Source organism: Myotis nattereri (assembly GCF_964212035.1).
Source record: "Myotis nattereri genome assembly, chromosome: 4".
Classification (NCBI taxonomy): domain Eukaryota; kingdom Metazoa; phylum Chordata; class Mammalia; order Chiroptera; family Vespertilionidae; genus Myotis; species Myotis nattereri.
Window position 1 is genome coordinate 47,563,300 of NC_138079.1, and position 72,089 is coordinate 47,635,388.

Here is a 72,089-nt window from a genome sequence, read left to right on the forward strand (position 1 = left end):
ATTCCAGTTACATAAGAAACAGGAAATGTTATAGTGAATTTAAATAAATCTATTCAGAACTTTCTTTGCAAATTATGTCATTATTGAGATAGAACATAAATATAACATGAATCATTGATTTTCAAATTGAGAAATTTTAGTTTCTGTATTCATCTTGTAAAAATATATTTACCTATGCTTGGCAATTTCCAATGGCAAATAATTATACTATGAGTTAATCTTTAAAAAAAAGTGAATGATCCTTAAACTTACATTGAAATTAAGCAATAAAGTTGGAATTAGAAATATGAGATGCTTTTATAGAAAAAAAGGTATTTGAAACTAATGAAACAAGGTGACAAGTAAAATATACAGCTTAATCAGGTGAGCACTTCTTTTTGCAAAAAGTTTCTTCTAGTTGGTCATCAATAAATCATTCTGAAAGCTGGCAGAATATTTTCCAATCCTACCTGCCTCACTGAATTCACATTTTCTCCTTCCTGAAATGAGGTGGGTTTTTTTCTTCTACAAATGTAAAATTCCAAATAAAAGTTAACATGGAGTTCTGACTTTAACTCTACAGTCGCAGGATATTCTAAAAACTTAAAACCTTAAGAAACTTGTTAACTTAAGTTTTTCAATGTAGAATAGAGATATATAATTCCTTCACTAAACAATTTGTTTTTAAATAACTCTAACGTACTTCTTAAAAATCTAATATAGCAGCTGTTGAAAGAAATGACAAATACTGCACTTTAATTTTTAGATATACTGTTCTATATAATGTAATTTCAGTCTCCAAAGACACATGTGGGTCTGAAAAGTGCAATGCTCACTCTATGATATATGTCACGCTCACTACTTAAAATAATTGGATTTTATTTCTAAAATATAACTTTGGAGTAAATCTCATGTCCCTAACTATGTTTCGATTTTGTACCAATCCATAAAACGTCTCATTTCTCTTAATATTCATTTTATAGCAAAAGAGTATCATACTGAATCAAAAGTTTGTCTAAAATGATTCATATTTTTCTTGGTAGCTATCATGACTGAATTTAGATTATTAAGCTGTGTGTACCAGAAATTGTGTATGATGCCTGTTCCAGGATTCTATTCCTATATCACAAACTACCCCAAAATTTAGCAGTTCAAAACAACATTTTCTCTTACAGTGCTGGAGGCCGATGGGTTCAGCTGGGCAGTTTTTGTTGACCACACCTCATATAGGTGAAGGGCTGTAGGCGAACCATGCCTGCGGCTGGAATCACTTAAAGGCTTCTTTGCTCATAAATTTGATGCCTGGTCTGAGAGGGATGGCAGAAAGAGCTGGGGCTGGTCAGGCACATGGCATATTCCTCCCTTCCTCTTACCTTTACTTCCCTCTCCCCTCTGCCACCCATGTGGCTTCTCCACATGGCTAGCCTGGGCTTCGTCATAGTCCTGCTTGTCTCAGGGTAGTTAGACTTCCTACTTGTGGCTGACTTCTCCTAAGAGAACATTTCCAGTTGCCTGAATGGAAACGGCAATGCTTTTTATAAACCAGCCTCAGAAGTTTCAGGATGTCACTCCGCAGCATTCTGTTGGCCAAGCAGGTCACTAAGGTGACGAGGAAGTAAGACCCAAACTTTCATTTGGAAGAGTTACAAAGAAATTATCACCATATTTAACTTACCACAATGCCTATTCAAAAATAGAATATTGACAGATTTCTTTACTTTTCTTTTTTCCTCCACCGTGAATCTGAGAGATCAATATTAGCATAAAACCCCTAATCTCAGGGCATGTCAGTTAGTTAGCTAATTTATTAATTGGTTACTAATTAACAACTAAAAAAAACAATATGAAAACTCATACAAAATTTTTCTTTGTGCTCACTTTGACCCTTTGACAAGAACATTCTTTTTACAATATATATTTTAAATGACACAGTTAAATTACTAATTATATAGGTTAATGGTGAGAAACTGTTCTCATGGCAAATGATTTTCTAAATCAGGGGTGGGGAACCTCTGGCCTGTAGGCCACAGAAAGCCTGAGAAATATTTAGTCTGGCCCTGCCAAGGCACCCACAGTTGGGACTCCAAATTTCATACCAACATAAAGTCATATTAAGTGAACTAGAGGCCCAGTGCATGAATTTGTGCATGGGTGGGGTCCCTTAGGGCGGCCTGCAGATATTGGGCCCCAGCTCACACCCCCAGCCTCACAGCCCCACAGCCACACCTGGCACCCCACCTTGGCCTGGCGCCACCCCCTCACCTGCTCCACCATCCCACCTGAGGGGCGATTGATCAGGGCCAGGCCCACTCCCACCGCCACTGCTGGTTGCTGAGTACGGGGTGATCAGCAGGCAATCGGGCCTCTACTCGCTCCCGCCTTGGCCTGGCACTGCCTGCTCACTTGCTCTACCATACTGCCACGGTCCCGCTCTTGTCAGGGCCCATCGGGGCCAGCAGCGCCTCCACTGCCATCTGCTGCCAGCGCCATATCGCTGATGCCTGCCATGTTCCATGCCACTCCCTGGTGGTCAGCACACACCATAGTGAGCAGTCGAACTACCGGTCTCCTGGTCAAACCCCCAGACAATTTGCATATTAGGCTTTTATTATATAGGATTATATTAAGGCAATGATGCTATAAATATTCAAATGGCCCTTGGCAGACAAAAGGTTCCTAAATAAACCAATGTTGCTTCTAGGTGTCTGTTTCAGTTATTTATTACTGCCCTAAACTTAATGGCTTTAGAGAATAATCATTTTATTGTATCTCATAAATCTGTATATCAGCATTTGGGGCAGGGCTAACCTGGGCAACTCTTCTCTGCACAGCATTGCCTGGGGCCACTCAGTACTGTTCAGCTGCAGCTGGACTGGGTTGGAGGGTGCTAGATAGCTTTACTCACATGCCTGACACCTCAGCCAACATCCACCTCTTTTTGGTGAATTTTTAAGGTCTTTCCAGCAGACTAGTCAGTCTTCTCATATGAAGGCTCAGGGTTCCAAGGGCAAGTGTTCCAAAAGACATAAAAGGAAGCTGCCAGTAACATAAGACCTGTGCAGAACACTGGCACCGCATCACTAATGCCAAATTCTCTTGGTCAAAAAGTCACAGAGAGTCTATCCAGATTCAGGGAGAGAAGGCAAAGGCCCCATCTCTTAATAAAAACATTTGCAACTATCTTTAATTTGCCACAGGGCCCATAAGGACCCAAATGAAGAGAATAAAACTTAGATTACCAGGGCCCTCCACAATATAACGTGCCATTTCTCTAGTCTCATTTATCACTGGTTACTTCCCACTATCCAAAGGCCACCAGGACACACCAATAATTGAACAAACTGGGTTTATTATTCATTGCAGTAAAAGAAACTGAATACCATCAGGAACCGTGGGCATCTCAGCAAGGTGTTAGGACTTACAGAATTTGCCCTTGTTTTCCATGACTTTGGCTGTCTGACTAAATCTTACTTAGGAAAAAGAGGGACTAGTCCAAGGTAAGGTTGTCATTGGTAAGGATGCAGAAGTGATCATATTAGACTGGATCACGGTGATGTTTGGTCATTTTTGTGACTTAATGTTCATGTTTTATCTATGTTCAGATATAATAACGCCGTGATTTTACTCTTTTTTTGATCCATCGCCAGCACTGAGTAATTTTGCCTGATGCTGATGTTCTGTGAAATTTACACTCAGCAGGGGAACACTAATTCCTTGTCCAGGTTAGCTCTGGATATCAGAGGCTGCTTTTCTCTTCCACACTCGAAACATGCCATACTCATCTCTGCCCTCCACTGATACTTCTGTACTGTTCAGTTCCCCGTATCTTCAGGAATCCTTCCCCTAACACTCTACTCAGTTTCTCTCGAACAGCCTTTGTACTGGCTACTTGCGTTCATGCTTTGTTTCCTTAGGTAAGATCGTAGCACACATCTCTCTCAGCTCTGGTAGAGTACAGCAAATCACAAGCACCTAGTACTATATAGTCATAATGAAAGTGAAGGGAGAAGTTTATTGTTTCATAAACTAGAGTGCATGTGGTGAAACTGCTTCACTTAATTTAGTAAAAATCTCTCTGGAGCCCTGACCGGTTTGGCTCAGGACTGAAGAGTGTAGGCCCACTGACCTATGGAAGGGTCATGAGTTCCATTCCTGGTCAAGGGCAGGTACATCCTCATCTCATACCTCGGTTGCAGGTCAGTCTCTGGCTCTGATTGGGGCGCATTCAGGAGGCAACCAACCGATGTGTACCTCTCAAGTAGATGTTCTCTCTCTCTCTCTCTCTCTCTCTCTCTCTCTCTCTCTCTCTCTCTCTCTCTCTCCCCCGCCCCCACCTTCCTTTCCACTCTCTAAAAATCAATGGAAAAAATATCCTCAGGTGAGGATTAATAATAATAATAATAATCTTTCTAGAAAACAAGACGCCAAGAAACTTGTCAAGAACTCAGGTCTGAACCAATCAATCACTACTCATAGGAGGCAGTGTAGGTTCTGGTCTTCCTTGAGACTGGCACAGGACTACATTTCCCATAATCCTTCAGGCTCGACATGGCGTCCATGGTTAGAACTACAACTCCCACAAACCCCGGCGCTCGCCACTTCACGCGATTTCGGAGAGCTCCGCCCCATTTCCCATCTCCCCTTTCGGTCCTTGAAGGAAGGGAACAAGGTCGTGAAAAAAACGGCTGGCGTGATACCGCCATTTCTCCTGCTTCGGTTTCTGCACCTTCGCCGGCCTTCCAACAGGAAAATGTTGGGCCAAAGCATTCGGAGGTTCACAACCTCTGTGGTCCGTAGGAGCCACTATGAGGAGGGCCCAGGGAAGGTCAGTGTGGAAAGGCCGGGGTCACTGGGGGGTAAGGGAGAGCGGACACCGGCCCGCTCCTCGCTGAACCCAGGGCCGCCTGTGGGCCGTGGGAAGGGAGACGGTAAGCCCGGAATTGAGCCTGGGACAGCGACTAGCATTCGGGTTCCCCCTGGGCCGGGGGGAAAGCCCAGGACCCTGGGTGCGCGCCTTCGTCCAGGAAAGGAACGAGCAGGTGGAGCTGGAGGCCCCCTCCACCTCCAGCACCGGCGGCGGGTCGTGGAGACCTCGTCGGCTGGTCGGACTAGAGGTCACCGGGATGAATGAAGACGGCGCGAGGGCCTGTGGTTGTGGGTCGAATCCTCTCTAACTAGCTGCTAAGTTGAGCCCTCGTTGGCTGAGGGTGGGCTTAGCCTCGAGGGTAAGCAGCCGGACCCGGGTGGTTAGGAACAGCCCCCGAGGGTCCCGGGCGCCCGGCGCAGGCCTGCGTGCGACCCGGCCTCGAGGGGGTGCCGCTCGGCTGTGGAAACCCAGACCCCGTGGTGCGGTTCGGTAGCCCGTGCCTCCTCTAACGAGGGCCTACTTTTCAACAACTAGTAAACTAGAGCAGTGCTGTTTCCAGACTTACCTTTGGAGAGTATTTTTGACTTTCTAAAATAAAAGAGAAAGTTCACTAGTTTACACCCGAGTTCTTAAGACCACTGCTCAGCAGAGCCAGATTTGATTTTATCTTACTTACTTTCTAGTGTTATGTATGATGGAGGTCATAGGATTGGAAAGATAATGTTTTAAAAGGGTGCGATGTTAGATTATGTAAAATGGGAAAATAGCCTGTCCTCTGTGTACTTACTGGTGGTCTATAAAATCAGATGATGTGAAGCGCTTTTTGCATGTTTTCTTTTCCCAACAGAATTTGCCATTTTCAGTGGAAAACAAGTGGCGGTTACTAGTCATGATGACTTTATACTTTGGATCAGGATTTGCTGCACCTTTTTTTATAGTAAGACACCAACTGCTTAAAAAATAAGGATGTTTAATCCAAGATACAGGTAATTAATTATGGATTTCTAATTTTCCCAAAGCAGTGCTTTCCCTTGTCTTTCTTCCTGTGTTCTCCACCTCTTCCTCCAAAAATAGGTGGAAGTGAAGTGTGTGTGTGGCCTTGGTGGAGACAAGTTGATAAACCTAGCAACAAGTGTGTCTTCACCCGAAAGCCAGGGTTTATTCAGTACTGTTGTTGGTTGGGTATGCTTTGTATTAATAATCCCATGTGGCTCCCTAGCAAGCCTGTGAAGTAGATGATTGATACCTGATTGGAGACATTAAAAGTGTTAAGTTGCCCAATATTTCATAGCTAGTGATGGTGGATCGGGATTTTTAGCCAGAGGTAACACTGTCTAACCAGGAAAGTTCTAGTAAACTGACTATTAGTCCATCTTGAGGGCAATATATTTTACTCTATGCCCAGGGGAGTCTTGTGGCCTGGGATGTTAGCAGATTCCTGCGTGAGAAGAACAGATTTATTTAGTTTATTGTTACCAGCATTTCCCTCAAAAATGACACTCTAAGGAAGCTCTGTGGAGTAATTGGAATAAATTCCAAAGTATACTTAGGAAAATAAAGACTTTATTTGTCATAGTTTAGAGGGAAAATTATTTGTCCAAGCCATTAATATGGAAAGAGTTCGGTGCATATGATGAAGCAAATCAGTATGAATGAAGTCATGATACTGTAAACGCTTTCTGATGTACCAGTCATAAACTGTGATGGACAGACAATACATTGATGAAATTACACCATTTCTGTTAAATGAATGGGATTTTTCACTACCATTAGTTTTTTGTGTGTTTTTATTCACAGATATGAAGAGGAGCATTTTAAGAGGTGCAGTCTCTTTGAAAAATGGATCAAACTGTTGAACTCAACATACTGGATTTGTTTGTAAATAAACGTATGGCATGAATCCTTAATGCCTCTTCTCTGAAATACAAAATGTGATAAATTGAGCATATGTGTACCTTTTCATTTGGGTATTAACCCTATATTAGATTCTTGACCAAAATACATGTTATTTAGCTTATGTCTTGGTCTTAAAATCTGATATTTAAGTTTGAGTTCTAGGTCATGACCTTATTGGCAATTTATGTTACACATGCAAATTTGACTTTTAATTCTATACTAATTTTTATTTAAAGGGAGAGAAAAAAATTACTTTCAGTCTTCCCCTTTACTTTGAAGGAGTGCATTAGTTTTTCTCCCTCAGTGTTAGTTACTTATGAGGAAAACCAGGGTTGTATACAGATAATTAAGTGCAAGAGTTTCATACTTTCCTCTAGGACTATTCCCTAAAACTAAAATTTTTGTCTTCATAAATGTGCCACTAGCCAATATTAGTCTTGTTTAGACTGAAAAGAAATACAGTATTTGAAATGGAATAAAGTAGCATGTAAAGTAGAATATAGGAAATGATAATTATCAATTTATTCTGATGCTTTGACTAGTAGAAATGGGTTAAAAGATAGCTCTAGTAATTGTACCCATGAATCGAATTTGAGTAATGAAAGGCTGCTTGTAAGTGTAGCGCCTTCATTCCTAGGGGTATTAGGGAAAGAAAAGAGTAATTACAAAATATTTTAATCTCAATTTGGTCACTTTTGGAACACCTTTGGTGTTAGAAGGACACTGTAAAGCAGGGGTAAACTGGTGATCTGTTTGGTTTCTAGAGTTTGGGGGGAGGGCAGGGAGTACTGTTTTTAAACCAATACTTAAAACTAAAATATTCACATAAAAGTGTGTACTTCTGGATTCTTGAAAAATTGCTCTAGATCAGTGGTTCTCAACCTTCCTAATGCTGCGACCCTTTAATACAGTTCCTCATGTTGTGGTCACCCCCAATTTCATTGTTACAAATTGAACATAATTAAAGCATATAGTGATCACAAAAACAATATGTAATTATGTGTTTTCCGATGGTCTTAGGCGACCCCTGGGAAAGGGTCATTTGACCCCCAAAGGGGTCGCAACCCACAGGTTGAGAACTGTTCCATCCCTTCATGGAACAAAACAGCTACTTCCATACCTATCTTACACTTTTTAATAACCACCAGGCAACTATTTAAATAATGGATGCAATTTAATCTAAATAACTATTTCACCATTCCCTGTACTTGTGTGTCATTGTTTTTTTGTTTTGATCATTGATGAAACAGCTGTCATCCTGTGTTGAGTTTTTCAATGGAACATCAAGAACATCAAGGCTTTCTACCTTTGGGAAAAGAAGAAACGAGTAAATTCATGGTTCATAAAATGATTCTGAATTCTTGGTTCAAATCTTTGCCCTTAAATTTGCAAATTTAGCTGTCTCTGGGGATAGAGCTTACCTCATTATTTTGAGGAGCAATGAGCTATATAAAAACATTTTTGCTCTCTGGCAAGTTCTAATCTAAATGGTGTTTTCTGCTTTAAAATATATCAAGAGTCAGAAGTTAACTTAGTATGGACAGCAAGGTGTAGGTAGAAAACATCTGATTTATTAAATTTGTCTTCTTAAGTTAATTGGAAATCATACAGTAAATCCTCACTGAATATTGCCTATAGGTTGGATCTGTGACTTTAAGCAGTGATTTAAAACGAAACCAAAACCATTAAATCAGTTCCAATGGCATATTTTTGATCAAAACACAAAAAAAACAACAAATTTACAAAGACTCAAAACACTTCTAATATTAAAATTTAAATGTGAGCTGTATAAACATTTAACCCTTTGTATGCCATAAGTGTATATAGATGCTTTAAAATTTTTTCATGAGAATTTTCAACTGAAATATTTAAGAACACCCGAATTATAATGTTTATTTTTATGATACTCATTGCAAATTGATTTTTTTTATTAAATTCAAAGTATCATGGTGTGTGGCAGCGGTTCTCAACCTGTGGGTCGCAACCCCTTTGGGGGTCAAATGACCCTTTCACAGGGATCACCTAAGACCATCGGAAAACATACATATTTTTTTTGTTATTAATCACTATGCTTTAATTATGTTCAATTTGTAACAAAATACATCCTGCATATCAGATACTTACATTACAATTCATAACAGTAGCAAAATTACAGTTATGAAGTAGCAACGAAAATAATTTTATGGTTGGGGGTCACCACAAAATGAGGAACTGTATTAAATGGTCGCGGCATTAGGAAGGTTGAGAAACACTGGTGTGGGGGGATGATTACCATTTTGGACGTGTGGCAGTTAACTGGTAAGGAAGATTAATAAAAATATGTGAGATAATTATTTTCCAACCTGCTTATTCCAGTTCAGGATTGCTGGTGGCTGGAGCCGACTTGGGCAGCTCAGGGTGCAAGGAATTCCATCCCAGCACACACACTGTCCCACTGGCACAACAGACATGCCAGTTACCGTGCACATCTTCGGGATGAGGGAGGAAATCTGAGTACTACCCAGGAAAGACAGAAATGGGAAGAAGGTGCAAATCACACAATACCGCTGACCCAGAATATTTTCTCATAACAGAAACATTCAGGGACCTGCTGTACATGAATGAGAAAAACTAGCAGTGGATTGCCCCATTCCCATAAAACGGCTTCAGTAGACTGGTTTTACTGTGTAAGAATATGGAGTGATGGAGGGCAGACAAATGTTCAGTTTTTATATTGGGATTCTCCAAAGTAATAAGCAACCTGACGTGTGTAGATTTATTTTAAGGAATTAGCTCATGCAAATGTGGAGGCTTGACAGGTCCAAAATCTGGTGGGGTCACTGAAGAACTGCAGTTTAGTCTAAAGCATCTGTTGGAAGAATTCTCTCTTCCAGGGAAGTTTTTGTGTGTTTTTTTCTATTAAGGTCTTCAACTGAATGGATGAGGCTCACCTTTACATTGTGAAGAAGGAAAAAAAAACCTTCACAGGAATATCCATAGCAATGTTTGACCAATTATCTGAATACCATGGCCCAGCCAGTTTGACACAAAACTCACAATTTCATATTAGCTTGTGACTCCAGAATAAATTTTTTGTGTTGGACTGGATTTTTTAAAACTACAGAATATTAATTTTGTAAATATATATATATTCCCCCTATGTACTAAAAAAGAATAGTTCAAGCTAAAATGCTCATGGTATAAATTGCTCAAGTTAATCCCAGAGCTGTTCTGCAGTTTTAGGTTGGTATTTTCAATTCCCAGAGCTGTTCTGCAGTTTTAGGTTGGTATTTTCAATTCCTCTAGCTGCAGTTCTAACCAGCTGTCCAGCAGATCCTTTAATAGTAGCAGTGGAAAGATACCTGGAGTCAGTACTAAAATGCAAGTCATCATATAATCTGCGACCATCAGTAAAATTCCAGCTTCTTGGCATGTCACCCTGGCCACACAGCTCCAATGGTTTTATGTACCATAACTTAGCTCAAGTGCCCTCTTTTCTGTAAAGCTTTTCCCTGCTGGTTCCTCCCCATTGTCCCAAACATTTCACATGGAATGTGAAACCCAGGAAACAGCTTTATGATTACCTCAGCATGTACTGTAATTATTGATTTCCATGCATATCTCCCATACCAGCTTGTGATCTTTCTGAGACCAGAGAGGGTTTTATTTATTCATGTATCTTGCAAGTATAATTTAGTGGTCAATGCATGGTTATTGAATGGATTGTTGAATTGAAGCCAAGAGTGATAAAATTACCTAAAAGCAAACCCAGGCCTCCTAGTCCATACACCAAAATGGTGTATGTTTCAATGTTTTCTGAATATAAATGAACTTTTCCCAGGTAACTTGCTGAGTTGGGTTCTCCAAATATATATTGAAGTATTCCAATTATTGCAGACTCAGATTACGAGTTTCTGCCAAAATGTAATGGTTATATCACTGACCATACCATTTACTCCATCCATATACTTTGTAGACAACCTTCCTTGATTAAAGAAAGTGTGTGTTAATTTGTATTCTAACAGTAGCTGTTGATCTTGCTGGTTTCAGACCAGCAAAAATAAGAAGGGCACTGGCTTAAAGAATTAGGGAGTGTATTTACTATAACAAAAGACAGCTCAGTGAATTAATGGGCCTGTCTTATCCTGCTGTTCCTAAACTTTCCTTGTCATAAGACAACTGCTACAGTATAGGTATTCCATTCAGACTTGACAATATTCAGGAAGAAAAATTACTGTTTCAAGTTATTTTTAAGAATGAAGAAAGGTTTCCTAGAAACCCACCAGAAGACTCATTCACCATTTACTGTCCTTTTCTAAACATAACGCTAGCCCATGGAACAGCAGGCACCACAGTCCTTAGATTTGAGCAATTAGGGTTTACTCCCAACTCTTATGTGGAAGAAGGAACATGAAACAAATCAGGATTCTAATAGAAAGCTCAAGGGTCCCAGGTTCAATTCCGGTCAAGGGCATGTACCTTCTTTGCGGGCACATCCCTAGTTGGGAGTGTGCAGGAGGCGGTTGATCGATGTTTCTCCCTCATTGATGTTTCTAACTATCCCTCTCCCTTCCTCTCTGTAAAAAATCAATAAAGTAAAATTTAAAAAAAAAGAAAGGGAGAAAAAAGTGGTGATTGGGTGTGCAAAAGACAGTACTTGCTGTAACTATTTTGTATAATACCCTGAAAAGATAAACACAAGTGTAAAAATGTGATAAGCCTTTATTTTAGTATTGGAGGCCCGGCTCACAAAATTTGTGCACAGGTACAGTCCCTAGGCCTGGCCTGCAATCAGGGCCATCTTCCCTGGTGCCAGCAGCCAGCCCCACCCCCGCCGCCACCCACCCCTGTTCCCTGTTTGCCATCAGGCGATTGGAGCCTGTCAGCCTGTCAGCCGCTGGGAGGGACCAAGAGGTTGGCCGCCAGACCCCAATCACCTGATGGGGGCCTGTGGGCTGGAGGCAGCTCCTGTGTTGAGTGTCTGCCCCCTGGTAGTCTTTGCACATCATAGCGACTGGTTGTTCTGCCATTCAGTTGATTTGCATATTACCCTTTTATTGTATAGGATATCCAATAAATATAGTCCATACTACAGGTCTTTAGAGTAGAACTTAACAGTAAGCTGATTATAGAAGAGATGAAAAATAGCGTTATACGTTTTTTTGTTTTTTTTCAATAGAATATAATTTATAGCAAGCAATGAAAGCTTTGACATGACTTATACTTTGTTCACATTACACTTTTTTAAAAATTTTTGTTATAAAATAGTTTTGTTCCCATAGCTACTGAAATTTTATAAACCAGAAGGAATATAGCCACTTAATTTCTATGTATTTGTATTGGTACCGTGAAGATTATTTTAGTGAGTATATAATTTGTTGATTTTATGGAGACTACTTGAATTCGTATTTGAATGTGGATATAAGCCATTTGGGTCCTTCTCTAACCTGGTATACTAATCATTAGGGCTTATCAAAAACATGCCAGTGTCTACTCTATGTGCATGGCAGAATTGAATTCTGTTCTCTTTGCTTTAACAAATGAAAATATGTGCAGAAATAATGTGTTTTACTTCATGGGAGCTTTAAAAGACTGTACAATTTACCAAGTTTCCTTCTTCCTATTCTTGGGATTATATCCTCTATCAGCCTTGGTTCCTGAGATACTAGTGAGTACAGCCCTTTGTCAAATGTATAAAGTGAGCAAGAAACCTTCATTATTTTAGGACCCTAGGGCTTGAGGATTGTTTGTTAATGCAGCAAAACTTGGCCTACCCTCATTGAAATACTTGGGTACTCCATATGACCTTGAAAAGGATTACTTCTCTACACCTCTTGTTCTTCAGTTGTAGAATTCTGTCAACTCAATGTAAGTACTCTTCCAATTTAAAATTCATTGTATCTACAGCTACAAATCTGGGTGCCACACAAAAGCCTGACTCAGAGTAGTAAGGAAAGATCTCCTTTCAGCATTATCAAGTGTGAACAGGGGCCAGAATGATGGAGGTAATTAGCTTTTGGCTTTTCAAGTGGTTTTTGAGCTGCAGTTTTGAGTTCCTACCTACCTGGCCTTTCCACCTATTCTCTCATTTTGATGTACTTCACTTGCCCATTGGACACTTCTGTGAAAATTAGAAAAATCAGTCCCTTTTAGGTTAACAAAGCGTCATGCCAGAACACACTTGTTCCCCTGTCCAATCACCTTCATCGTATGTTGATTATTGAAAAGCAGTACAACTCTCAGTAGTGTTCCTACACAAAGTCATCTCTTACTTGAGCTTTTCAGATAATCCCTGCTAAAATTTACTGTCTCCTCCAAGTTTCCCCAGTCTGACAAAAGGCAGATATTACAATTATTTATACTGAATAATTACTCAGGATTCGGAGAGGGCTCCTTATTCTTTAGAATAAGCTTTGTGTGTTTTCTTTGTTGGATTCCACAACTTAGTACCATGCTTCGTAAATATTAGGCTTTCAATAGATACATTTAGATAGATGGAGGTAAGATGAATACTGATTGGATTTAATAGCATTTCCAAGTATATGCGGAATCAGTGTATGAAATTCTTTCCTTTGCCTAGTAATAGGAGATGATCAGTTAAATATCTATCCTCCTATCTAATAAAAGAGAAACATGGTAATTAGCCGTACATCCGCTACCCTTCCCATTGGCTAATCAGGGCGATATGCAAATTAACTGCCAGCCAAGATGGTGGCTGGCAGCCAGGCAGCTTGAAGCGAACATGAGGCTTGCTTGCTTCAGTGATGGAGGACTCCAACGTTCCCCGCCTGCTGCTGCCAGCCTCTGAGCTTGCAGTTTGAAACATTGTTACAAATATAGAAGCTAAACAAAATCCCAGAAACCTGCTTTCAGCCAGCCGGGATCTCAGAGCTGGAGTTGAAACAGTGTTTCGATTATAGAACCCAAACCAACCAGATACCTACTTTCAGCAGCGGAGTCCTAAGAGTTGGAGCCAAGCCTCAGAGCTAAAGCTGACCCAGAATAAAAAAAAAAAAAGAAAAAAGAGTGGTTGGGAGCTTCAGTCACCCACCAGCCTGAAAACAGCCCTCAGCCCCTCATCCAGACTGGCCAGGCACCCCAGTGGGGACCCCAACCCTGAAGGGGGTGTGATCAGCTGCAAACAGCCATCATCCCCTCACCCAGGCTGGCCAGGCACCCAAGCGGGACCCCCACCCTTATCCAGGACACTCTTCAGGGCAAACCAGCCAGCCCCCACCCGTGCACCAGGCCTCTATCCTATATAGTAAAAGGGTAATATGCCTCCTAGCACCGGGATCAGCGGAGCCACGAGGCCTCCCGGCACCAGGATCAGCACGACGGGGCAGCACCCAAACCCCCTGATCGCCCTGTGGCACTGTGTGTGACAGGGGACAGGGCCACAACCTCCCTATCCGCCCTGCTCTGTTCGTGACAGGGGAAGGCGCCCCAACCCCCTGATCAGCCCTGCTCTGTGCCTGATAGGGGGGAGCTCCCCAACCCCCTCATCGCCCTGCAGCTCTGTGTGTGACATGGTGCGGTGCCCCAACCCCCTGATTGATCGGCCCTGCTCTGTTCCTGACAGGGGAAGGCGTCCCAACCCCCTGATCGACACTGCTCTGTGCGTGACAGAGTACGGAGCCCCAACACCCCTGATGGGCCCTGCTCTGTGAGTGATGGGGTGGCGCCGCAACCTCCCGATCCGCCCTGCCTTGAGTGTGACAAGACGGTGCCCCAACCCCCCAATCAGCCCTACCCTGAGCATGACTGAGGGTGGCATCGCAACCTCCCAATCCGTCCTGCTCTGAGCCCGACCAGGGGCTGCACCTAGGGATTGGGCCTGCCGTCTGCCACCCGGGAGCAGGCCTAAGCCAGCAGGTCGTTATCTCCCGAGGGGTCCCAGACTGCGAGAGGGCACAGGCCGGGCTGAGGGACCCCTCTTTCCCCCCGAGTGCACAAATTTTTGTGCACCGGGCCTCTAGTATATTAATAAATTTATTATGCTTATATCTTAATACTGATCTGCTCAGATTAATATTATCAACAAAATTCCCACATTACATTCTAAGAGCTTTTGCTCAATGCAGTTCTATTTTATCTATGAACTGTAGAGTGTGTAATCTCTATTCATGCTTTAGCTCTCATGCTACCCACCAAAATCAATCATGTTTTTTCCACACAGGGTAGATACTAAGCTGAACCATATGAAATTACCAATATTTTGGACATAGAAGATAATAATTACTGATGGTTCGATGGTTATCATTTTCTCTTTAGCTACTGGACTACTCATGGAGTTCTTTGCCTCCATAAATGTACCTGCTTGAAAAGCCATGGATTTTCTCACAGTCAGAAACTGAGAAAATCAGTGTAGCAGAATAGAAACTGTAATCTAGGTTTCATTATTTAATTGTTTAATTAAAGAAAGATAATCTGAAATTCTCAAATGCAGCCTTTCCCCCAACAGTCTAAGCTTTTGGAGACATTGTTCTCAATCCATACCAAAAATACTTCCTAATGCACACATTAGGATGAATTTCTAGCAAAACTCTGGCTTGCAATATTTGCCATTATCGGATTTAATATGAACTGTCTGAAAAAAAAAGTGTCTGGATTTTAGAAAGAGAATTCTAAATATTTCTAAGTAATCACAGAAAAAGGAAAAATTTCTGCTATATGCTGAATGTTTGTGTCCCCCAGAATTCATATGTTGAAACCTAATTCCCAATGTAATGGTATTTGCAGGTGGAGCCAATGGGAAGTGATTAGATCATGTTAGAGCCTCTATGAATGGAATTAATATCCTCATAAAGAGACCCCTGAGGGCGCCCTCACCATACACTAAAGCTGTCAGCAGCTTGATCTTGGACTTCCCAGCCTCCAAAACTGTGAGAAATTTCTGTTATTTGTAAGTCACCAGTCTGTGGTATTCTGTTATAGCAGCCTGAATGGACTGAGACACCTTCAAAATCTAAATTTTCCCACATGTCCTCCCCAAAATCTTACTGATTGGTAGGGAAAGCAAATTTACCCATAATCTATGCCTTTAATGTGACTGATGTGATTTATAAGAAATGTGTGTGTGTGTGTGTGTGTGTGTGTATTCAAATGACCAAAATACTTATGTTCATATATATTTGGTCTTCATCCAGAGTTCCTGGCTTATCTTCCAAAACCTTTGGAATTTGTTAAACAATAACAGTAATGGGAGCATCTTTCACTATAATATTTGGTCTCTTGTCCTCACAGTTCCAAAAAAGACTTTAAAGCCATAACGGTGAAATGGGTATTTTGTGATTCATAACAAGCCCATTTCCACCACAACTGGGATTATGTTCATAAACGTGACTTTTGGAAAGCACCAAAGGATGGGGGCCAGTTTCCAGAGGAACCGACCTTTAATAGGGGGTTGGCACTTTCCCACCCCTTGATTTATGGGGAGGTAAGAAGAGGTAGTGGTTGAATTTTTCCGCCGCCCCTAATGGACAATGAGTTAATGAATCATATCTAAGTAATGAAGCCTCTATAAAAACTCAAAAGGGAGGGTTTTCGGAGAGCTTCCAGGTTGGGGAGCCAGAACAGTAATTGGTTGAATAAACAGATTTCCTGAGTCCTGTGTGCCATTCTAGCAAATTAGTCATACCCAAAGAGGGGTTCATGGGAACTTCTGATTTATAGTTAGTTGGTCAGGAGTAAAGGCAATAACCTGCACTTGCAGTTGGAATCCTATATTGAAAGAGGTTATTGGAGCCTCCAGTTTGTAGCCAGTGGGTCAGAAGCACAACCTGGGCTTGCAATTGGCATCTGAAGTGGAGGGCAATCTTATGGGACTGAACCCTTTATCTATGGAATCTGATGGTATGTCTGGGTAGATAGTGTCAGAATTGAGTTGAATTTTCAGACAGCTTAACCTGCTGGTATCCCAGAATTACTTGTTGGTGTAGGGAACCACCGCTCACCCCCTTCCCCCCCCCCACTTCCCCACACACAGATTTTAAGTTACCTATCAGTAGGAAAATAAACATTCCAACCAGCAAAATTGTGTCTAGAGCCTACACCCCAGGGAGACTTGAGCAAAGATGGAGTGGGGTCAGATGGGATATAAATGAGGGCTGGAAATAGGGGGACTGAGGATGTTGCTGTACATATTAAAATCACTCAAAAACTGGTTGCATTCAGAATGGGAAAATACTGAGAACCAGCTTGAGATCTTATAGAATGAAAAATGGCTACTATGACTTGAAAATAAGCAGAACCTAATGACACCACACCTGAGTAAATGCAAGTGTCAGGGAGATGCACCCTTGGAGGCTTGCTAGTAAATGAAGAAAAGGAAGCAAAAAGGGGAAATTAAAGTTTCTGTAAAAACAGAGAGTCAAAAAATTAGAAGTCATAGCAAGCCTTCTCCATGAAAACACTGATTAAAGAAACAGTAATATTTCACCATATCATAAGAAAAGAGTGTTTTTGAACTAAAAAACCTAGTTAGCCTCTTCAAACTCTCACTCTGGCTACATGTAATTGTATTATTAGTATAGGAAAATAATATTTCAAGGTGACATATGATGGTATTCATACAAAGTTACAAAAAGAAGAAAACACGTTTAGATTTATAGCACTTTATTTCAGCTTATAAAAATTCTGCCTCACCCCCACCCCCTCCAAAACACCATCCCTTGGAGCAGAAGAAATGTTAACACAATTAAGTGTGAATTAAGTATCTTTAACATTTACAAATATTAAAGAAAGAAAGGCACCTTAAGTTAAAAATTCAAAATCTTAAAATAGGAGTTGGCTGGCTTGAAGCAATAGCTGATCAGACAGGCAGAAAGGGGAAAAGGGACACAATGAGCTTTGAAATTACATGATATCTAAGGAGGGTAGATTTGCCAGAAATTTAATAAAGGAACTGAATGAAAGGCATAAAACTGCTATGAAATAAATACAAAACAGAAATAAAAAGGTAAAATTTACATATAGTGAAATGGACAAAATCTTAGTGACTATTTGGTGTGCTTTGATAAATATATACACCTGTATAATACAAACTCCTATTAAAATACAGAACTTTACCTTAACTGTAGAAAGTTCCCTCATGCCCTTTCCCAGTTCATCCTTGTCTCCATTTTCCATAAGGTTCAACTCTGCTCTTTTTTATCCTAAATTAGGTTCTTCTAGAATTTTATAGGGTATATAATTTTTGTATACAAGTTTTAAAGCATAAAGATGTCTTGGATGTACTTATTAAGTTGTGTTATTTTAGAAAATATGAATATTAGTATCAGTTCTAGCATTTTCAAGGCATTTCCCAGAGAAAATCTGACCTAAGGCAGATAAAATAATACCATTGAAGAGCTATCAAATATGGAGTAAAATAATAAGCAGCATCAGGTTATGTGAATCAAAATTTTCTTCTCAGAGTATCTTAAGTAGCATTAAAGAAAGACAAAAAAATGATTGACAAGGAAAGAGTAAAGAATGAAGTATCCTTAAAGGCTACTCCTATATATTTACTTTTTTTTTTAACCCTAGTACCTAGCAAAGTCTCTGGTAAACAGTACTCAATTAAGATAATTTCCAGTATAGAGAAGATAAAATAAAAAAAAAGTTTGTGAAGCCAAAACCGGTTTGGCTCAGTGGATAGAGCGTCGGCCTGCGGACTGAAGGGGTCCCAGGTTCGATTCCGGTCAAGGGCATGTACCTTGGTTGTGGGCACATCCCCAGTGGGGAGTGTGCAGGAGGCAGCTGATCGATGTTTCTCTCTCATCGATGTTTCTAACTCTCTATCTCTCTCCTTTCCTCTCTGTAAAAACTCAATAAAATATATTTAAAGAAAAAAAAGTTTGTGAAATATGAAGAGGCCTTTGGGTTAATTGAGTGCCCTAAAATGAGACGAGATAGTTATGTGTGGCAAAACGAAATGCTGTGGTGAGTCAGTAGTTGGGGGAGAGAGGTTGATAGGATAACTTAAGGTCTAGGGTTGCTGGTAGGCTACAGCCCATTACAATTGTGAGCATGTGGGTGACAAGAGCAATATTAATTTGCCACTACCTGACTGATGGCCTCGTAAGAAGAGAACTTGGGAAAGAAGAATAACCAGAAAGAAGTAATTTAAGAATGAGAATATGAGGGTTTAATCAAGGTTATAACATTAAAAGTGGAAGGATAGAATATCTATAATAATAAAAGTGTAATACGCTAATTAGACCAGAGGACCTTCCAGACAAAGCCAGGGCTGCAAGGGAAGCCCGGGTTCTAGGTGCCAGAGGGAAGCCAGTGCCAGTAGCCGGGGAAGGAAGGCCTACTCTTGCCAGAATTTCATGCATCGGGTCTCTAGTTTAATATAAGATGTTTGAAAATGAAATGCAGGAAAGAATGCTTCCAATTGTCCTTAATTTTTTTGTTTCAGTAATGAGCTTGTTTTATTTGTGCACTTTTATTAGCTTCCATAGCAATTCTATTATATTGTGTACATGTACAAAATACAGCAACTGGATCTTACATTGTGACTTCAAAAAGAAATGAGAATGAAACTTCTTCAAGAGACAAGCCAACATGAAAAGTATTTTGGCTTCTCTATCTCTACATTTAATTTAATTTTGGTCTTAAAATCTTAAGGCCTCTACATTCTAAGACCTGTGGTAAAGTCTTTTGATGTCTTGAATACTTAGCATTTTCTCTGGCATTATAAAATAACTTTATAGTGTAGTTAATCAAGTGACAGTAAGAGGCAGTACTCTACAGAGAGCTCATTTTAATATTTAATAAGATGAATGTTGAACTCTAAAGTTGAAGGCAGTCCCATTCGAATATATACATAGGGTGTCAGTATTCCATGAAAGCAGAACTCTATGTGCTCTGCCCAAGGGGTTGCTTGACAAAGATATATTCATTTCACTCAATATATATTTTATCCCTCTGTTTTAAGGTATTTCAGTGGTCTTTGAGAGAAACACTGAGAAAAGCCAGGTGACATTTCCCCTATATTAGGAGCACAGACACCTAGGATTAAGATTGATGCTTACAGGTAAATCAGGTACAAATTAGAACGGGATTAAGTGCGGAAACTGAGGCTTAAAAAGAGCTATGAGAGCATTGGAAAACTGGGAATCTAGTATATCTGAGACAGTTTTGTTGCGTTTGGGTCTTGAAGGATAGGCAGAATTTAAGGTGATAGATATGTGGGGAATAGAAATAGACCACATATTTGAATATATATTATGGATGTAACACAAACATATACTTGTATTGAGAGACCTCCATATATGAATTGTCAGATATGTTTACTTACAGGAGATTCTGTAAGATTCCTTTTCAATGCTAGAGGTAAACATTTCATTTATTTCACAGGTGGTTTAAAACAATACGGAGAGATGATATGACTTAGGTATAAAAACTAAATCAGAAAATCTGGAACACTAAGCTCTGGTTGTTATGACAACCTCTTTTGTGTAGTTTGTAAGTCATGATGATGGACTCCAAAATATCACATTGTTAGAAGGAATTTTCATTAAGACAAAACTTGGGACCTCAGTGCCCTGGAGTCAAATCAATCATCATTTGCAAATGTGAAAACTTCCCAAGCAACAAACTAAAATAACATGTTATAAGAACTTAAAAAGACTAAAATTTAGCTGTTAAAATGTAACTTATGAGAAACAAAAAATGATTGTTAAAAAGGAATGGAAGTAAAGATTGGTGGATTTAGAACCAATTTTCTGCCACATTTGTTAATTTTTTCATTCGGTGTCATAGAAAATATATTTTATAGATTTTTAAGTTGCCCTCAAGAATAATTTAGGCAGATACTTCAGATTCTTAACCTTTTAATATTTGTGTGAGTGTGCGCACACACATATATCACAATCATTTCAAGTTAGTGAATAAGAGATTGAATGGATTTTGATTTTATAAGTCCATTGAGAGTTTCCTAGAGAAAGGAGACTATGACTTGAAATTTAATGAAGGGTTGTAATTACACTTAGGGTATGGTAGAGAGAGCTGAGTGGGCCATTTCAGGCTATGTTTCAGGAGGGATCTGCACAGTGATAAAGCCTGCATGTGTACAGAGACTACAGTCAGGTTTCAACATTCAGAAGACTGAGTTCTAAATAAGAATGGTATTATATTGGTGTATTAATAATCTGCACATACTTCTCAGAGGAAATTTTACTGGAGAGATTAAGTTAATATTTTATTGTTATAGTCAGAGAAGATAAAATTTAACACATGGAAGAATTGTAATATTACACTCTAAAGTGCAGTATACCTGGTTTTAATATTCAAAATCAACTAATGTTTATTGAGAAACAAATGCTGAATTTGGGGCTGTCAGCATCATTTATATTGTATGTTTTCCCACAGTGCAAGGAGGTATTAATATTTCTTTATTTTCCTAGATATCATGCAGTTAACTAGGCTGTTAATGTGTTAACTGAGGTGGAAACATTATTTAGATCTCAGTATGTTTTGTCACCTTAGTGTTATTGCTGATCCTCCTTCACTCATTTGATCTTAAAACAGGCTGTTTTTCCTGATGTGTGTTTGTTTCTACAGAGACTTAATCTCTTCAGGATATTCAGTTAACAGTAGGTACTACAAAAGATTACTTAAAGTGCATCTAATGAAACTATTTTTGTGTCGGAGGCTGAGGGCCCTAGGTCTCAAAGCAAGAAAGCATATTAATAAAACTAAAAATATCTCTCATTGTAATCTTTTTAAAACAAGTATTACATAGTGTCTTGTTATGTTTCTTTCTTGAGAATATGGGGGGGGGGGGGACTGATAACATTTTATAAATCATAAAGCTTAGGAATATCTAAGCAAGAATATATAGTAGCACTGTTAAACTATCTATATATATATAAAAGCCCAACTGACCATTACGACTGGTTGACCAAGCAGCCAGTTGACCGGTAGCTATGACGTGCACTGACCACCAGGGGGAAGACACTCAATGCAAGAGCTGCCCCCTGGTGGTCAGTGTGCTTCCACAGCCAACCTCCCGCTGTCCCTTCCCCCGGCTGGCAGGCCCCAGTCGGGACTGGGTGAGACAGCCCCAATCAGCCCCGATTGCCAGCCAGGCTGAGGAACCCCACCCATGCACAAATTCATGCACCAGGCCTCTAGTTGAATATAATCTTAAAAAAACATTATAGCATAGGCACTTATTCAGTTAACAAATATTTATTGAGCACAATTAGGTCTAATGCACTATTCCAGGAACTTAATATACATCAGTGAATAAAACAGCAAAATCGCTGCCTTTGTTAAGTATACATCCTACAGGGATATAGAGAGCTAATTTAAAAAGGAGAATAATAAACAAATTATATGGTATCATAGAAGTTGGAGTGCTATTAAAAAATATATAACTGGGAAAGAGGGATAATAGGTAAGTTGTAATTTTAAATAGGGTTGTCAATAGACCTTATTGAGAAGTTGGTATTTAAGTAAAAACCTGAGATATCTGGAGGAATTGTGTTCCTCAGGAGAGAGTTTGCATGTTGGGTTCAAGAAATAGCAAAAAGGTCAGAGTGGCTGGGACATAGCAGTGAGGGAGCCTAGTTGAGAGAGGTCACTGAGTAGGAGCAGGGAGAGCCTTGTAAGCCTTTCTAAGTAGCTTGGCTCAGAATTACTCGGAATGAGAAGCGGAGTCACTGGAAGGTTTAGAGGAGAATTGTGCCACAATATGTCACAGCTAACTTTTTAAAGGTTCACTGTGGCTTCTGCATTGAGCACAGACAGAAGGGAGCAGGATTGGAAGCAGGGGGCAAAGGAGAAGCATTTTGCAGTATTTAGACAAGGGGGACTGGAGAAACATGGATATATTTTGAAGGCAGAGCCAATAGGATTCCCTGTCAAATTAAGTGTTAAGGAGTGAGAGAAATAGAAAACATGCTTTTTACATATTAAAAAAAACCTGTGGTTTAGAGAGTACCCAAATGTGTCCAAGGACAGGTACCTATTAAATAACATATGACATTTAAATTCAGGTCTAGCTCATGCCCCAGAAGCTCTTAATCACTATATTAGGTGGGTGGGGAAGGAGGCAAAGGGATGCTATAGCATCACTCATCTTCCCCCTCCCCATCAAAATAAATATTTCTCTTGTAAATAAGTTCTCATTTTTGTGCCTCTACACCTTCCAGCTCTCATTCATTTCTGTTTTTGTCTTCTATTTACGTTTGCCTCCTATTCAGTTTTCAACATAACACTTAGCATTTGGATTTTTATCAAGGCTAAAATAAATACTCCTATTTTGAGCCAAGCCTATCCTGGTAATATAATTATGAGAAAAATTGTTGAGCCATTGAAAGAGGCTCTGTCAAAAGACAAGGAAAAAACAACAACAACCTTCTTACTTTTCAATTTTTGATATGGAAATTAGTTTGTGATTATCATCCACGACCATATTGTTACACATCAATTAAATTCACAATGCCTACAATACTTTAATTACACACTACTAAGAGCTGGAAAATTTTATATGGCATGCTTCAGATAGTCATTCCCAGATGTCAAACTAAATTATAGGTGAGGAAAACCAAATATGTGAAATGCCATGATGATATGGACAATTGATACAAATAATACAGTTCCTGTTTGTTTACCTCAATTTTCGAGGGTATGGATTTTATGGGAAAGAAACATTTTTATCGTTGTCATCAGCAAATCCAATTTCAAGATGGAATTTTAGGACTTTAAAGGTAGACACTTGTGACCCTGTGTTGATGAACCAAATTCAAGAAGAAAAGACTACCCTAGGTGGTTTGGCTCAGTGGACAGAGTGTCTGCCTGTGGACTAAAGGGTCCCAGGTTCCATTCCAGCCAAGGGCACATGCCCGGGTCACAGGCTTGATCCCGCCCCCGCAGGGGCAAGCAGGATGTAGCCAATCAATGATCCCCTCTCATCATTGATGTCTCTATCTCTCTATCCCTCTCCCTTCCTCTCTGAATAAAATATATTTCAAAAAGAAAAAGAAGATTAGACTAAAACCATGGGTAAAGTTCATGTTGTTTATTTTGTGTTCGGCTAGGCTTTCTGTTTACAGAAGGAGGAACCTTTGGCACACAATACACAAAAGATTTACCTTCATAAAACTATGGTTCCTCAAGAGAATCTCAGATCCCCCTTAAAACCTGGATTACAATTTACATTTATAAAGATTTTACAGCTGATATTTGATCTCCATTTAATTTCACTTAATGAAGTAATGACATAACCTCAGTTTTAAAGCTTTACTTTAGCCTTTCAAGAGAAAAACTTGAAGTTCCTCCTATCCTTTTAGATATCAAGTCCAATTTACACTCAGTTTGAAGGACAACTCCTACAGGTCATCACTAGAGTAAAGTATCTTGAAGGTGATGGCAGAAGCCAAGCCTGGGAGATGTGTGTCCCCCTAAAGCACTTTCTGGCCAGGTTCATGTAGGTGAGTTACTTTAAGTTACTATACCAAGAATGTGTCAGACTTCAAAGAGTCAGTCCCCAGCCTCTCCTAGAGACTATGGCTTTTTGAAATTTATTCCGGGGAAGTTATTTTCTTCACTACAGACTTACTACTGCTTTGAGCCTCCCTTACATTCGAATATATCGAACGAGTGTTAGAAAACTTAGGTTTATATATAGATACCTTTGGATAACAAGGCCGCCAAAGTCATTGTAACCGTTTTGAATGAGTACAATGTCAAATCCTTGGTCATACCCTCTTAATCCTCAAAAACATATATTTAGGCTACCTTTTCAGTTCATCTATTTCGTTTTTATTTAAGTACATGATTCTTTGGCCAAATACTTCTAACTCCTAACTCTTATTATTCAGGTGAGGCTAGCTAGACCACAGTAAGTGTGGAGAAATAAAACTTCCCTGGATTTCTCAATGCTTTAGCCTCATGGGTCACAGAAACTTGATACTACAAAGTTAGAGAGTGTTTATTTTCACTTCTCTCAGAATGTAAAAAACATCTTCACATATCTTGAAAATTAGTTCCGTAGTCATTTGCCTAGCTAATTTATCTGATTTGAAAGGATAATGAAACTTCTCTCATCTTCCAAGACTAACTGGATAGAGCCTTCATTCAGTCCCTAAGTTAAGCCCCAAGGTACCTGGGAACTAGGGGGCTACCTAAGTCGGGATTTATATGTCAGAATGGGACAAAACTCTAGAATTTGAAGATCTCTCCAGGTAAGTGGGTTGTAAAAGCTGAGGCTTGTAGGGGTTGCATGGCTCCTGGAGAGATTTTATTTATAAAAGGGGAGGGAGGTAGCTGCTGCCTTCCTTTTTATAAGCAGAGAAAAATTATTTTTTTCTCATCTCTCCTATGAATGTTTGGTCACTCACGTAGGACAATTAACAGAGGAGTATGTCATTGGCCAGACCTAGTTACATGGCCCTGCTTAACTACAAGGAGGCTGGAAATGTTGAGGAGAGTGTGTAAATTTAACATGTGCTAAGTATCTCCACTATATATTGGCTTCTGTTCTGATCATTCCACAGCCTCATGGCAATGAGGAAAATAGAGAAGTAATCTAAGTGAAGAATAATTCAAGAGCTTCAATTCTCCCCTTGATACAACTCTCCAGCCTCTCTACCACCAACACCTTAACATGTAGCAAATCTTTCATTCCCTGACAAGTCCTGCTCATTTGGAAGAGTTGGTAGTTGCCAACAGTATTTCTGGAGGACCACCATTGAATCCTAATGCTAGTGAAACATTCAGGATCATGAATTTCAAGGATAATTGAAAAGTTTTGTTCCTGTCACATTTCTCTATCATATTACTGCTCATTCTCTAGCCAGCGTGGACATGGTTTTGCCATCTCTCTGTCATTTCTGTGAGGGTTGACTGAGTGGTTCTAGTGGGCTATAATTTATGGTTATTTTTTAAAAAATTCTTGACAGAGAAGTAGCACAATGGAAGTCTGGTTGCTAGGCTAACAACATAATATGATTTGTAATTACTTAATTTTTTCTCATACCACATTAGAAGTGACACCATAAAATACATTCTTTCTAGAGTGAGAAAGAATCAAAAGGTCAAAATTGTCATTTGAAACTACAAGATACGAAAAGGAAAGGAAAACTCAATACTCATCCTGGGTGTTTGAAGAATGCTTGTTTGTTCAGTCAGTTCTTATTATCCATAGTAGTTATGTTCTTTAATGTTGCCACAAAAACAGAATTAGTGAATATTGAATCTATGCTCCTATGAGAAATATAGGGTTAGGTTTTTGCAAGCCCCTGTTAATAACTTTTTATCAACCAATCAATACATAGCCTTTGTATTATGTGTTTCTTTTAAAAGATATCTTATTTAATATACAGGGTGTTGCCCTGACTGGTTTGGCTCAGTGGATAGAGCGTCGGCCTTCGGACTGAAGGGTCCCAGGTTCAATTCTGGTCAAGGGCACGTACCTTGGTTGCGGGCACATCCAGTAGGGGGTGTGCAGGAGGCAGCTGATCGACGTTTCTCTCTCATCGATGTTGCCAAAAAATGTATGCACACTTGGAGTAATTATAAAAGCGGTGTTTATTAAGATACATTTCATTTTCAAAAGGTAATAGAATTAGCTGTAAAAGTGTGTGTAAGGAGCGGCTATGGGGTTAAGCCTCGGACTGGCCTGTTGGCAAAGCCACAAACAAGTCCCAGCTTAGAGGGCATAGACCTCTTAGCATAATTAGGCTTGACCTTATGACTCTCCCTAGATCTTATCTGCGTAGCTAATGGGCTGCCAAAACAAGTGAAACTCACAAGAACATTGTAACTACGGTGACCACTACCTTGTTTACCTCTGGCTATAAAATAAAGGCTCAGCGTGCCATTTGGATCTCTCTCTGTGGCCTTAACCAAGCAAAGGAGATCCACCTAGACCAGCCGTGGGCAAACTACGGCCCGCGGGCCGGATCTGGCCCATTTGAAATGAATAAAACTAAATGTAATGATGCTTACTTTGAATTTATATTCATTCACACAAAAACTCCATCCATGCTTTTGTTCCGGCCCTCCGGTCTAGTTTAAGAACCCATTGTGGCCCTCGAGTCAAAAAGTTTGCCCACCCCTGACCTAGACCCAGATTATTTTCTTCGTCTTTTCTACATCCTTCGTTGCTTCCCCTCAGGCTCACCGACCTCTTGGCTGGCTTGGCATGGCACAAATGTGTATACATTTTTTGGTACACCTTATATAATTATTGATTCATTAACACTGAAGTCATAGCTAACAGCGCTGTAACTCATGCTTAAACAAAGATGACATAATACAGGTGTTTTCTCCTGGAAAACACAGCTTTCCTGTGCTCAGGAACACTAGCTTTAAGCTTAGAGCTGTTGTAAACAAAATCACCAACAAAAAACACACAGAAATGCAAAAAACATGCCACTAAATAGATCCCCCCCAAAGAACACTTGTTTACAGTATGAGATTTGAAACAAGAAAGCTGAGTGTCACCTTGTTTCTCAGCTGGGAATGTGCATGTCCTGTTAAAAAAATTTGCCACTTTGTGCATGTCATGAAAGACTGTGAAAATGCTATGAGTATTGACTTTGGGGGTTACAAACAAACCATTGTGAGCAGGCTAATATTAAAATACAGAAGCCATGAATAATGAGAACTGACTGTATTTTCAAAGACACTAAAAATGAAATAAACACCACATTGTTGGACCTATGGAGAAGCAGAAACGACAACTTTGGTGAGATATTCTGTGGAATGAATAAAAAACATGGCAGAAGTTTGGAAACTGGATAATTTTTTAAGTCCCTTATAAACACTGAGACTTTATGGCTTTGTTTTGTGCTGATTATACACCAGAATGTCAAACCTAAAAGATGCCTTTGGACTCAGAATTTTTAAAATTTATTTCTAATAATGATTAACTGAGGTGTTAAGTTGTCATGCAATTATAACTTCTTTTTATGCAAGAAATACCATCTTCTGGCATAATCTTAGATGTTGTTTTGACCTTCAAAAAATGTTCTAGGATAATAGGCAAACTTATACACACAAAAACACTCTATGAGTTATAAACAAAAGTACTTAGATTAGGTTTACATTCACATAATAAAATGAATATATTGTTTTCAATATGTTCCTTCACAGAACTGAGCTAAATATCTTTTATAATACTGCTGCCGGGTCTAAAAAATTTTCTCTCTCTTTTGTTTTTTTCTCTTTAAAACTCCTTTTTGGATTATTTCAAAATTTCTAAATCACAAAGAAAATGGGTCTTTCTATTTTCTATTACCCTTCTTTGAACTAAAAATTGGGTAATACAGTTTTCTTTCTCATTAGAGTCATATAATATTTAGCTTTTTGTAAGTTCCTATTTTAAAATTTAAACATGCTACTCATTTTGAAAATTTGCCTCACACACAAACTATTAAAAAACACAATCCTGAATGTATACATATTCAATGTGTTTAGTGACGACAAGCATTATGTCTTTGTGTCTACATCTTCATCCTTACACCTTATATACTGCTTATTACAGTGAGAAATCCAGTAAGTATCTAATGTACCAAAAAATAAAAATAAAGGAACACAAGAACTCAATGAAAAATGATATGGATACAATTAAATATGGAAATCTGTCATGTGAGGCTATTTTTTAAATCTTATCACTTTTCTACATTTCATTGTATAAGAAAAATCTAAGTGTGGGTCTCAGCCAGACTTTTCTGGGTGTTACATACTCATCAATATGTAATCCATACCACCTTCTTACAGTATAATGTTAACCCTCCTCTATCAAGTAGTGGCATCTATGTTCTTTTCTCCTTGAACCTGAGCAGAACTATTTAAATGATCCTATCAATAAAGGTGGGGTAAGTCAAGGTCATAAGAGCTGATGTAGGTTCTGTGTGTCTCTCTCTTTCTCAGAACACACTCCTTGGGAGTCCTCCATGGATAATAAGAAACCTGCTACCCTGAAGCTGCCATGCTGAAGAGACCTGTGGACAGAATACACAGAGATGGAGAAAGATGCCCAAGGAGCCCAGCTGTTTCAGATCAGATGCATGACATGTGATGAAAGAAACCTGGGAGATGACCAAGCCACAGCCATCTGACTGAAGCTTCACAAGAGACAGGAACCCAAAACTGTACAGCTGAGCTTCTGAAATCCTGACCCACAAAAATTGTGAGATAAAGGCAATGTAACAGAAACAGTGTGGGTGGGCAAAAGGAATAACTGCCAAAGCTTTAAGAGCTGGGGCACCATATCAGATCCTATAGATTTTATTGATTGAAAGATCCAATCTGTTACTTACCATTATTGATTTCATGAAAATTCAGAGTTTTAGACTCAATTTTCAAGTGGTGTCTTACAATTTGAGTATGTAAGTTGTCTGTATTATGGGGGGAGGGGTGTGAACCTGGGGCAAAGTTCAAATGAGTGTCATTTTAAGACTATAAAGTTTTGGGTACAGAAGTGCACGATAGCCACACAGAGTAAAAAATTTTCTTGCCTTGATTGAAATCATATTTGTCTCTAATTTCTGAAGTATTTCAAAAAAAGTCCTATTTTCTTGCTTTGGAGTAGAATGCACTTTGATGGAAAAATTAACGTTTGCTTTGGAAAAAAACTCAAAATAATGGTTGTTTCTCTTTTGCATCAAGTGGATACATTTTGTATTTTACCCAAGATTTCTCAGCCCACATACTTCAAAAACATTCTTTTTTTTTTTTTCTACAGTTGTTTTTCTGATGGGTTATTATCTGAGAGTGGGTTGGTAGAGATTTAATTTAATACAGTTCCTTTAAAAATAATTTCTTTTCAAACTAAAAGAAAGGACTTTTGCTGCTTTTAAGTTTGTTATATCAAGATATGCCTCTTAAAAACCATATTTCACAGTCTATTTTCCTTTTACCAGTAATTAGCCTGCTAATTCTTTCACTAATTTCTTTATGACCCTGAAAGGAAAAAGAAAAAGATGAAGGCACAAAAGATTGAGAGCTTACTGGGGGAAAAAAGCTTGTTGTCAAGCAGGGAACCCAATTCAGCACTGGGTCTGTGCTCTGAGTTTCTGAGGAAGAGACATGGATGGGTAGGTCATTTAAAGCCAAACTGTCGGAGAACCAAGATGGCGGCATAGGTTAACGCCGGAGTTTGCTGCTTTGAACAACTACTTCAAAAGTGAAACTAAAAGACAGAACGGACATCACCCAAAACCACTGGAACGCTGGCTGAATGGAAGTCCTACAACTAGGAGGAAAGAGAAACGCATACGGACACTCAGAGGAGGCGCAGTGCTGAAGTCAAATTCTGAGGTGCGGAGTGCGCGCGCGGAGCGGGCTGGCGGCTGCGGGCGCGGTTGGCGTTTTCAATCGGGAGGGAGTCGCAGACTCTGAGCTCCAGATCCGGGCGAGTCTTTAGGGACCCAGACTCAAACGGGAGAAGCGGGACTGCCTGGCTTCGGTCAGAGCGAGTGCAGCTTTCTCTCCGAGCTTTGCAGCCATTGCTGGGACTCAGAGAGGCAGAGCCCCTGGGGACAGGACTGAGAGCCGCCATCACTGCTCTCTCCGGCCCACCCTGTTGATCCTGTGTGACTCGCCCCGCCCAAGCCCTGCACAGAGGCATTTGCCGGATAGCCTCAGGCAAAGGCTAGATTAGCACCTCCCTAGAGGACAGAAGTTCTCTCACTGCTGACACAGCTGATTCTCATAGCCACTTGGCCTGGAGGTCAAACCCTCCCTGGAATTAGCTACAAGATTTAACTATAAGACTGCGCACAAAGACCACTAGGGGGTGCACCAAGGAAGCATAACAAAATGCGGAGACAAAGAAACAGGACAAAATTGTCAATGGAAGATCTAGAGTTCAGAACCACACTTTTAAGGTCTCTCAAGAACTGTTTAGAAGCCGCCGATAAACTTAATGAGATCTACAAGAAAACTAATGAGACCCTCGATGTTATATTGGGGAATCAACTAGAAATTAAGCATACACTGACTGAAATAAAGAATATTATACAGACTCCCGACAGCAGAACAGAGGAGCGCAAGAATCAAGTCAATGATTTGAAATGCGAGGAAGCAAAAAACACCCAACCGGAAAAGCAAAATGAAAAAAGAATCCAAAAATGCGAGGATAGTGTAAGGAGCCTCTGGGACAGCTTCAGGCGTACCAACATCAGAATTATAGGGGTGCCAGAAGATGAGAGAGAGCAAGATATTAAAAACCTATTTGAAGAAATAATGACAGAAAACTTCCCTCACCTGGTGAAAGAAATGGACTTACAGGTCCAAGAAGCGCGGAGAACCCCAAACAAAAGGAATCCAAAGAGGACCACACCAAGACACATCATAATTAAAATGCCAAGAGCAAAAGATAAAGAGAGAATCTTAAAAACAGCAAGAGAAAGAAACTCAGTTACCTAAAAGGGAATACCCATACGACTGTCAGCTGATTTCTCAACAGAAACTTTGCAGGCCAGAAGGGAGTGGCAAGAAATATTCAAAGTGATGAATACCAAGAACCTACAACCAAGATTACTTTATCCAGCAAAGCTATCATTCAGAATTGAAGGTCAGATAAAGAGCTTCACAGATAAGGAAAAGCTAAAGGAGTTCATCACCACCAAATCAGGATTATATGAAATGCTGAAAGGTATCCTTTAAGAAGAGGAAGAGGAAGAAAAAGGTAAAGATACAAATTATGAACAACAAATATGCATCTATCAACAAGTGAATCTAAGAATCAAGTGAATAAATAATCCGATGAACAGAATGAACTGGTGATTATAATAGAATGAGGGACATAGAAAGGGAATGGACTGACTATTCTTGGGGGGGAAAGGGGTGTCGGAGATGCAGGAAGAGACTGGACAAAAATCGTGCACCTATGGATGAGGACAGTGGGTGGGGAGTGATTGCGGATGGTGGGGCGGGAACTGGGAGGAGGGGAGTTATGGGGGGAAAAAAGAGGAACAAATGTAATAATCTGAACAATAAAGATTTAATTAAAAAAAATAAAAAATAAAAATAAAAATGGGAAAAAAAAAAATAAAGCCAAACTGTCTCTGTCTCACTTTAGGAAGACAACATCTTCAGGATTTGAAGACTAGCTGCCAGTGTCTGGAGTTGTCAGTTAGGTCAATGCTGGGTGGATGGGAAGATAGCTTCTGTTTCAAAGGTGCAGTAACCTAAGGTCAGTGGTGTCCAGCTGCCTCTACTGCATATTTGGGATTATGACCCCAGTCAGAGCTGCACCACTGCCAGCAAGTGGGCTGTGTTAGATGTTGGCTACTCTGGTGCAGAAGCATAACAGCCTGTGGTTCAACATATTCCTGCTACTGTTCACAGGAGGACCATCCTTGGACCTGATATTGCAGCAGCTGTTGGTAAAGCCGTTTGTCATTACCGTGTATCTGTCCACTGGCTCTCTGTCTATTCTAGACAGTTGAATCCTGTTGGTAAGCCAATGACAACATGTACTAATCACCATAGAGGTAAAATTTGGAAATAGCCAAAGCTAGATCTGATAATATAATTGTTAAGAGTAGAGGAGTGCCTTAACCGGTTTGACTCAGTGGATAGAGCGTCGGCCTGTGGACTGAAGGGTCCCAGGTTCGATTCCGGTCAAGGGCATGTACCTTGGTTGCGGGCACATCCCCAGTAGGAGGTGTGCAGGAGGCAGCTGATTGATGTGTCTCTCTCGTTGATGTGTCTAACTCTCTATCCCTCTCCCTTCCTCTCTGTAAAAAATTTAATAAAATATATATTTTTTTAAAAAGAGTAGAGGAGCATCAAAGGAGAACTTAACTCAAAAAGAATATAAAAAATGTTCTTTGTGAAGAGGAGAAAGAAGTACTTCATTAAATTCTTTCCCCCTATCAAGAAACAGCCTCAGCTTCCTCTTCAAACTTCAGTCTGACTGCTGGGCTCCCTCTGATTCAGCTTTTCTTTCGGAGAAAAAAATCATTTAGTTTTTAGTGCCTGAGCTTCCAACGATTATCTCCCAGATATTTAAGAGCAATTTAAGGGATTCTTGAAAGAGATGTTTTTACTCTAGAACAATTTCCTGTTACCTACTAGGACCAACCTCTATATAGATTCAACTCCCAGTCTTCAAGTGTTCATTTCTAAAATACCATGTTTAGAGTTCTCCCCTTAGTATGAATTCTCAAAAAGGCTTCTTTGAAGGGATGCTTTCACATGAACTAATGTCCAAAGCTAATCTTGAGTATTACCTTTAGGTAATTTCAAGAAAAGCTTAGACATTTTTAATATGTAGAGAGATGCTGAAGGGCCCCTAAGATGAAATACAGGAAAAAAATTCAAAAAATATATCAGAACCTGGGAAAATAAGAGTTATGGTAAAGAAGATTTAGAAAATGTATCAAAAAAGGTCAAGGGGAGAAGAGAGCTCAGAATTGGTGGCTGATAATTAGGACCAGCAATATTTCTTACCCCCATTTCCTCACTTTCCTTCTGCTTAGACATGAAGGGATTTTTCCAATGAGGATTAAAACCAGAGTTCAGTTAAGGGAACAAAGCAGGCCCTGGTCGATTTGGCTTAGTGGATAGAGCATCGGCCTGCAGATTGAAGGATCCTGGGTTTGGTTCCAATGAAGGGCACATACCTAGGTTGCAGGCATGATTCCCAGCCCTGGTTGGGGTGCATTGTGGGAAGCAAACAATCTATGTGTGTCTCTCACATGGATGTTTCTCTCTGTCTCTCTCTCTCTCCCTTGCACTCTCTCTAAAAAGAAAATCAATGGAAAAATATCCTTGGGTGAGGATTAACAAAAAAGAGAGAGAGAGAAAGAGACAGAGAGACAGAGAGAGCAAAGTGAACTCAGAAAGGTAGTTTAGGTAGCCAAAGAAAGCAAAATGAAGGACCAGTGATGTACAGAATTATGTGGCAGATTTCTCAAAATTAGAATTTATTATTCTAAAATAAGAAACATTTGAAAGAAGTTGGACTACAGCATAAGTAAATTAAAGCTATGTATCTTTTAATATGTGGACTTTCTGATTCTATTCTTTGTTCCTCCTTGTTTGAGACATGCATTATCATTTATTTACTTATTGAATAAGGACTTTTTCTATTAAAGAAGTAAACTTTTTGTCTTTCATACCATTTATGTAAAGCAGACTTTAGTGTTGATCTTAAAATCCTAATAAAAGGGGGAAATAAGGGTGAAACACTTGATTCCATTATAAAAGAGAAAGAATTTATTGTTAACAATAAAAGTTTATGTTTCTGGCTTCTGCCATTTGGGATGTTTTGTGGTCGTATTTTTTTTTTCTAGTTAAGAATAAACTTTAAACCAAACTTATCTCTGAAATTGTTAGGCTCAGAATTAAAACAATTAATTAAATGGATTTAAAATTAAAGAAAACTTTGTTCTTAATTGGAAATCAATTGGCTTTGGATAGATCAAAAACTAAGTGGTAATGGGACACAATCAAAGTAAATTAAGGTGATAAAACTTGTGTCTTCCTTTTCAGTATGATAAAGAACAGCAATAGATGATATGCCTGGGAAACACTGCATGGTTAAAAAGTACAATAGTGAAGCCTTAAATTAAGCTACAACTAAAACTATGTATTTTCAGTGGCCCATTTCATAGCTTCTCTTCCCATCTGTATCACTTCATTAAATCAGCACAAAGAACTTCAAAATACCATGGCAAGTAATTTAATAAGAACTACTCAATGTACCTGATCCAATTTTCTACAGCTAGATAATAAAGAGGTGAATGTGAGAGCATTCAAGATTTTTATCCAGTCTCATGGTTTTAAGTACCATCTATAAGCTGAGGTCTCCCAAATGTCCATTTGCAACCTTGACATTTCCACTGAAATCCAGCCACATGTACAACTGAATTGTTGCAAATTACCAACAGCCAAGCCCATATATTAAGCTAAATCCATAGATTAAACCATGTAGTTGATTGGATCGATAACTAAGCATTTTTAGCCCTCTTTTTTCCTCACACCCACCTCTAATCCATTAGCATGTCTTGTTTTTTGTCTTTCTCCTAAATATATTCGTAAATAGAATTTCTCACCATTGCAGCATGGCTGAAGCCCTAGTCTATATCACCATCCCAGCCCTTCTGCCTTTCCTGTCTCTACTTTTGCTTCCCTACAGTCTATTCCCCAGATAGCACCACCAGAAATCATCTTAAAATATAAATCAGATCATTTCACTTTCAGCATCAAACCCATCAATGGCTTCCCTTTATCAATAGACTTACTAGTAGACTCAAGCCCAAACTTCACCATAGACCCACCTCCCCATTATCATTTCCTTATCACTATCCCAACACTCATAGTGGCCTTTCTCATGCCTTGAGGTTTTTGCATTTTCTGTTCTCTCTGCCTATCACACTTTCTCCCTCATTTTCATACACCTAGTTTCAGCTTAAATGCCACTTCCTCACTCTTAGTCACTCTTTTAGCTCTATTTTCTACACAGCACTTATCTGAAATTATGTTTCTAATTTACAAGGTCATTGTCTATTTCTCCATAAGCAAAAGAAAATAGGAAGGGCCTATAATTATCATGTAGTTCAGCCATCTGTACTGTTTGAGAAGAAACAAGAGCTTTTTGTAGTTTAAATTATTTAGTGACATTGTGACTTGAATTCAAGGAATCTGTAATGTGTGATATCACTTTAACTCTCTTATTTAAAAATGCTTTTAGTATGAACTTCTGCTTTTGACAACCTAAAATGTCTAAATTACTTATTTGCTTTATGAAACACAGTAGACAGAACACCTCACATGTTGCAGAGTAGCCCAAGACAGAGAACTAGTAGACAGATAAATGTCAGCAATGTGGGCTCCTGTATACTTACTGCCAACAAGTTATTTGTAAGAATTTAGTTGCTGAAATTAGTTTGTTTTTTTATGACTTTCATTGTTTCTCCTTAGAGGGTTGAAAAACAAATGTGGGTATTTGAAGACTTTGACTGATTTCAAAATAATGAATCCTTTATTATTGTTGAGGGATTTTGGATACAAATATTGTGGTTTACATAAATCATTCCTTTAGGAAGAATGTATTAGTCAAAACATGATCAGCATTCTATTAGCTTCTATATGATGTGCATAAAGAAAGCAGAAAACAAGGTTTCCATTTTTTACGTTTTCATGATCAACTTGCCATACATGATGACGCTAATGTCTTTCTCTGAGCCAGTAACCCCAAGGTGACACCTAGCTGATGTCAGCACAGTACCATATCAGCATAGAAGGGGTATAGCTGATTTTTCAGAATTACAGCAAAGAACCCTTAAAGTTAATGGAACATATACTTATGTAGCTTTACAGTATACAAAATACTGTGCCATGTTTAGTTAGTGCAGAATAAAAGGACATGAATAGATTTAAACATGGCTTCTTTTCTAAAGGGGAGAGCCAATAAGTATACAAATAGTCACCATATAAACTCACTTATGTTAATTGTTCTGTGAGAAGTACTAACAAAATGTTATTGATATTCAGAAAATAGAGAGGCTGCAATATGATGAAAGCATGAGTAAGAAGGCTGTGGCATTTGTGCAGTATCTTGAGGGATGAGGGTATTTTTATGGACAAGGATGAGAAGAGTTCTGTGGAAAGGAAACATTTCAGACGAAGAGAATCATACATAGTCAAAGAAACAGAAGCAGAAAATTGGAGTTTACTTGGGAAATAGGAAGTAACTTGCTTTGGCTGGAAACTGCATGTTATGGGAGATTCAAAGGTCATCAATGATAAACGAAATAGTTTACATTTAATCCTCTAAGTAATGGGGAGCTACTGGGTTTTGTGGCTATAAAGGTAATGTATTTAGAGTTGTGCATTAGGAAGATTAATCTGTAGCAAGAGATAAAATTAGAGTAGAGAAAGTCTGAAGACCAATTAAGAGGCAATTTTGATAGTTCCACTGAGAGATAATGAGAGAAGGGATCATGAGAATGGAACAGAAGAGACCTATTCAAGAGATTAGGGAAGTCAAACCAGTGGGATTTAGTGATTAATTGCAGGTGAATGGCAAAACGGATCGAGGAGATAAAGGTGATAATGTGGTTTTAAGCTTGAGAGACTGAGAAAATTAAATCATTGAAAGAAATAATAAATTCTATTCATAATGGAACTGTTTTGGAATTTTATTTGGAACTTGGTTTTAGACATATTTGAGGTATTGTGGTATTGTGCAAGTAAAAAATACAGACCCAGACATAGGAAAAGGATCAGAACTGATGATATAGTTTGTGTGAATATGTGTGGGTGTGTGGGTGATATAAACTTAAGTAATTCTTTGTTACATTGTAAGAGTAGATGAGCTCATTAAAGGAGAAACAATGAATATTATTCCTTACATGAAAGAGGTGAAATGAAGAGGAGGCATAGAAGAGATGAGGATTTATCAGAATTGGAGGAGAATCACCAGACCCCAGGATTGATAAATCAAGAGCATTTTTCTTTCTTGGAAAAAAAAAAAGAAAAAAAAATATATATACACACACACATACATACACACACACACATATATATGTGTGTGTGTGTATATATATATATATATATATATATACATACATATATATATTCATCATAAGATTATTTCAGATTGTGTTTTTAGACTTCCTTTAATTTCAGAAGGTACTTTTGAATATTTTTATCCCCTCCTAGTAAAAATATAATTGATTAAAATAACAAGAAAACTAACTCTAGGTAAGAAGTCTTAAAACACTTTTCATTGAGAAAACTTGGCTACATATTTTATCAGAAACCTCATTAAAGTATTAAATTTTTTATTCACCCATTTGTCAAGTATTTGTTAAGCATGGAAGACACTTAATTTGAAATGGGAGAAGTAGGACTGGAGGCTACTAGCAGGAGGAATATATTCTGCCACTGATTCTTTGACCCAGAGATGTTGGTGCTTTATTAGTAAGGGAAGTAAGTAAATAATTTAAGCCATTAAACTTTACATATGGTGGCACACATATATTCCTAATGCGAATTTTTGGTGAACAGTTGTCACAAATAACCAGAGGGGATTTTCTTCTTTTTTCTCTCCTCCATTAATGAAATCACTGTTAACTACTCACTTATTGATTCAATAAATATTTACCAATAGTTTATGTGTGCCAAACATTTTTCTAGGTCAGTGCTGAACAAGACAGACAGAAATCTCTGTCTTCGCGCCAATTATATTATAGTGGAAATTTACACTAAAGTTAATTAAAATTTTAACAAGTGTTTGTTTTAATGTTTAATACTCCATTATATCATTGTATCCTCATACAATTTGCTAGTGTTACACATTTATGTACTTACTAGAAGCCTGGTGCACAAAATTCGTGCATGGGTAGGGTCCCTAGGCCTGGCTGGCAAACAGAGCTAATTGGGGCCTTCCAGCTGCCAGCCAGGGCCTCCCTTTCTCAGCTGCCAGCTGCCAGCTGGGGCCTCCCTTCATTTCATGCCACCCACTGGTGGTCAGTACATGTCACAGTGAGTGATCAAACTCCCAGTCTCCTGATCAAACTCCCAAGGGGACAGTTTGCATAGTAGGCTTTTATATAGAGAAACTAGAGGCCCAGTGCACAAAATTTGTGCACAGGTAGGGTATCTAGGCCTGGCCCGTAATCAGGGCCGATCAGAACCTTCTGGCTGCTGGCTGGGGCCTCCCTACGTTCCATGCTGCCCTCTGGTGGTCAGCGCACCTCATAGTGAGAGATTGAACTCCCAGTCTCCCAGTTGAACTCCCAAGGGGACACTTTGCATATTAGCCTTTTATATAGAGAGGTGGTAGATGGTTGTTGTTATTTTGACAGTATAGTTATGTGCTTCTTTTTCACCAGAATCTGTCTCATGAGTTTGGTTTCCTGGCTGTAGTTGAACTTTGGTTCTAGTTACAGTTTTGATTACCAGATAGAGCAAGTGCCTCACCCCCACCCCTCTGTAAGTCCCTGGACTTTTGAAGGGGGTTCCTTGTGAAATAACTGGGAGTCCATAGCAGCTGCTGAGTGATTTTACTCAGAGACCAGCTAGGGTCTTTGGGGACTTGACAGACTCCCAAACTGGGTAAATCTCTGGTGTGCATAACCAGGAGCCCCTGCCTTGCCATTTGGGTTCTTTGAACCCTTTGGAATTCCTTAGGAATCAATAGACACAGCAAGGCCCTGCAGGGCATGGCTCAGTGACTAAAAATCACAGTTCCCTGGTGTGGGTTGATTTGGTTAGAGTGCTCTTTTGGTTTGGGTATTTGGATTTTTGGATATTTGCTTTTCTTGTTGTTTGTGTTTTGTGAAGTATCGTAATAGTTGTATTTTCAGCATGGAATATTATTGCTAAGACTTAGTTTGAGTGTACTGATTTGTTTGAACTTTGTCTTTGCTTTAGATGTTGTTTTTATTTCTGTTTTGAAATGAGAGGCTTTTGTTTCCATCAGAGACTCCCATAGGTTGCAATTTAGCTGACTGGTGTGTATAAGCTTTCATGTTGTTACATCATAAGAATTCTATTCAGAAGGATCTAAATTACTCTTCCAGACAGTAAAACTAAAAAAATAAAAATAAATGTGAGAAAATAGGTCATTTAAACACTCTAAATCCTCCTCCTGGAGGCCTGAAGGAGAAGTCCTGGGAACAATAGTGATATTAATACAACCCCAAAATCCTGTGCAGACTGTGGGAGCAGCAGGGGCCACTGTTCCTCCTCAATGTGAAGGATAAAAATGGTACTTTTAAATGGAAGCCACTGGAGTGCCCATGCCAGATATTTCCCAAGCCAGATATTCCTCCTCCAATATGCACCCTGACTGGGACCAAACCTGCAACCTGGGCATGTGGCCTGACGACCTTTCAGTGAATGGGATGATGCTCAACCAACTGAGCCACACTGGTCAGGGCAAAATATTGTTGACTGTTAAATCTTTTTCCCCCAGATATAAGAAAACTTGTTTGTTTTATTAGAGCAATTTGGCAAATTGTGCCTTGATAAACAATATTAAAGCATCTATATTTTTCTCCTTACTTGATCCCTCCAGATTTTAAATAGCAATATATTTCATAGCAATATGTTGTTGTTTTTTGCATAAATTCAATAGAAATCTGATTTCTTCACAATAAGACACATCAAGCCAGTTCCCAATTGTGGTTTTATTAACCAGGAGTTTGACTGGAATGTCATGTTTGGGAAACACATGCCTAGACTCTGGATATTAGCAAGAAGACTTAAGGAATAAAAACTGACTTTGAAGCTGATAAAGCCCCATGGAGAAATGGCCTGTTTATTTACATGGTTCATGGCAGCCTTTCCAGGTAAGGGATGAAGGTTACTTTCCTGGAATATGGAAGAAAGGAACCTCAAGACATTTTGGGGAGCTCAAGAACTTAAGGAATATACCAAATTGTATAGGTATTGCAGGCAAAGCCTTATGGCAACTGTGTCCTTTGGCTTCTTTGTCTTGAGGGGCTTGTTAAAGTTCAATCAGAAAATTTCTTGTGAGATTCTAGCAAGGCAGACTTAAGAAAGCCTATATGATCAATTACCATGACCGTTGTGTTTATGCAAATTACCAGGCCAAATAAAATTGGACTTAATACATAAATGCATTCGTCTTAATTTGGCTATTTAATTAAAATGAGGGTGGTTTAGGGGGGAAATTGTGTTTTTATAGAATCTATAACACATAATTGTAAATATTAGATTCTAGTTCAGTTAATTGTAAAATTTTATTTTTCAGCTATAAACTAGTAGACTAGATCCTGAATTTTTCTAGTTTTCTGAAATATTATGGCAACAACCTCCTAACTTCTATGAAAATGGAAGAAAAATTGACAGTGAGGGATTATAACCCACCACACCATTCTTTTAATATTGTGTCTGTATAATATGTAGCTTGTAGAGAAACAGAATCTATATATATAAAAGGCTAATATGCTAAGTGTCCAACCATCTGACCGGTTACTATGGTGCACACTGACCACCAGGGGGCAGACGCTCAATGCAGGAGCTGCTGTGACATGCAGTGGCCATTTACAGAGAAACGGCACCGCAGACCTGGCACTGACAAAGCAACACTTGGCTTCCCCCAAGTGGGACACAGGCCCCGCCACCACCCCAGAGCAACACCCCACCAAAATTGCAGCTGATGCTGCCAAGACCCTATGGTACAAAATGTGGCCCACAGCCCAGCCCAGCCTGTAAATGGTGGCTGTGGGTGCCGGGTAATGATGTCATGTAGCAACATCTGGCTTCCTCTCCTTAGTGGCTAGCCTCCTTGGAGTTTCTTCAGCCCAGGAACATGACTTGCTTTATAGCCAGGTGGAAACATTTTACACTTTAGCCAAATGTCTGTGAGGCATTTCCCATGCCTCATCTCATTTGATTCTCACAGAAGTCCTGGAGTAGGTAAGTAGGAGACTCAGTGGAATCCTATTTTCATTAGCCAGAAAACGGAGATTTAGAAAGCTTAAAAACTTGACCCGAATGAAAAGAAGTAAGAAATGGTGGACCTTGAAAATGATTTCAGGGTTTCTCACTGCACAGAATATAATCAAACACGGCTGCAGTTAAATATTTTACCCTTTGTTCTCCCTGCATGGTCTACAATAATCTGCTTCGTATTGATATTTACTGCTGTGTTGCTGACAATTATCTGAAAGAGAAGGTGAGGTGCTTCACTGGGCTGGAAAAAGTTTAGGTACATCAAAAAGCAGGTCTAATTAAGCAAGTTTATTTCACATATATATAAAAGGCTAAGTTGATTCGTGCATGCACAATACATATGAAGCTCTCACTGGTACCAATCACATGCATGTGTTTCGATCTGTCGTTGTCAATCATGAATTTGGTTGACATTTCTACTATAAAGAAAGTTAAATAGCGATATTAAAATATTTCTTGTAATTAATTTCCTCTCAATGTGCACAAATTCATGCACTTGGCCACTAGTGTTTGTATAAGAATCCTAGGAACTAACTTCAAAAGATACAGACTCCAACCTTCAGTCATCCCAGTTCCAGGAGATTTGCTGACCTGCAACTTTAGAACCAGGATAATGTACAACCAGGATGATGAAGACCAGGATGACACACACCAGACCATCACTTGACCAATTTCAAGATCCTTATAGGAATGGACTGGGCTGGACTGCATGTAGAGAACTTTTCAATCCCCTCTCCTTCATCTCTTTGTTCTGCTTTCTCTCTCCCTCCTTATAAAAACCTTTGTCTGCACTGAGATTTTGAAATGGGCTTTGTGACAAGAGTCCCTCATCTTCTCAGGTGACCAGCATTTGAATAAACCTCATTCCTTTTTCACCAGCATCTGTCTCATGAGTTGGCTTTTGTAGCAGCAGGCAGTCAAATTTGGACTCCAGTTACAGCAGCTGAAGAGAATGGAGACAAAAAAGACTTCAAAATAACAAAGAATATGTGCCAGAAGCGAGTTCCAGCATGTCATAATTGCAAGAGTTTCATGGAAAGGTTGATGGAACTTGGGGACTCAACAAGAGCTGAGTTACATATGTTATCACCTGTTGGGAATGGCTAAAGGCATTTCCCCAAACCTGAAAAGGATGATTGCTTGCTGCCAGACAGCTCTGGGCATCTTAATCTATATGTTATTGCCTCCTACTGGCCAAACACCTGAACAGCCATAGGCAAATTCTTCCAATCTGACAATGGATTCTGTACCTAAACCTACCCTTTGAAGTGTATATCTCCACCTTGCCTTAGGACAATTTGTGTTAATAAAAAGCAAGGGGTCCTGAGATAAGGAGATGTTAGTTTCTTTAGCTAGGCTCCTCTGACTCCCTATATGCCTTTCAAATTATGATTCGTCTCTGGACTCTTTATTAAGTTACACACAGCCCTTCTCCAGATTGTTGAACCCTTCTAGATGTTGGAACAGGAACCCCTGCATTAAATATGATAAGCTGGATTCAAAAGAAATTGGAGAGATGAAATATCCTAAGTCATACACATATTACATTATATCCAAAGGTTTCTGAAAAACTACCTCCTCCTTTTAACTCTTTGACTATAAACATTAGACTTACTTAATTACCTTGCCTGAAACTGACAGTCAATTTGGTACTGTGTAGACACTAAATAATTTTTACAATGCCAGTATATTAGTCAGAATGAGATGACCTTTCCCAGAACAAAATATTTCTATGTATGTCTCAGCAAATGTTGATAAAAGTATAAGAGAGCAAGAGTGGTAATAAGATTTATAATACTGAGAAACTGAGTAATAGAAATTCTTCTGTAAATTAACAATCATGGTTGACATTATTTGTACATTCTTGTACAGGCACAACCTAAACACGGCATAAAATTTGTCCTGTCAGACAAAAAAGACAACTCATTTGATTTATTTAGTTCTCCCCCTCATTCCTGCAAAGGCCACTTGCTCTTTCACCTGCTATACATGATTAAAACAGCTTCTAGCATATAATATTAGAAGCCACTGCCTTCTGTTCAAATGGTAGTGACAGTGAGGCACCATTTGTCTCATCTTCTAAATAAGTGAATTCAGAACTTAAAAGCCCCAATTGTTTACCACTATGATATAACAACTAATATCATTAGTCTTTAATACATACAGTAATCAAGAACCTTTACACATTTAATATTTTTATGCTATTTTCTCTATTTCCAGAATGGGTTCGCTTTCACTTGAAAATATTTTAATAATCCCCATGAATTTCTTCTAGTAAGCCCCCTTTTATTCCCTTCAACAAAAAGATGCCCTGTGAATCTAGAGGCTCTGAATATGTAGGTTTATCTTTATTTCATGTAGAGGCATATATCTTCCTAGGAATAAAAGAAAGCATTATAATTTTCTTCCTATTCGACCTGACAACTTTAGTTTGTCTTCCAGCAAACAAAGCTATGATGGTAGCTACATGGACAAAAAGATGATTTGAAACCATGTATTCAGTATATCTTGATTATTTCTCTGTGCAAACCTTTGGGCTAGGCAATATCAAAGATGTCTGAGATCACACTATACTATAAGGCTATAGCAATGAAAACAACATGGTACTAGCATAAAAAAAGACACATAGAATAATGGAACAGAATAGAGAACCAGAAATGAACCCGTGCCTATATGGTCAACTAATCTATGAAAAAGGAGGCCAGAAAATACAATGGGGTACCAACAGTCTCTTTAAATAATGGCCTTGGGGAAATGACAGCTACATGCACAAAAAATTCTTACACCACATGTAAAAATAAACTCAAAATTGATTAAAAACTTAAATGTTAGACCCCAAACCAGAAAACATAGGCAGTAAATTCTTTGACATTGCTCCTACCAATATTTTATTTTGAAAATATCTACTCGGGCAAGGGGCACTAAAGAAAATAATGAGCAAATGGGACTACATCACACTAAAAAGTTCGACCTAAACAGACATTTCTTGAAAGAGGACATACAGATGGCCAATAGATTTATGAAAAGATGCTCAACATTATTAGTCGTCAGGGCAATACAAATCAAACCCACAAAGAGATATCACCTTATACCAGTCAGATGGATAGCATCAATAAATAAACAAGTGTTGGCATGGATGTAGAGCAGCGGTTCTCAACCTGTGGGTTGCGACCCCTTTAGGGGTCGAACGACCCTTTCACAGGGGTTGCCTAAGACCATCAGAAAACACATATATAATTACATATTGTTTTTGTGATTAATCACTATGCTTTAATTATGTTCAATTTGTAACAATGAAAATACATCCTGCATATTAGATATTTATGATTCATAACAGTAGCAAAATTACAGTTATGAAGTAGCAACGAAAATAATTTTATGGTTGGGGGTCACCACAACATGAGGAACTGTATTAAAGGGTCACGGCATTAGGAAGGTTGAGAACCACATTGTAGAGAAAAGGGAAACCTACACTATTTGTGGGAATGCAGATTGATGCAACCACTGTGGAAAGCAGTGTGGAGTTTCCTCAAAAAATTAAAAACAGAACTAACATATGACCCACCAGTCTTACTTGTGATTATTTATTTGAAGAAATTTAAAATACTAATTTGAAAGGATATATGCACCCCTATGTTCATTGCAGCATTATTTATAATATCCAAGATATGGAAGCAACCTACACGTCCATCAAGAGACAAATGAACAAAGAAGATATGGGACATATGTACCATTGTATATTACTCATCCATGAAAAAGAATGAAATCTTATCATTTGTGACAACATGGATGGGCCTAGGGGGTATTATGCTAAGTGAAATAAGTCAGACACAGAAAGATAAAAAACATTATTTTGTTTCTATGTGGAATCTAAAAATAAGTGAACAAATGAAACAAACTCATACTGGTAGTTACAAAGAACAAGTTAATGGTCATCAGAGAGGAATGGAGTTGGGGGGATGGGTAATAAAGTGAAAGGGGTTAAGAAGTACAAATTGCCAGTTACAAACATAGTCATGGTGATATAAAGCACAGTATAGGGAATGTAGACAGTAATATTGTAATAACTATTTATGGTGTCAGGTGGGTACTAGACATTGAGGTGAACACTTTGAAAGATATATAAATAGCTAATCAGTAGTTGTATACCTGAAACTAATTTAATGTTGAACATCAACTGCAATTGAAAAATGGTTTTTTTAATATAAAAAGGAAGGGAATTCTGACCCATGCAACAGCATGGGTTAAACTTGAGAACATTATGCTCAGGGAAATAAGCCATATAATATATGATTCCACTTACATGAGGTACCTAAATGAACAAACTCATAGAGACAGAAAGTAGAATGGTAGTTGCCAGAAGCTGAGGAGAGGGGGGATGGGAAGTTACTACTTAATGATTATGATACGGGATATTTGGACTGGTACACGTGGTGTTCCCCTGGGCAAAATGGCTTCTCCAGGCTCTTTGTCCATGGGAGTTGGACAGATGGTATAGCATGGATGGAAGTTGGTATAGCAAAGGTGGAAATTTACTGAAGAACAAGCACAGACTCCCCCGTGGGGAGGGGGAAAGAGTCCCACCCAGTTCCTTTTTCCATGGCTTATAAAGGCTGCAGTTTTTTGTGCCTTGATATCCCCTCTGGTTGCTCTTCCCCTTTGATTTAGTCACTATAGTAACTCCTGAGCTAAAAGGTCAAAACCTCACGTGGGACATGTGAGGCCCTCCTCCCTCATTGTTCTCCTATTCCCTCTGGGCTTTCTCCCTCCTTCCCTTTATTCTCTAAATGTGTACCTTTTGCTACTTCCAGTTCCCTTATCTTATGGAAATGCAACCTTTTGCAACTCTGCAGCCTGTGCTTTTTCCATGGATCCCCTTAATTTTAAAAATTCCCTAAACCTGCCTATTTCACCCCTAAAAATTCCTATTTCAAATACAGAGTTTCTGTTTTGCAAGATTAAAAGACTTCCGGAGATGGTGGTGATGATTGCACAATGTGAATGTACTTAATGCCACTGAGCTATGTAATTTTAAAATAAATGGGTAAAGTGTTTTTTAAAAAAGAAAAACCAAAATGGTGTTGTGAGTTCAGATGGAGGAAATCTCAGTTGATCAAAAAATATCTTTATCCCATTGGGTGCTGAAAGTAATGGCAACCCCTGGTTGGAAAAGCCTTGTGGGGGCGAAACTGAAGAAAAAACAGTCAAATCTCGGTTCTCAAAGTCTCCCATCTGGAACAATTCGGTTCTCAACCAAGTTATTCACAGAAAAATATGTCTCCATTTTAACCTAGGTTCTCCACCTGACAACCTTTTCATGCTGATGCATCCGCATGACAAAAAGTGTCTCTCAGGCCACAAACAAAGGGCATGGCTAGTAAAGTCAGTTTACTACTAAAATTTACTTTGCTGACATCTCAGGAAATTGTGCTATGAATATTTTTGTGGGGTTTTTTTTTTTTTTTTGGTTGTTTGTTTTTGCTTTTGTTGCTAGGAAAATGGATGATTGATACAATTTTAAAACATATAAGGGCCATTAAGAGTGATAATGTTGCTGAGGGTGTGAAAGAAACAATGATCACAGGCTATTTAAGAGGAAGAAAAAATGTTGTTGAATAAACAAAAAGCAGTTAGCAGGTGACAGCATTTCAGATGAGGTCACCAACTGTTGAAAAGATAAGATGCTGCATGCTAACTTCCTAAAAAATGGGGGGATGAGGACACATTTGTAATACCTTAACCAATAAAGAAATTAAAAAAAAATACATCTGGAATAAATCTGAAAGTGATTCATTTACAGCTAGTAGAGGGTGGTTCAATAAATTTAGGAAAAGGAATCTTTGTATATTAAACAGTACATTAGATGTGTGTTTATATTAAAGGTTAAAACAGGGAATCATTTGGGGGTCTAAAATGAATTAACTCCATTTACATTGCTTCTAATGGGGAAAAATTATTTGATTTTTCAAACAAATCACTTCTCAAACAGCCTTCTGGAACGAATTAAGTTTGAGAACTGAGGTTCCACTGTATATAGGGATCAAAGTGAAGAGGCATAGTTCGGAACTAGGAAGCTTCGAATGACATGACAAAAAAGTTAGCCTCTCTGTGATCATAGAAAACATTGGAGAATTTTAGGATGAAGGTGACATACATCGATACTCAGGAAAGATGGAATAATTTAAGATTTTTCAAAAAAGTCTTGTGCATCAGAGTTTCTATTTCTGAGTTAGTAAATAGGAGTGATGGCCCACAGATCTGCATTTTTAACAGAACCTCCAACCGCATCCCTGGGTAATTCCGGTGCAATTTAGTCATTAAAATTTTAATAAAATTATTGTGATATTCTGTCAACCAGTCAAGTGGTTTCATCCATTGTTTGACCAAAAGTTTAATATTTTCTCTCCACCCTACATGTCCTTACAGGTTAGAAGTTCCGCATGTAAATCTGTAGCTGCATCCCTTGAATGCCACCAGCCCTAGAAGCAGATGGAACCACTGGCACATTCATGCCATGATTGGTGGGTGACTCCCCCCCACACACAATTTACAGCTACTTCTGGAAGTGTCAGAAGTTGTAGAAAGAATGCGAAACACTAGTGATAGGAGTCACTAGGCCTCAGTGAATATCTCACTATTCGCTGTGTGATTCCAAGGTAGCTACTCAACTTCTCAGAGCCTCAAGTAGTCAACAATGAGCAGGTGAGTTAAAATGCCTACTCTCTCTGCCTCAGGGTGACTTGGAGGTTTATAAGTAAACTTGATTGTGAAAAACTCTTTGAAATAATCTACCAAGTGCTGTACAAGTGTGAGACATTCTAATCCCTTTGGGTTAAATCATTAAATCTCCACACAACTCTATTTAAATGCAAATATGCTGTATAAGAAGGCATAACATTAGCACATATATTAGAATTTTAGCTATGCATTAGGGTACATGGCTTTTTCACAAAAATCTGACACTGAAGAAATGAGTGATCAGGCCATTGTATTTTGATGGGAGAGGAGAGGAAGCTGGAGAGGAGGCAAAACATCAATCCTCATCGGGTCTCCTGCTGGGCCTGAGAATTAAATTGGCAGAAACAAACTCAGAGAGATAGAGAGCAAAGTGATGGTTGCCAGATGGAAAGGGGGTTGGGGGGGATGGGTGAAAAATGTGGAAGGTTTAGAAGTACAAATTGCCAGTTATTAAAATTATCATAGTGATGTAAAGTACAGTGCAGGGAATATCGTCAATGACATTGTAATAAGTATACATGGTAACAGGTGGGTATTAGACTTATAGGGGCGATCACTTTGTAAGACATAAATGTCTAATGACTATGCTGTATACCTGAAACTATATAGCATTGTATGTCAGCTGTAATTGAAAAATAAAAAAGACAGACTGACATGAGAAAAATATAGATTTTTATTTAATATAAATTTTATGTGGAAGTCCCCATAAGAAAATGAAGAACCAAAAAAGTGACAAGATCTAAATGTTTTTGTACTAGGTTGAATAAAGAGGGGCAAAGAAGGTGAAAAAGTAATTAAAATATAAGTGGAGGCTAAAGGAAGATACAAGTAGTTTAACAAAGTCTGTTTGTCCAGCATTATCCCAGCCTCAAGCCCCATCCTATCTAATAATAAGGGAATATGCAAATTGACCCTCACACTGTCATAAAGATGGCAGCACCCATAGCCACAAGATGGTGGCACCCAGTCCCCTCAGCCCCACTTGAGTCCCCAGCCCTTTCAGCCCCACCAGGTGGAGGGGGTGGGGGGTGGGGGAGTGGGGGTTGACTGGAGTCCCAAGTCCTTTTGGTTTCTGCAGCCCCTGGACCAGAAGTGGAAGCCAAGAGCACGGGGAGCACCAGGAACGCTGGGAACCGTGGTTCTGGTGGTGGATGCATTGCACAATCTCCTAGACACTCGAGCGAAGTGAGTCTGGAGCAAGTTACTGTTGCGGGTGGGGGATGGAGGGAAAGCAAAGGTGAGAGACATAAGTAAAGTCAGAGTGTCGAGGAAAAATTAAAAGGAAGATATCCTGCAACTTCTAGGAAATCTCCACCAATGGAACAAAAAAAAAAAAAAAGAAGAAGAAAGAAAAGAAGAAAAAAGACCTCTATTATTCTGTGAGCACCAAACCAAACTGGGCCGGGGTCTCACACAATTTGCTCATATGATTGCAAAGACAGAAACTTTACTCTTTCATGTCCCCAGGCAGACACAATGCACGACACGCATGTTTTCACAGAAGAGGACTTAACAGCACCGTTTGCTATACGCCCTTTGTTAGGTCACCCTTTTGGTGGCCATCTGTGTTAGTTAATTGCCATAATCAAGAGTAAAAATTAAAACTTGTCTATCTCTATAACAAGCAGGTCCTTACAGCTTGGAGCAAGGCAACTATCTATAATAATAAAAGTGTAATATGAGGGGCGATCAGGCAGGCAAGCAGAGGCAGTTAGGGGTGATCAGGCAGGTAGGCAGAGGTGTTTAGGGGCAATGAGGCAGGCAAGTAGAGTGGTTAGGAACAATCAAGCAGGCCGGCAGGCAAGTGGTTAGGAGCCAGCAGTCCTGGATTGTGAGAGGGTGCAAGCAGGACTGAAGGACCGCCCCTCCCCTCTATGCACAAATTTCATGCACCGGGCCTCTAGTCTTAACATAAGAATGTTCTTCCCTCCTGGTATAGGGAGGCCATCTTTCATGTGGAAGTTTTCTCTCCTGCTTTTAGGACATAAAGAACATTCTTATACATGCTGCTTTTCAAGGGTTCAAAATAATTCTTATGCCAAATGCCATGCTTTGGGGTGGCACACACTGCCACCTCTCAGAACCATAAAGAAACGAAGAGAAAGAGAGTTGGGGAAAATGTATGCATGGGTCAGACCTGGGGAAGTTACATAACTTGAAGTCCAAAAATACACATGAAAGGGTCTGAAAGCCAATAGGAAAAACTGTATGTTAGACCCATTGTTTCTTTTCCTAGAGGCAAACAATGAAGGGAGTGGTAGGCATAGTTGGACAGCCTATTGCAACCTCTTTGTTTGTATGTGTGTATGGTCCAAAAGATGCTTGCTATGTGGATATACCAAACTATGTGGAACAGAAAACAGTAGCCCTATTAGATTGAAGACACCGTTGTATGTATGAATGCCTCCCTGCCGTACATCCTCCTAGGGCTAGGGTCTTAATTAAATTTAGACATCACCAGTGTACTGGGGGGAGAACTGGAATCTGCTGTAATCTAGTTTCCACCTTACACCCACAAGATAGACCATCCCAATAAAGTGAAATGGGTTATGACATTGCCAGAATAAACCTGTAGGCACCAGCTTTCAGAGACGCTCAAAGGCATTAAATCTCCAGAAAATGGGGAGAGGACAGAAGTCACTCCTGGCCCTGAAGCTTAGTTGCACATACTCAATCTCATCCCTCCTCGAGTGAAACTCCCGTGGAACACTCTTGTGAGATACCTAGGAAAATCAGAGCCTTCGATGTGCCACATGTAATTAGGGACAGCAATGCATCCCTAATTCCTTAGCTAGCTTGGTAGTTGCTTGGTTTAAAGGCAGTCAACTGTGTTGATCCTTGGGGTTTACATGTGCTTTCTCAATTACAAAGAGACACTTTCATCTTTGGAATTCCCAGCCTTAAAAACTGCTGCAGGCTCTCAAATCTCCCATGCAGGCTAAGTTGCACAAATACAGCCAGCTTCAGCTGAAGGGCATGAGAGTTCCCACCTGCCATCTATAAAGGCTGCTAAAGAAAACAAGAGCTGTGAGAGGAACACTAGAAAATCACAGGAAAAAGACCTTGTTTCAATAACAAGTGCCTGTCGGAACTCTCTCTCTCCTCTCTCTCCTTCTTTTTGTCTGAACTCTTATTCAATCACCATTTTTCAAGGAAGAAATTATTTCCAAATGTGCAATTAATTTGCATGAAGTCTCTGTCTGTACTTGTCTTTATACTCCTATCTGGCATTTGGCAGTAAGACATAAATTCACCTCCTTGGAATTTATTTTCTTTCTTTTAAACATTAATTAATGAATAAAACATTCCTGAAAAGCAGAACATTTCTATAACAGCAAATGCAAAATGTGCAAAAATATATAGAGAGGGAAAATAGGCTTCTCTCTCATCATAGCCCTTAGCCAGCTGTTCTTTTTCTAGAAGCTACCATTATTGCCAATTTCAGAGATAATCTCCATATACAAATATGTGTGTATTTTCTCTCTTCTTTTCTCTTTACCCAAATAATTGTATTTTGTAGCAAGAAAGCAAGGTGCAAAAAAGTATATCTATCTCTCTCTCTATCATCTCTCATCATTTTTGTCTTCTATGTGAGTTAGATATAAATGTCCCTGTTATTTTTAGGCATCATCACAAGGATAACATTAGATTATTCTTAAAGCTGGTAACTTTTACCCATTTTTCTTTGGATACAGGAAAGCACAGAGCTAATCAACAACCCATCTCTAACAACTAGAGCAAAATGCTTAACCCTTAGTTTTAATTCATTTCTCCCCCCTCTTTTCTACTCCTCCCCCTCATTTATTTTATTAGGTTGTGGATATCTTACTGCAATAATTATTTAAAAGATAAATATTAAAAAAAATTCTCATTGTTTAAAAACAGGGTTACCTTGCTTGCAGGATTTATGAACTGCATATTAATACCTAATGTTAACCTTGAGAGGATAGAGAAATGTCAAATATAAATTTTTATTATACAATAAACATATAGTAATCCAAGAAATTCAATCATAGAGTAAGGTCAAAGGTGGGATAAAAATGCCCATTCCCAATAGGCTTTCCAACCCTACCCTCAGGAACTAACAATGTTCACAATTTCTAATTTATCTCTCCAGAGTTCATCTATGCATTTATAATATAAATGTGTGCACAAAAATATTTTAATAACATAAATGGGATCATACAATTCTTGTTACACTGCAATATGTTCTTCACATTTATTAAGCATCTTTCCAAATTAATATATATACTCCTACATCACTTTTAAGATAGTTACTTAGTCTTTTGTGGTATAGATAGACTATAATGTATTTAAGAAATTCTCATTCATACATTATAAGTTTCTATTTTCCAAATAATGCTCTAGTGAGTATCCTTGTACATAATTTGCTATTCCAATTGCTGCAGTTATAGAATTTTGTATTGAAATTTGATTTATAGTGAGATTCTGCATTAATAGCATTAAGTAAAATAAAAGGAGGCTTTAGCCTGGAAAAAAAACACACCAATGATAATCATATAAACAGGGAAACAATCAGTTTTATTTAACCGCTATATTTATATCAATAACAATGATGATGCTCAAACTAGACAAGGTAAAAATAAAGAAAACAACATTTAAAAGCAATCACAGAGGGAAGGCGAGGGAGGGTGTGTGGGTGGGTGGGAAGTGATCAACCAAAGAACTTGTATGATTACATATGCATAACCCAGACAACAGGGTGGTGAATACCTGGGGTTGAGGTATGGGGGTGGGGAGGGAGGTGTGAGGGGGGAAAAAAGGGGACATATGTAATACTTTCAACAATAAAGTTTTTTAAAAATGAATTCAATAAAATTATTCTCCACTATTTATTGGTTCTGATACTTAGTGAGTCATTGACATTTTCAGCAAGTGTCAGAAAGTGGATATGAGGTGCAAGGTTGAAAGCTATGATCAGGATTTGGAGTTTATAGATTCTTGACCCTTATTTCTCAGATTATTAAGACTGAAATTGCTTGTCACCCTTTGGTTTGATAATAAATTGAGGTCAATTTTTATTTCAAGTTTCTCTGTGGAGTTAATAAGTATAATAAATTTAGAAAACAGAATGGAATTCTTCAGACAATAACTTAGTTAAGCAATGTTAAGTGATTGGCAGCGATATATACAATTGCTGAAGAGTTCTCTTAAATTAATCCATAAGAACTCTAGGGATGCCTGCTCAAACCAAATGAAAATGACTTACCCCTAAAGATCCCATTGGTATAGTGCTGTTGTCTTTCAAAGGCGGTCATTGGCAAGGGCTCACAGGCATATGAATCAATTGTCTGACCCCCAAAATAGTCTTTCCTAAAATGGAATTACCTGACAATGAGCCTTCTTTTAGGTACTATTACTCACCAATTCCTTTAGTTCTCATTTCTCAATCACCAGGTTTGTACTTTGGCAAAGAAAGATATATACATCTCATCCATCCTAAATGCTACCATGGTGCACTGCCCTAAGAAAGAGAACAAAAGAAAAGGAGGAAAAAACTTCCAAAGGGCAATATGAGATTTTGGTATCTTCTGCTGGCCAAGGGCTTCCAGTTATTTGAATAAAACTGAAGGCGGCCTAGTAGTAACTTACAGGTTACTAAAACAATTTCAGGTGAGAGTTTACCATGTGATTAACACATCGATACCCATCAGTTTATTTTTGATAACATTAAAGCTATAAAACAAAACAAAAAAACAACACAATAGAATTGGATGGCAATACTCATCAAAGGAGCAATGTAAAATTTCTGACTCTTCAAAGAAACTTTTCATGTGTTATGATTTCTTACTTGTAAAATGAAGGAGTGGAATTAGGTGCTAGATTCCATGTACTATGTTCTACAAACAGTGTTTATTTTCCCGAATGCATAGAGCAGACACACTTTGGCTACATCATCCTTCAAATAACCAGGTAACTGTCCTAAATACAGAAATATGGCTAATTAGGTATAATTTGACAGTAATAATAGAAACTGTTATTTATTAAAAGTTTATTCTGTCAGCTACTATATTTGAAGCTACTTGAATTTTCATTAATCACCAAAATTAAGATATTACCTTGAAATATTAAACATTAGAGGCCCAGTGCATGAAATTCATGCACAAGTAGGGTCTCTAGCGGCTGCCAACTGCTGACTGGGGCCTCCCTTTGTTCCGCACCGCCCTCTGGTGGTCAGCGCATGTCATAGCAAGCGATCGAACTCGCGGTTGGTTGAACTCCTGAGGGGACACTTTGCATATTAGGCTTTTCTATATATAGATAGATAGATAGATAGATAGATAGATAGATAGATAATCTGTTGACTCCCTAATTTGTATTTTGCTCCCACTATATTTCTTCCTTTTAACAAGGATTAACCCAGGCTTTCATTGACTTGCTACAAGAGTATTGATTGACATTGCAAAGGTTAAAGCAGAAGACTTTAAACAGCAGCCTCCTCTTTCCAACTCTGTCTGAAAAAAATAATCCCATTTAAAAGATTAAGCCAGTTCATTCCAATCTTTGGAAAGTAGAGGGAGGTATGGAGAGAGTAGACTGAAATTAGACAGAGCTATGAAAATAAAAGATGCCTTACGACTGTAGAAGAATGTGTGTGCATGAGGCTGAGAATTGTGTTCCTGTGTCATAACCTAGGGAAAGGACAGAAGGGGCAGTTGTAAGGTACCGCCAAGGAGGTTGGACAATTGGCCAAAACTTGTAGCCTCACAACAATCCCACACTCCCTCCAAACAACTGTGCACTGAAATAGCAAGAAAAGCCAGTTTTCTAGTGGATCACTTGGAATTGGACAACTTATTTCTTAGTTGTGACCATGGTAAAAGGAAGGGTGGAGAATCTATCTGCACTTTCAAGGTAGGATGAAAGTTCTTTGGATTCTTGGATTCTTGTGCAAACTTATGCAAATTTAAGGAGATAAATGCTGTTCTTCCAACCCCATCAAAGTCAGGATTAGCATTAAATCACTACTCACCAGCCTGAGCACTGGTGAATCAGCATTAGATTTAAATTGATTTAGAAAAACAAAGGGCTGAGACATTCCAAAGAGCATATATGCATATATGCATAGCCCATGGACACAGACAATAATGTGGTGAAAGCCTCGGGTGGAGAGGGGTCTGGGTGGAGGGGAGCAAAGTGGGGGAAATGAGGGACATCTGTAATACTGTCAACAATAAAAAAATACAAGACAGCTATAATAATGGATAGTTATAATTATAAAATAATACTATAATAGATATCTATTACAATTTCCATTTTCCAGATAACTATGGTAGCCTTTGGTACTTTGAACTAGATTTTATTTAATAATTTAAAAACATTTTTATTTTGTTTTTATTGATTTTTAGAGAAAGAGGAAGGGACAGGGATAGAGAGAAAGAAACACTGATGAGAGAAACATCATCAATTGGCTGCCTCCTGCACACCCCCTACTAGAGTTTGAGCCTCAACCCCTTGACCAGGAATCAAATGGTGACCTCTTGGTTCCTGGGTCAACGCTAAACCACTGAACCACACTGGCCCCGGGCTAAACTAGGTATTTCTGCTTCTCCTCCCAATACAGGAGAGTTTATCATTCCTTCCTCAGGTATGCATGACCACGTGCCTGTTAGCCCAATCAAATGAGTGCAGGCGTGCATCCCTTCCAGGTGGAAGCTGTATAGTCTGTTTACCATTCCCCACAGGTTTCTGCCCTTTCTGCCTCTGCAGTTGGCACCGCCTCAGATGGTGTGTGCTCCGTCAGCTTAAGTTCTGAAGTGAGGATGGCGCAGAGCAGAATCCACAGCCCACTACGGGACATGAAATGTGAACAAACTGTAAGTCATTTTATTTAAAACTTCCCAATTTGGTTTTTTTCCCCACAGCATAATCTGGTCTGTTCTGCTAGTCCAATAATGAGCCTGAGAGTTAATAAGCAATGCCTGTAAGTTTACTTCTCAGTGAATCCATGCTGATTTCAAACACAATAGTCAGTTAAATATTCAATAAAAATTTGTTAGGTGCCTGTTAAGGGCCTTGAGAATTCAATGTTGAAAAATTCAGATGTGGTTTTACATTCAGGGGAGCTACCCACGGACTGCTTAACCATTGTCCAAGAATTTGACCAAGGGTTTACATAAAGTGTATACTTTTTAGAATTTATTTCCTCCCCCTTTGACCTACACACCCACCTCCAAAAAAAAAAGGGGAATAACATTTGCCCATCTCTTGACTTTGGAGTCCTTCTTTTTTCTCTGCAGTTTCTTAGAATTTAGCTACAGTAGTTCCTTGATCAGATCTGCAAGTCATTTAAATATGCTGGGATATAATTTATCTGGGCCTGAAGGCTTGAATTAATTTAAAGCTGTAAAGTACTCCCTTATTATCTCTGCACCTATCTTGCACTTCAATTTCCTCATAATGATGTTTGTTCTAGATTTGCCAGCTTGAAAATTATTTTCCTTGATGGAGAAAAAAGAAACAAAAACAGAATATGAATAAATCTTCTCTCTCTGCTTTGTTGCTTAACTTTACATATTTTGTCATAAATTGCAAACTTTCTTGAGGGGTGTGGATTGCTTTGAGCAATTGTTTTCTGCAACATAGCCAAGAAATGCTACTTATCGGGAATAAAGACCAGTTAATAGTCAGAGAGGCTGAAACTAAATATTTATAGACCAGTGTTCAAATACACCCTGGAGGTAACTTGATGAGATTAACCTGGCTTTGGGAGCACTGGGTGGAGGAGCACCTGGGATGTTTTGGGTGCTACGCATACTCCAGATTAATGCAGTATTTTCACTTTGAAGCAGCCTAAGGTAGTACTTCCGTATTTAACATGCACAGTTACGAGCGTAGATAAGATCTATGAAGCGCCCCCTCTGTATTAGGCCCTGTGACTGTATGTGGTTATTTCTCTAGCACAGTGACAATGTTTTAAATTGAGTGTCTCCAAATTCCTGCTGGAACTCAAGGCTCTCTGTTATGGAAAGACTGTGGGCTATGTTTGGGCCAGGTAAACCTTCATTCCTCAGAAGTGATTGATTGGTTGATTGATAATCTCATCAGATTTGTGTGCAAGGTCCTCAGTGTTAGATTTTGATTTTGTTTGGTTCTCTTTCTTATTCTATTTAAAAGTTCTTGCTATTTTGTCCTGAGAACTTTCAAATGTTCCAGGTCTTTGTAAATTTCCTTCAGATTGTTCCCATCTTTGGTCTTTTGCATCTTCTCAACCTTAAACTGCTGAGCTCAGGACACGTGTAGCAATGAGGATTTTATCTTTGGTTTCTGATTCATGAATTTGGTCAGGATCTCACATTAAGTTTATAGTAACATAGATTCTCTGGTATTTTTCTGACTATACTCTTTATAGAATTTCTGGTACAAATGTACAATCTCATGTCTCTCAGAACTTTGAAAATGTTCTCTAATGTAAGTAGTGTGTATTTTTTGCTTTTCTCTGAGTTTCACTCCTGGGCTTTTGTGAACTCTAAGATGACATGGTCACTATCTCCTATGGTTTCTCTGTTGCCTCTATGTTGTTAGTCCTTTCTCCTTAGATAAGAAGCGAACCCAAAGTAAAATTTCTTTTCTTTGCTTTTTTTTTTTTTTTACCGTAAAAGTAAACCATTCTGTCTTTTGTGTCTATTACCCGTGGTATGCAGACCAGACGTCTGAATCAAAATCACCTGCAGTGGGTGTTTAAAATGCAGGTAGAACTGCCCCAGCTGGGTGGTTCAGTTCGTTGGAGCTTCAAACCTGTACATCAAAAATGTTATGTGTTTGATTTCTGGTTCAGGCACATACCTAGATTGTGGGTTCTATCCCCCATCAAGGAGTACAAGGGAAGCGGCCTATGGATGTTTCTCTCTCCCTGCTCCCTCCTCCTCCCTTGCACCTTACTCTCTCTCTAAAAAAAAAGCAATAAACATGTCCTCAGGTGAGGAGGAAAGAAATGAAGATGGAGCTGATAACAGCAGAGGAGCAGGAAGCCTTTCATGCTGCTTCTTTCCACTCCAGTGGTCAGCAAACTGCGGCTCGCGAGCCACATGCGGCTCTTTGGCCCCTTTAGTGTGGCTCTTCCACAAAATACCGACTTTTGCGCATGGGCCACGAAGTTTCAATCGCACTGTTCGTGCCCGCCCGCAAGTGGTATTTTGTGGAAGAGCCACACTCAAGGGGCCAAAGAGCCGCATGTGGCTCCCAAGCCGCAGTTTGCCGACCACTGCACTAGCCCATGAAGCCAGTCTCAGAGATTCTGATCCGGTTAAATTTGGAAAGGTGCTGGAAAGCTGCAGTGTTAGCACGGTGATTGGGTTTTCTACTACAGGCTGGTTGGTTTGAAAACTGTTCTACACGATGACCACACCCACACCCTATGCAAAATAAGACAACAATATTCTATGTTACATGCTTTGAGAAAATAAACATTTTTCTATTGGACTTTGCTTTGCTGCCTGTTTTCTAAAATATTTTACGACATTATTATTTGCCTACTTTGACTGAGATTATAATATTATTCTACAGGGATAATCCATCTAGCCCTCTATCTTTTTAATCAAATAAATGTTCTTTTCGGATGGTTCAATTCTCAGATTCTTAGCTATATAGTTTTTCTTTTTACATCGTATAGATGAATTGGCATGAAAACATGCTTACACTTATGGTAATCTGTATTCTTATATTCAAAATAGCATATACTTCTAGACTCTTCTTTTGAAAAAAGCAGAAGAAAACAATATGCAACAACAGGGAAACTTTTTCTTTGGGGGGGAGGGGGAGGTTGGACAAATATTAAAATGCTGAAAAGAGGCCTCTATGGGATATAGAAATCCTAGGATATTTTTCTTTTTGCTCTACATAAAATTTTTGTATACTTTTAAAGAATAAAATTTAGAATTTCAAAAATATATCTTCCAGATACATAAAGATACTTTGGCCAAGCACTATATATACATATATATGACTACCTATGTAATCACATTTGCCAATTGATATTCATTTTTTTTACTTTGAAAAAATTTTTAACTTATCTTTATTGTTGAAAGTATTATATATATTCCCCCTTTCCCCCAATTGAAAACATTTAAAAATCTCTTACTGTTAGTTTTAAATGCATAGGGAAATTTAAAGAGGACCACTAATATTTACATAATACACTGCAATTTAAAACATTAAGAATTCAAGATTTCTTTGATTAGTCTCTTATTGCTTCTAGATATTATTTTTTATTTTTCAATTACATTTTGTATTATATATTATTTTATATTAGTTTCAGATGTACATCATAGTGCTGTGGTTGGCAAACTGTGGCTCGCGAGCTACATGTGGCTCTTTGGCCCCTTGATTGTGGCTCTTCCACAAAATACCACGTGCGGGCACGCACGTACAGTGCGATTGAAACTTCGTGGCCCATGTGCAGAAGTTGGTTTTTGGCCTGGGCGAGTCTATTTTGAAGAAGTACTGTTGATATTTGGCTCTGTTGACTAATGAGTTTGCCGACCACTGGCATAGTGGTTAGGCAATAATATACTTTAAAAAGTCTTCCTTCCCTCCTGATATTTCTAGTACCTGCCTGGCACCATAAATATGTTTGTTACAATATTACTGACTATATTCCCCATGATGAACTTTATATCCCCAGTACTATTTTGTAAATACCTACTTGGACTTCTCTATCCCTTCACCTTTTTTACGCAGCCCTCCACACCCCTCCCCTCTGGCAACCATCAGTCTGTTCTCTGCATCTATGAGTTTGTTTGTTCATTTATTTTGTTCTCTAGAATCCACATATGAGCAAAGTCATATGGTGTTTGACTTTCTCTGTCTTATTTCACTAAGCGTAATGCCCTCTAGTTCCATCCATGATGTTGCAAATGGTAAGATTTCATTCTTTCCTATCGTTGGGTAATATTCCATTGTACATATGTACCATAGTTTTTTTTATCCTCTCATTTATTGATGGACACAGGTTGCATCCATATCTTGGCTATTATAAATAATGCTGCAATGATCATAGAGGTGCATATATTCTTTTGAATTAGTGTTTTGGATCGCTTCAGATATATACCCAGAAGTGGAATCACTGGGTCATAAGGTGTTCAATTTTTAATTTTTTGAGGAACCCCCATAATCTTTTCCATAGTGGCTGCACCAATGTGCATTCCCACCAAGAGTGCATGAGGGTTACTTTTTCTCTACATTCTGGCCAACGCTTGTTGATTTATTGATGATAGCTATTCTGACTATTGTAAAGCAATATCTCATTGTGGTTTTGTTTTGCATTTCTCTGATGATTAGTGACATTGAGTATCTTTTCTTGTCTATTGGCCATTTGTATTTCTTCTTTAGAGAAGTGTCTATTCAGATGCTCTGCCCATTTTTTAATTGGATTATTTGTGTTTTCTTAGTGTTAAGCTGTATGAGTTTTTTATAAATTTTGGGTATTAACCCTTTATCAGATGTATCAATGGAAAATACCTTATTCCACTTGGTAGGTTGCTTTTTTATTTTATTGAGAGTTTCCATTACTGTACAAAAAATGTCAACAGCTTAAATTCTCTTAATTCCTACATATTATGTGTTGGTATATTAAACATTTACCCATTTTTTTCATTAACTTCTTTGTAATGTCTAAGTATTTTCTCTACTATTGTTCTATGATATCAAATCCTATCTCAATTTCCATTTTTATCTATGCATTTTTAACATTTCCCCTGAAATTTATGTGCAGTTCTACAGCATATATGTTCATTGAGCACATGCCATTTTCTATGCTAGACACAGAGGCTATAAAGACAAAGTTTGATTTATTAGGACATAATCTCTTCTCTAGACTTTTAAAGTGCATTCAAATTAGTAGATGGACATTTATAGTAGTGTTTGCTGAGCTTAATCAAGTTAAAGTCAAGAAGCTATTGAAGCCCTATAGAAGCATGCCTACTGAACGCAGATTAAACTTGGGGAAATAGTTTGGGAAAGACTCCCTGAAATAGGTGTAAACTGAAAGGAGGCTAGAAGGACGAGGAGTTAGCAAGGAAAAGGAGTTATCTTTTGTGACAAAGCAAACACACACAAAAGTATGTCACATTGTGGAGATGATAGTAGTATAGTTTAGGTGACTGCATCCCCTGTGTGTGTGTATATGTGTGTGTGTTGTTTGCAGTGGGTTGGATATAACAGATAGACAGATTGAAAGATTGGATATAACAGATGGACAGATTGAAAGATTCTGTAAATTAGAAGCTAGGGTATAAAGAAAGTCCTATAAGGTTACCTAGGTGAATAATTTTTAACTTTATCCTAAAAGAATGGGAATGTTGATAAAGAATTTTAACTAAGAAAGTTAAATGATCAGCTTTGTATACATAGTCAATAAGCCTCATGAATTGCCCAGTCTTCTCACTTCTGAAGAGTATTTTACCTTCTGCCTATAGCTCATCAAAATGGTGGCCTGAGACATGATCTAAGAGTAAAATCCTTCTTTGACACCTCATAGCAGTACCTAACTTTTGTCTACATTTTCATTAAAGACATAACAGCACAACCCTTTTTTATTTCTAACTAGGACTTGACAGTATCTGGAGACATTTTCAAGATTTCTTTAGAAGGTGTCATACAGTCTGTAAGTGTCAACCAAGGGTTTTGCTATAACTAGGACATTTTCTTGGATTTCATTCTAACTGTTAAGTTCTTATCAACCCTGAATCTAAATTCCTTAAAAGTTCACACCCCTTCCCATTTGCTACATCACATTCCCATATGGCTGCTCAGTTTTTTCACTACTTATACATATACTCTTATCTAGGAGAGAAAAAATCCTAATAAGACAAATCTTAAATAAGAGTATGTTATTCATTAAGTGGCCTTAATACAAATTGTAAGAGAGGCAAAATTGGTTGCTGTTTGTTATACAGTTTTGACACTGATCATTTTGCTTAATATAAGAAAACAATAGCTTCTTCTAAGTCCTCATTATTTAGAATGAGATTTAAAAAAAATAATTTGGAGGGCCATGGGATGACTCATATCTACTTGCTTTATAGTATTACAAAAATCAACGTATCACCTCTTCAAACTTAAGGAAGAGATATTTGAATCCTGGGAATCTCACTGCCTGTAAACATGTTGTCAATTTTTAGTAATGTGTATTCTAAAGAATCTGTCCTATATAATAAAAAGCTAATATGCAAATGGTTATCATGCCCTCACATCATCACGTCCTCACGCCATCACGCCTTAACTGCTCAGACACTCAAGGAATGGGGACCAGACAGGCTGCGGCCCAGGAGAGGGACAAGCTGCTCGCCCTGTGGTCCCAGGTGCCAGTGGCTGTGCCTGTACCTGTGGCCTGGGAGAGGGACAAGCCACCCACACTGCGGTCCCAGGTGCCAGGGCCTGCGGCTACAGCCCGGGTGAAGCTGCCCGCCCATGGTCCCCTGTGGCTGCAGCCAGCCCAGGTAAAGCCAGCATGGGTGCTGGGTGCCTGCGGCTGGCCAGAAGGAGGGAAACCTGGGTCCCGGGTGCAGGGTGAGGCAGAGGCAGTTAGGGGCTATCAGGCCAGCAGGGGAGCAGTTAGAGTGATCAGGCTGGTAAGGGAGCAGTTAGGGGCAATCAGGCAGGCAGTGGTGGTTAGGGGTAATCAGGCAGGCAAGCAGAGGGGTTAGAGCCAATCAAGCAGGCAGGCAGGTGAGCGGTTAGGAGTCAGCAGTCCCAGATTGTGAGAGGCAGTCAGACATCCCCCAAGGGGTCCTGGATTGGAGAGGGTGCAGGCCAGGTTGAGGAACCCCCCCCTCCTGTGCATGAATTTAGTGCACCGGGGCTCTAAAATATATATATAAAAGCCTAAGTGACCATTATGACCAGTTGACCAAATGACCGGTCGACTGGTCAACCAGTCACTATGATGTGCATTGACTACCAGGGGCAGATGCTCAATGCAGAAACTGCCCCCTGGTGGTCAGTGTGCTCCCACAGCCAACCTCCCCCAGCCAGCCAGCCTCCCACCGTCCCTCCCCCTGACTGGGCGAGATGGCCCCAATCGGCCCCAATTGCTGGCCAGGCCGAGGGACCCCACCTGTGTACAAATTCATGCACAGGCCTCTAGAATACTATAATAATGGTCATTAGATTCCTGTGAAATCTATACCATTATAAATCTAAAAGATATTGTGACAACATTGCTTTCTGAATGTTAATCCTGCAAGCATTGGGGTACATATCAGAAGCAATCTTTGTTTTTTAGCCAGACTTTTCATTAAATTATAGCTGACATATGATATTAGTTTCAGGTGTACAATATTGTGGTCTACATTGATATATACCTTACGATATGAACACCATGATAAGTCTAGTAACCATCTGTCACTGTACACAGTTATTAAGAAATTATTTTTGAAAGTTAAAATTTTTCTCACATTCTTATTATTTTAAGTAAATTACTAGTGATTTCCTGGGCCCGCTTCATGAATCTAACTTTGTATTCTTTTAAATTTTACTTTTCACATAAAATAATAGGCTCACTATTTCCCAGAGGCATAAAGAAGGTTTTCTTTCTAAATATAAAAATGAGTTCACCAATAAGACATTCTTTCTTTAAATTGTGTTTCCTTCATTACTTCCACATTTAAGATGATATCATGGGAGGAACAATTATTGCCTTGTTCGTTTTGATTTATTTGGCCCCACACCTCCTCACCTTGTTAATGAAAAATAAACTGTTCTACATGGGTCATTTATGCTGTGATTTAATAAGATGTTTTTTGTATTTCCAGCCTGCTGCATAATATACTAGCTTAAAACCACCTAGTAAGAACGGATTTGTTGGGATTTTTTTCTGTTCTGTCTTTTAATTAGTGGGTAACTTAAAGCCAAAATATGTTTATTACCATAATAAGGACTGTAAGATTCAAAGGACAAATGATGGATATTGTCAAAATAAAACTTTTGCTCAGCCATGTTTTCCTACTCACTAATTTCCTGGGAGTCCTGCTATGTAACTTAAGTCTTACTCTTGCTCACTGTGTAAAATTATCCATATGTTCCCTTTCAGGGTAGACTACTCGCTGTCAGGTCAGATAACTACCTTTGTAAAATTTACTTCTGTGTGAATGTGGTCACTTTCCCACTAAAGGAGCAGATGTCTATGAGCATAGTTTTAAGTCACCGTGGAATTTGGACAAAGGCAGCTGCAGTTGTTTCAGTGACAGGGAAGGACACAGCATCACATAAAATATAAATTCAGACTGAATATCCTCCAAGAAAAGTGAAATGGCATGTTAGCAGATTGAGAGGGCCATGTTGTAGCATGGTTTATTACTGTCGATATGGTTGAGGCCAGAAATTGTTTTCTCTTAATGTAGAGCTTGGCTTTATATTAAATGGAAAAGGGTTCATTGTTGTTTAGTGATATGACTTTATAATCCTCACACAGCTAGCTTTCATATAAGTAGTTCAGTCGTCATCCTTAGGCAAGCTTTGATCTAGTCCCATAAAGGGCAGCTCATTACTGCCCTTTTTGTTCATATGTGAACCACTATCATAGATGGAAAGACTTGGAGTGAAAACCAGAACCTGAAGCTACACATTCCTTGGAAATGGGTTGTTTCAGGCCCAGCGTGGCACTGAGGGCTACACATAGAAAGGAGATGTCAGGGTCTGTTATGTTTCAGAGGATCGCTGAGAACAGCATCTAAAAATCAGCCAGGACAGTGTGACAGTCTAGGCAGTTTATAGGTTTGTTTTGTGTTGGTTTTAGATTTTTGTATCAAATTTGTCAAAATTTAAAAGATAACATTTGTGTGTGTGTGTGTGTGTGTGTGCGTGCGTGTGTGTGTGTGTGCGCGCGCGGGTGAGATAGAGAATAGGATAATATGGATGAAGGAGAAATAACAGGTTAATTGGTTAACAGGAGTGTTAGTTTTTTCTTTCTGAGTTAGTCCAGAGCAGGGTTTAGCAAATGTTTTTTTGTCAAATGTCTTTTATAGCCAAATTAAATAAGAGAAACTCATATATATTCTTTTTCTTTTTAAAACATGACTTTTAAGAGCCCTAAAATGCATCTACTAGTAAATGAGACAATAAAAATGAAAAAGATTTCAGCCAGGCCTTTCTGAAGGAGTTATTCTGTTAAAAATTGTTTTAGTTGTCTGATGGGCCTGGTATTGAGCCACTTTGTAATATTATCATTTGTGGCTTTACCTGGTTCATTTTGGGTAGGTCAGAAGTCAGTGATAACTGCTGTCAGGCCTGTATATTAGTGGTAACTGGTGTAAACACACACACACACACACACACACACACACACACACACGCACACACACACTTTGTGTATGCCACCCTTTGCTTCAACAGTATACAGGTTTGCTCCACTATCCAAAGGCAGAACATTCCTAAGGAACCTTTCAGAAGCCAAAACACTGTAAAGCAAAAGTATTCCCCACTTTCTGAAAGCTCAAATTATGCCCCTTTCATTAGTATCTTTTTTCACTAACTAAAATAAGTCTGAAGAGGGTTTTCACCTTAATTTTTTAAAAAGCCTTTACCACACTAATGTAGATCTTCTGTAAAAGCAAAGTGACATAATATAAACTTTGGGAAAGTGGGAGACCTGTATATATAACATGAAAATGGCATTATTACCATTGTATATTCTTATACCAATTCACAGGAATGAATTACAGCTACTTTAACTTATACTGCTTATTGATTTATTTATTTTTTTATTTTAACTTTGTGCTTTTTTCTCTTTATGTAAACTCCCATTTAAAAAAAATTGATAAAGTAAAAATAATAAAATTAATGTATTTATATATTTTGACTAAAGACTATAGTAAGTGGGCCCTTACCATTGTCAATAGTTCTGTGACCTTAAGCAAAACAATTAATAACAAAGCCAGTTTAATCATAGACTAATTGATGTAAACAAAAATTAATTTTCTATGGAATTTCATCAATGTTATAATGAAATGACATTGGACAAAATAAAGTTATTCAAGTACCTGCTGTAGTATGTATATATATATTTTTTTTATTTCACCCTCTCTTATTAGATATATTTTTAGAAAATCTTTTTAGCATTAATAATTCAAAACTTAGTTTTAAGCAGCCACACCACTGTGGTCATATTTCAGTAAACACAAATTCTATTTTTTTCTTTCTTCCAGAGACCTACCAAAATGAGCTTAATTCAGAATTCAATGGTCCCTTTTTCTAGATCATCCTCTCTCCCTAGGTTTTCATAGTTGTTGTGCACCTTAAAGATGTCTCACACAGGTAAGAGACACATGACAAAAGAATACAAAGAATTCAATGAAAAAAAGATATACTCTTGCAACTTATGAACTTTATTATTTTTGTTGAGAATGATTATTTGTGAGGGAGGAATTGCCTGAAAACACCCGCAAGAATACATGCGAGGTAGTTACAATAATCTGCAATTATTCAGCACTCTTTTGTAATCAGAGCAAAGTGCCCTTCTGCCTGCTTTGTTGGATTGCTATTTATTTTTAGACATTTTGAGTCCAAAGGCTCACAGATGGTCATTGTAATCTGACATGCTCTGTTGTGGGAAAGCTTCATAAATTCATGAATTTTATTTAAGAAGACACAAAAAGCTAAATCAAGAAAATTCCTTCTGATCATTTTAGAAATCAATAACGGCCTCACAACAGTAATATCTCTTTTGAGTGTCTGACAAAAGCAGTATGTATTCTGGAAAGGGGTAGTTATTTAATACTCATGGTGATGAATAGGAGGACAACTAAAAATCTGCTTTTAGTTTTTTTCTCTATTATGGCAGCATCAGTGAAGGCTGGACAACCAGAGCGGTGGAAAGAGCAGCCTTGACAACAGATACTATGTAGAGAAGAAAAGCTACTTTTGTAAAGGAGTCTCAGAGTTAGAGCAGTAAAATTCAATGGAAGCAGTAAACTAAAGAACTAACTCTCCTAATGCACAGCAGGGAAAGGCCTCTGACTAAATACACATGCAAACAATATTCTCCAGGTCCATCCATGCTGTTGCAAATGGTAAGAGTTCTTTCTTTTTTATTGCCACGTGGTATAACTATCACATGATCTCACATACGTGGAATCTAATGAATCAAATAAACTGATGAACAAAAATAGACCCAGAGACATAGAAGCATGAACAGACTGTTGAACTTCAGAGGGAAGGCCGGGGTGGGTGGGTGGGAAGAGATCATCCAATGAACTTGCATGCATATATGCATAACCCACGGACACAGACAATGGGGTGGTGGGGGCCTGGAGGCAGGGACAGGGTTGGGCTGGAGGAGGTTAATAGGGGAAAAAGGGAGACCTATGAAATACTTTCAATAATAAAGATCTAAAAAGGGGGGGAAAGATTTAAAAATATGAACAATAAAATATCAGTAAATATGTTGATCAATCAATCAATCAATAAAAATGCGAATTGTGGCATCATGTTTGGAAAAGGACATCAGCTTTTTGATACACATGTGTGTTCTCCTAGAGACAGTCTTCTTTACTTGCATCATGAAAAGGATTGTTCCTAAGCCCAAAGCAACACATCTCCATAGTTTTTCATTGAGTCTGGAATTGATACTTCACCCACTGTCTTTGAAATTAACATGCCCGATGATTGAAAGCATAGAAATAATCACAAGAAATCGGGAAGCCTTGATCTGTATTAATATGCAACCAGCTTGATTCCTCTTAATATGTCATGGAGAGAAACATAAGAGCATTGAGTTGAGTTAAAGTGTCCCAAGGGCAGAACAAGTTCATCATGGCCAATTATTTATTGGATAATTATGCTGGAAAGAGAGGACATGATTTAGACTTGGGACCCCTTAGGTGATAAGCAGATGGTTATATGGTTGTGATACTTGTGTCAGTTTAGAAATACTTGAAAAAAATGTCTCAGGAATGTCAAGCAAACCTCTAAATTTGTAGTTGTAGGAGGCCCTTAATTTTAAGGTAAATTCTTTTGAAATTCATTTTAATTTTTCAATTCAAACCCAACTCAGGACTTTTCCAATTCTCAAATTACTTTCTAATTTAACATAAAGTGAAATCAGTATAAATGTATTTTTAACATCTAGTAATTAAAACTAAGTAATAAAAATGAACAAATGTTTGGCTGAAAGGGAATGAAGAACAGGCCTATGAAGAGAGAAAGAAAGGGGGAAAGAAAATCAAGTTTCTCAAAAACGTGTACTAAATGGAGGGAGCTAGAAGGAAAGTGAGTTCCTGGCAACCCACAGAAAGCTCTTCTTATTTTGATTTTGGCAAACATACAGGGATCCAGCTTCCTGTCCCCAGCCCCCTGGCCCACCCTCACCACATCTATGATTTTCCCTTGTCCTTCATGGAGGCTACTTCCCCTCATGCATCTTGGATCCATACCCTTCTTTGCATTTTCTTCGTCCCTCCATGATTGATAGTGGACATTTCATTACATGTGTATATGGAAATTTTGGCATTTTTAGTCTGGCTCAGTACGCATCTGCCTTTGTATGTGCCTCGTAATTGACATAACCCTTGAGCAGTTAGGCTTGACAGACAGCACTTATCATGGGGCAGCGTCTATCCGAGGAGCAATGCACTGCATTTCTAGGGAGAAAGCGTGGAGCAGGCTTCTCTGCAAACCTGGCTTCTAGTCTGGACTCTGACTGTTGTTAGCGCTTTGACTTTGGACAATCAAGTCTTCGTTCCTGGTCTCTGAAGTGATTATATTAGGTTAGAAAGTGAGGTCTGTTCAAGAAAATTTAGTCCAGCCTTCCCATTTTAGGGGTAGGGAAGTGAAGCTATGGAGAGTTATCTGTGATCATACTCATTTATTTTGTAGTAGTGATATTTGTGTTTATATTATTGGATTATATAGAATTGTCTATCTAGATTTTTATGTGTGTATGACATACAGATATTAAGTATCCCCCTTGAAAAACACAACAAATACTAATCTTCCTAAACTCTATTTTAACTAATGCCTCATTTATGCTACACTAAGAACCCAAATCTTCCAAAGGGTTTTCTTTCAGATTGGAGACTGAAATGAATAGTTCAGTAGTAGAAGTTGGATTCTAGGGATTTTTGCAAAAGATTGAGTTATCTGCAGAAAGAGAGGAAAGGTTATTATGAAATGAGCAGATAGACTTAAATATGTCTTGTTGTGTCAGGATGACTGAAATTCCCAGCAGTGCAGATGTTACTTTGTTATTCTGTTTTATTGGGTGCAATGTTACATGCCTGAAGTTAAATGCATACACACATTTTTTCACATATATTTATTCCCAAATAATAACCTTATCAAATGCCATTTAGACATAAACTGGAGACTATTTTTTTTGTACAAGTTTAAGATTTAATTGCAAGAATTTTCCTATTAAGGGCTAGAAGAAACCTGAAATAGAAAAAGAGCCCTTGGCAAGAGAGGCACCACAGAGCTGAATTTATCTATACTACCTATTGACATTAACCTAATTGAAAGGAGAAATCAGTTTCGATGTGTGAAGACAACCAAAGTTCATCATGTAAGAGATTTCCAAGACTGCATTAGATTTAAAATAAAACAGTTTGCTGAACTTGAGACAGACCTGGTAGAATATACAAGTCTGTGGACAAAAACAAATTTGCTGTTATTATAATCTATGAATATAATCTGTACTGTGTGCTATTTGAATTTTGCCCCTTAGTAATTCTGCATTGTGCATTATGTGTGTGCGTATGTATAATGTTTGTGTAATGGCAGTGGCTGCTGGCAAAGAAAAATGATTTGTATCTTAAATGTTATAAGGTTTCCATGTTCCTTTCCAAAGGACTGCCCTGCTGAATTTTCTTGGTAAATATTGCCCCCTTCAGTTCATCCTGAGGGTGTGCATGATAATAGATGGAGAACTAATCCCTGGGCTGTGTTAAATTTGGCACCAGAAAGACTCCCAGATACCACAGCCAAACCCATTCTAGGCTGTTATAACCTCATTGCTCACATGGACAGTGTAGTTCTTTCCCAGGCATTATTTCTACATGAGAAAAGACTTTGCTATGTCTGAGAAAACCAGGAACCAAAACCAATATCCACAGAGGAGATCATGGACCATTAGGTTGCCTTTAGTGACAATGAATGGTTTTGAAACTTTTATAAAGTTCCCCCAAAATCATTTTAAAGAAATCACATAGGCCTGTTTGAAATAATATAAATAATGGATTTATATGTATATATAGAAATGTAAATATTTTCCTCCTAAGGCCATTTAAAGTAGAGGCTAAGATTGTGAGAATCCTATTGCTTTAGGGGCAGAGAAAAAGGTAAGATTGAGAGCATTAAATTCAGCCAAACTTTATTATTTGCTTAAGATCTTAGTAACATTTAATTATTCCCAAGTATTCTGTGTATCAAGAAAGCCAGGATATTACAGAAAAGATTCCTTGCTTGTAGCAGGGCTTAAGAGAACTTCTGAAAAAAATTTGAAAAACAACACTGTTTTTGTAAAGATGGTATAATTTGGCATTTACTTTTTAAAAAATGATTAATCAGCCCTAACCGGTTTGGCTCAGTTGATAGAGCATCGGTCTGCAGACTGGAGGGTCCCAGGTTCGATTCCAGTCAAGGGCATGTACCGTGGTTGTGGGCACATCACCAGTAGGAGGTGTGCAGGAGGCAGCTGATCGATGTTTCTCTCTCATCAATGTTTCTAACTCTCTATCCCTCTCCCTTCCTCTCTGTAAAAAATCAATAAAATAATTATTTTAAAAAACGATTAAACATTTTTAACAACCATACAATATAATTTTAGACATTTTAAAGTACTCATTATGGGTCTAGAAAACTATTTAGTGATTTTATAAAACATTCCATGGACTTATACCCACCTGGAAAATAGTTTCCAGAAGGCAAAAGGCTCTCCCACACAATTTGTCACTAGGCAACATTAAATTGCTTAAGTATTAATTCTATCAGCTACTCTGCTGGTCTCTTCCCACAGTATTCAATTTCAACAACTGAGAAAACCTAAACCTTGCTCTATGTTGAATTCTAGAATTTTCTAACAGATTTTCAAAGAACTAAAGTCAACACTTAAAGGATATTTAAATGATAGAAGATAATATTTTATTTTTCACAACAGATAGAAAGAACATGTTAATTACTTTGGCCTCTAGTGCCTTCTTTTAATTTTGATAACTCGATTATCTTTGATCATAGGGCTAATAATAGTTTATCCACTATTGCTAAATTTTTGTTATGTAGCACTGGTGGCTTTTAATATTCATATTATTTGTATATGCACTTTTATTTAGGATGGCCCACAAAATAAATATGACTTAAGTTTAATATCAACGGCAATTCTGCTTTTTAAAAACCTCAAGTACGTCTGGCCGGTGTCGCTCAGTGGTTGAGCATCGACCCATAAACAGGAGGTCCCATATTCAATTCCCAGTCTCTATCCCTCTCCCTTCCTCTTTCTCTAAAATCAATAAAAACATATTAAAAAAATAAAAACCTAAATCACAAGTTAATTACTTAAAAATTTATTTGAACAAACTTCACAATTTATTTTGGAAAATTTCTTCTTTTTTCCTTTGTGTTTATGTGTATGTGCATGCATGCGATTTTTTTCCCCATTAAAGCTAAGATATTTTGACTCTAAATATTTAGAGACTATAGGATAGTAAACAGTAACAAGAAAAGAAAAAAAATCTGGTTCACTTTTGCAATATATAGTCTACATTTTGCTCTATGCATACCTTTTTGTGTCATGATTATATGTATAACCAGAGGCCCGTTGCACAAAAATTTGTGCACTGTGGGGGGATCCCCTCACCCTGGCCTGTGCCCTCTCGCAGTCTGGGACCCCTCGGGGGATGACCACCTGCTGGCGTAGGCCTGCTCCCTTGGGGATTGGGCCTAAGCTGGCAATCAAACATCCCTCTGGCAGCCTGGCAGCCCTCGGGGGATGTCCACTTGCCAGCGAGGAGCAGACCTAAGCTGCAGTTGGACATCCTTAGCGCTGCTGAGGAGGCAGGAGAGGCTCCCACCACCACCGCTGTACTGGCAGCCATCAGCCTGGCTTGTGGCTGAGCAGAGCTCCCCCATGTGGGAGTACACTGACCACCAGAGGGCAGCTCCTGCATTGAGCGTCTGCCCGCTGGTGGTCAGTGTGTGTCAAAGTGACCAGTCATTCCCAGTCTTTCTGCTGTTAGGGTCAGTTTGCATATTACCCTTTTACTATATAGGGTGGGGGCCAGCTGGTTTGCCC

The 72,089-nt window shown here is 38.7% G+C and overlaps 1 protein-coding gene and 1 long non-coding RNA gene across 2 annotated transcripts; both read left to right on the plus strand.

Moving 5' to 3' along the window:
- The first annotated feature begins 4,620 nt into the window (after window positions 1–4,620).
- Window positions 4,621–6,746, plus strand: COX7C (cytochrome c oxidase subunit 7C). Its single transcript, XM_081089008.1, has 3 exons — window positions 4,621–4,804; window positions 5,694–5,832; window positions 6,644–6,746. Exons 1-2 carry the CDS (start codon window positions 4,730–4,732, stop codon window positions 5,808–5,810), a joined length of 192 nt encoding a protein of 63 aa, XP_080945134.1. The 5' UTR covers window positions 4,621–4,729; the 3' UTR covers window positions 5,811–5,832; window positions 6,644–6,746.
- Window positions 6,747–28,597: 21,851 nt separating this feature from the next.
- Window positions 28,598–49,169, plus strand: LOC308517716. The gene is made up of 3 exons (XR_013995867.1): window positions 28,598–28,856; window positions 47,537–47,812; window positions 48,927–49,169. It is a non-coding gene; the product is annotated as an uncharacterized lncRNA (long non-coding RNA).
- Window positions 49,170–72,089: the final 22,920 nt, after the last annotated feature.

Excerpts from the sequence above, each read along its gene's own strand:
- COX7C (XM_081089008.1), top strand. The coding sequence starts at position 4,730 with ATGTTGGGCCAAAGCATTCGGAGGTTCACAACCTCTGTGGTCCGTAGG. Across the intron at positions 4,805-5,693 it reads ATGAGGAGGGCCCAGGGAAG|AATTTGCCATTTTCAGTGGA; the intron begins GTCAGTGTGGAA and ends TTTTCCCAACAG.